Below are 60,948 nucleotides of genomic sequence, written 5' to 3' on the forward strand. Positions count from 1 at the left end.
CATCAGCTGCTGGAACTGCTCCATGACAGCTCCTGTTCTTCCTGAGAGAGACCCTGGCTCCTTCTTGTAACGTGTGTCATGGGGGGATTCTGTTTGTTAATAAACTGTTGGGGGTTTCAACTTTCATCTATCAGTAATAATTTCCTGTTGCTGGAAAGGGATTGTTGGCACACTTTAGAGGAGACGACTTATTGTACAATATCCTGTTTGAAGTTGTCTGAAACTGTGTGAGACAGATGGCTTCACACAGGAGCATCCCCAAGGCTGCTGAGGGGAAGGCACAGAGGAAGACAAACCCCGTATTTCTGAGGGAACTCCTTGACACCAAACCAACCTGAGCTGTCAAACAGCAGACCTGATGTTTCGAGACATGGGCCAAAGGGGAAACCTTTCAGTGTGTTTGGTCCAGGCTGGGTTATGCTCGAGGCAAAGGTGTGTCAGTGTGTTGGATAATACTCTTTTCTTGACCTAGAGATGGTGACACTGAGAGGTGTTTTAAAAACTTTTATTCCATTTTCAGTCTCATGAGAAGGGTGAGACAATACCCATAATTCACGCCATCACAATCAGAAGCCAACTATTTCCTAATTACAGTATTTCTTGGTCTATCAGCTTTTTGTCATGCCATGTTGTAGATGCCTTAAAGCCAATTATTTAAAACTACCCCTTGTAGGTCCCACTACAATGCATCTTTCATAGCTCTATTTTTCCAAAGTGTTATTTGCAAGGCCATCTATTGAAACATTTTCTAGCTCCATTTCTCTCTCAACAATATCTGTCCTATTCCATGGAAATTTTTAAGTTACCATTTCTTGTCTCAAGATTTATATACATATTCATACTGTGTGGGCCTTCTATTAGGCTCTAAAAACTTTCTGCAAATCCATTTCCAACATCAGTGCACTTGGCTCCTTCTCTCCTCATTGTGCCTGGCAAGCACAGGAACCCAGGGCTCCTGCAGAACCCATCACAGCACTCAGTGGGAGCAAACTTGTGTCCAGTCCTCCCCTGGAGCTGTGGTGCCCAGCATTCCACCACATTGGAATGAGGAACTGTTCCTGCTCTTTCAGAAGGAGCTAAGGAGGTTTGGCCTTCAGATCAATTGTCTGCAGGCTCCTGCAGTGCCTGGTGCTGCTCCCTTGCCAGAGGCACCCCAGGGCAGGGGGGCACATCTGGGCTGCTGTGTCTGGCTCTGGGGCTCCCTGTTCTGGGCACTGAGGAGGAGCTGCAGAGGCTCTGCAGGACTGACAGGATGAGCTTTGGGGCTGGCAGGAGAAGCTGAGGGACCTGGGCTGCTGGAGCTCCTCAAGAGGAGGCCCAGGGCTCCTCCTGCAACTGCTCCAAGGGTGGTTTCAGAGAATCCCAGAATCAGCAAGGGTGGAACAGGCCATGGAGATCATCAAGTCCAACCTGTGCCCTGACACCACCTTGTCTCCCCTGAGCCTCCTCCAGAATAAACAACCCCAGCAGCTCTCTCAGCTGCTCCTCAAAGCCCTTGTGCTCCAGACCCCTCTCCAGCCTTGTTGCCCTTCTCTGGACACGCTCCAGCCCTCCATGTCCTTCCTAAATTGGGGGCCCCAGAACTGGACACAGCACTCGAGGTGCTGCCCAAGCAGTGTTGAGCACAGGGGAAGAATCCCTGCCCTGCTCCTGCTGGCCACACCATTCCTGATCCATGCCAGGAGCCATTGGCCTTCTTGCCCATCTGGGCACACTGCTGGCTCATGTCCAGCCTGCTGTCCATCAGTCCCTGCAGGTCCCTTTCTGCCTGGCTGCTCTCCAGCCCCTCTGGCATCTTGTTGAGGGAGGGATGCAGGGAGGGAACGGGTCCAGATCTGTCGACGGAAGGGAACCAGGACATCATTTTGATCATCACAGGCTCAATTTTATTGATCAGTACGGCGGGTTAAATACAGTTAATAATGAGCTTCATACATATTGCAAAAGTTGAGCTCAGGATTGGTCAGCTTGCATATCAGCACCTACGCCTACTTCTGCATTCCTATGGTTCTACTTTTGATACTTTCTACATATTCTTAGGATATATTCAGGACTAATCTCAACTCCCTATCCTCATGTTGCAGCAAGGTCGCTGCTGACTCTTCCTTTTAGCTTGCTGACTGCTGACTTTTCTCCTTCAGCTTAACCAGTGGCATTATATCAGTGTGGCCTTTCTCAGCTAACCAATTATTAATAATGCTCTCCACATTTCCCCCGTTTTCTTCTTGTGCAAGGAGATTAGTTTGCCATGTTTTTGCTATTGTACGGCTGACCATGTTTTGGATACAGTTAAAGATACAAGGCAAAATAAGCAAAAACAGTAAAATTACACTCAGCAATCTTATAGCATAGATCACAAGGTTCTTCAGCTACGGTCTGAGTCCTAGGCTTTTAAGCCATTCGTCAATTCTTAAACCGTCTTCTTCCTTAAGTTTGTGAAGTCCCTGTTGTAACTCTTTTATCTTAGTGTGAATGGACACTGAATGATCAGACAGATTCATGCAACACATTCCCTCGAACTCTTCACATCCATGCTCTTGTGCTAAGAGCAAAAAATCTACAGCAGCTCTATTTTGCAAAACAGCATGGTTAACACTTTGCACATCTGCAGTTAGCATGTCTAGAATTTGTGATGTCTTGTTCAGCTCATTCTTTGCTCAGCATCTTAGTTGTTTTGCTAAATTCATAGCTTTATTGGCAGATCCTCCTGGTAAGATAGTTGAAACCACTACCTGTTTGAATGTGCCCCAAAACCGTGGATCTCCTATCTTGCTGCAGTCTAAGTCATGTATGCTACGTTTTCTCCTGCTTGAATTTTGACTCAGCTGCATTAGCAAGGACACATTAGGATGAAACAGTGACAATTTTCCCAAAAAACAGGGTCCACCCTGTGGTTTAGCTGGTATACCATTCCATGCCCTGTCTCTACAAATCAAAAATATTCCTGTGGGTAATTTCATTGGTGCTGTGATATTTGTGCCGTTACATTGACTGTAATGCTGTGGAGAGAATTCACTCACATTCAGGGATGAATCTAGGGTGGCCCATGTTTCTTTAGGTTGGTTTAAATTCTGAGCACCCGAAAGTTTGAAGCTAAACCATCCACCAGCTGTATTTTAGATATGCTGGCATTTGTACTTCCAAAAAGATCCAATTCCTCAGGAGGAGAGTGCAAAGAGGTGTTAAGTGATTGGATTAGTAAGCATTGACGATAGCCATCACTCTGACCTGCAGTATACCCCTGTTGCACCGGCAATGTGATGTTTGACATGTTAGACATACATAAGGTTTGATTGTTTATCAAACTGCAAAATTCTCCAGGAGACCACACCGGAAGTCCCACCAGGCATGTTCGAAATGGGTTAGTGACTCCTCCAAGACTAAGACAAAGTGATGATTGGTTAGTTTGATTAGCAAGTGTTACCCATAAATTTTCCCTTGGTTGATTAAAGTGTGTTACTCCTACTGCTTCACTTGCTGCAGCATTGAGCAGTATAACAAGAACAAACCTCATTTTTCTTTCTGCTTGCTTTGCTTCTCCTTTTCTTCCCTCTGCTTACGTTGTTTTTCCTTTCTTCGCTGTCTTTTCCCTGGTTTGCTAGATTGTCTATTGTAAGGCTGAGTCAATTCTTGAATATACTGATCTAATTCTAAATCAGCATCCTTGCTCACAAGTATAGCACGAGGTAAGTTTGAAGGCAAATCAGCTTTGCAGCGAGCTGCTATGATGCGTGAGGCTTTAGTAATTTCAAATATTCTAAGGTTTTCCTGTAACTTCCACCTAAGATATGCTATAACCACTTGTTCTGCACTCTCAAAGAGCTGTAATCCTGTCCGTCCTGGCAGGCCAGTACTTTGTTCAAGAGCTCTAACCCAGATATGATTTCGAATCCACTTTCCAAAACAAGATGTACACCATAAATATCCCAATGACTTCTGTGAATACCAATAAACCTGATTACAATCTGCACAATGCAAAGCTACCCATGCATAGCATTTATCTTTATCCTTTTTGCAAACATAACAAGGAAGCGAATGTAAGTAAGGACCAGTATAAAATTGTGTATCTTCAACCCAAAGCAACCAATTCAATGGTGGTGATCGCAAAGCCTCTTCAGCCTTTTCACTATATGAGGCTAACAGCTCAAGGTCTTTCTTTAACACAAGGTGTATCTTATTTCGTAATTGTAGTTCTTGTTCGTTATCCTCCTCAACAACTATATCCTCCCGAGGGTCCCACAACTGTAAAATTGTTCTAATCATAGAAAATTAATTAGCAATCACTGATACCCCTATTCAAATGAGTTCCCTTTTTTGCCTTCTTTTTCTTATCTGTCTTCAATCTTGCTGCTCCTAATTTCACTGGTCCTGCCACTTTCAAACTTAATTTTTTCAACTTATCAATGCAGCAATCTAATGCTCTATCAGGATCCCCTTGGAAGGGTCCTACAACTGAATGCTGTGTTAAAGGCACTAATTTCCTACACCTTATAGAAACTATACGTGATTTACTTTGAACCTTAATTCTATTTACAATACATTGTATTTCCCATCGATAATAAGCAAGAACCTTCTGTTCAGGAGACTCATAAAGATTTAAAGCTATATATGCGTTTTGCCCCGTTTGTCTCCTTAATTCATCTTGCCAGCTTTTACCCCACGTGTGCTCGTGTTCACAAGTATGACACCACAAATCCCGTAATAATGATTGTTCTATCCAAAAAGTTCTTTTACAACCCCCACAACGTAGAGCTATCCAGGCAGAACAATGTGAATTGTGACAGTCAAGGCAATGTAGTTTCGCTGGATCTGTTAAATGAAAAGTTGATAATGAGTCAATGAAACCAATCAACTCTTGGGCTGTCCGATAGTGACGTGTCAGTGCTCTGTCCACCGCTTCCGAGTACTCCTTCAACTGAAACAGTAGTGGTTGTAGGACTAGAAGCAGTTTCTTCCCCAGTCGCTCCTTGTCCTCCTCCGTAAGGTGATCCACCAGAGGCTGCATCAAAAACAGGTTTAGTCCACTTAGCAGGCACCCACAAAGGCCCTGTAGGTGAGGAAACACAAAGATACCCCCGACCCCAATATAATACCTTTGCAGGTTTTTCCCATAATCCTGAACTTGGGTTCTTATACTTAACCCAGACCTCTGTTTCCTTAGTATTTTCCTGACCTGACCTTGGATGATGTTTCATTGCAGGGGGGGTATCATCTTCCCCAAAAATGCATAAATGATTAATCACATACAAAACCTTAGCCAAACATGCTTGTGGATCTGTCAAATCTTGATGTTTTTCAATATACTGCTTAAGGGTACCGTTTGCTCTTTCCCGTAAAGCTTTCCTTAACTGTATCAGTAACTCATACAATCGTTTATTATTTACTTCCTTAATTGCTGCTTCCTCTATTCGTTTGACTACTCCTGCAACATACATAGAGTCTGTGACCACATTTAAAGGCTCCTGTAAGTTGGACACCACCCATACTACTGCTAACAATTCCAAAGTTTGTAAGCTATCTGCAGGGTCTGCTGTGAGGAGTTGATGCTTCCATTGTCCTTTTTCTTGCCAGGTAACAGCAGCACGCCTTGATTTCTTTCCTGCATCTGTAAAAACTGTAATAGCTCCTTCTATGGGGTTTTCTTCTCTCAAAGGTCGAGTAATCCAGTTCCATTCTGTCATCCATTGCAAAACTCTAGGCACTAATTTACTAGTCTCTACTTTAGCAGGTGACATCAATAATGCTTCTTGTAAATTCTTTGAATTTATCAAGTACTAGTCCAAGATTTCTTTTTCCATAGGTAATCTAATAGTAGCAGGTTCTCTACCATCCACTTCAAGAATTCTGAGATGCCCCTTTTTGATTAATGCAGCCAATTGTTCAATTTTTGAAGATATTGTTTTCTTATGCTGTAGTGGTGGTGATAACCATTCCAACACCCGTATCTCCCCCGTTTTCTTTTGCAACTGAGAGAGAGCACTAAGCAAGTGGCAAGGGCTATTTCAAGTAGTAAGGTCAATGGGGTGGTCGAGTTGTCGACGAGACACATACCCTTGCTGTACACAGTTACTAATTTGCTGCAAGGCAAGATGATGCTCCTTTGTCAGGTGTACAGGAATAGTAGGGTCCACACCTTTTAACAAAGGCCGTAGGGCTTCTAATAAGTGATTTGGTATTCCCACAATAGGCTTCAGCTACTGTAAGTCTCTCAGCAACTTCTGTGCATCATGTAGAGTTTTAATGTCCAATTGTAATTCCAATTTTTGTGGTATCACTATTTGATTCGTCAAAGTCCATCCCAAATATTTCCAGGGCTTTGTAGTCTGAATTTTCTCTGCAGCAATAACAAGTGAATATGCAGCAAGAGTATTTTTAATGGTATTAATCTGTAAAGAGGAGAATGGCTGTTGCTGTGCAAACAAAATATCGTCCATGTAATGATATATTATAGTTGCTGGCCATTTACGACGTAGTGGCTGTAATGCTGCATCAACATAAAGCTGACATAAAGTGGGGGAGTTGCGCATGCCCTGCGGAAGAGATGTCCATTCAAATCTTTTATCTGGTTCCCCACGATTTATTGCTGGTAAAGTAAAAGCAAATCTCTTCATGTCATCAGGATGCAGGCCAATAGTGAAAAAACAATCCTTTAGGTCAATAATTAAAAGTGGCCAGTGTTCTGGAATCATAGCTGGATTTGGAAGACCAGGCTGTAAGGCCCCCATTGGTTCCATTTGGTCATTTACAGCCCTCAAATCATGTATCAAACGATATTTCCCTGATTTCTTTTTGATTACAAAAATAGGTGTATTCCAAGGGCTTGTGGACAGTCTTAGGTGCCCTTTTGTATATTGTTCCTGTACCAATTCATGGGCATGCATAAGACTCTCCCCTTTTAATGGCCATTGCTTAACCATCACCGGTGTATCCGTTTTCCAGGTGAGTGGAATGGGGAAAGTCCAAGCAATGGCAATTACCCCAAAGGGTGCTGATTAGTTAACACCACTCCCAATTGTGTTAAAATGTCCCTTCCAATTAAGCAGGAAACTGTAGGAGGCAGTTGAACAATTGAAAACACAGCAGATATTTGTTGATTCTCAATGCACACAGACAAAGACGGCGACCTGCTTGCCAATGTAAATCCTCCTACTCCTGTGAGCATGTTTGATGAGGGAAATAGAGGCCAATGTTGTGGCCAGGCTTCTGGAGAAATGATGCTAGTATCTGCTCCTGTATCCAATAATCCATAAAGGGTTATGCTTTGATGCCCATAGGTAATTTCAACCTTTTGTTTTGGTCTATTTTGTAAATCCACAGTTAAAAGTGTAACACCAGTAGAGCCAAAACCTTTTTCATCCCGTGCTTGCCCAGTAAATGATTGTATTCCTGATGTCATTTGTGACAGTGGTACCAATTGTGCAATGCGTTGTCCTTTTGTAATTTTAATCGGAGGATAAAGGGTGTAAACCATAATTTGTATTTCCCCGGTAAAGTCCGCATCGATAACACCAGGCAAAACAAATAATCCCAACATAGTTATAGAGGAACGTCCCAGCAATAATGCTCCACATGTTTGTCCATTTAATATAAGAGGGCCCTTTACTCCAGTGGGTATCCTCTCAGGCCGGTTCGTCATTAGTGTGATGTCTACTGCTGCTGATAAGTCCAAGCCGAGGCTCCGTGTTGTTGCGGGTTGCAGACAGGAGGTAGCAGCGATGTCACGGCAGTAACTTGTGTCTGTCCCTCATTGCCGCATCGGTAACACTTGATGAATGGTCTCGAGCCTCTTTACATGACTGCCAGTGAGCCGCTTTGGAGAGGAGCAAGAGCAGCTAGCACTTGATTTTGAGTAGACTATGCTTTTGCAACCCTAATCCTAATTCCTTTAAGGCTTCTGCTATAAATGCCTGTGAAGCTGTTGGCATTAATGCCATTCACTCTAATGCTTCCTCAATAGTCCAATTTGCCCCTAAAGTAGCTAACACTCTTTGGGTTGCTGGATTGCTATTTTGCAAAGCACACCTGCTTCAATAGCGCCCTGCAACACCAGCCCGATCTATAGCAGTAGCTGTTCTATCGATAAAATTTCCAAATGATTCTTCCCTTCCTTGCTTAATACCCATATAAGCCGGTAACCCTCCTGGCTCTTTAACCATATCTATTGCAGCACGCACTAACCACATAGACTCTGTAAGTTTATCTGCTCCCGATATCATCTGTGCCTCTGTACGTAAAAATGCCTCTAAGCCCATCAGCTCCTTTACTGTTACTCCATGTAATGGGTCATGTGCATTAAACAATAACTGCTGATGCTGAGTAAATATCAACCGAACTATTCCTCTTAAATCATTAGGACATAAAACCTGAGTATTAAAAAGATAATCTAACATTTGCTTAACAGGTTCACTTTTTACTCCAAACTGACTAACCGTAGAACGTAGCTGAGTTAACAGCTTCCAATCTAAGGGAGTATATTCTGCTATATTATGCGTAAGGTTCCCCTGTGCATCATACTGTGGTGTGTATGTAACTGGACATGCAAGACTAGAAGCTATTTCCACCGCCTCACCATCCCCCATTTGCATTACTTCCTTTGCCAAAGCAGCCCAAGCTTCCCTCCTCTGTTTAGCCATCTCCCCCCATGGATCACGGTGTGCCCCTGGGATGGGATCTGGCCCTTTAAGGGTGCTATGCTGCTGGCGCTTCGGTGCAGACACCGAGGTTTCGCGCGGGGGGGGCAGTGAAGCAGAGGCTGGCTCGTGCGGGGGAAGCGGGAGCCCCCCCTCCCCCGCTGGAGCTGACAGTGAAACCGGAGCCGGCTCACGCGGAGCCAGCCTGCGAGGGGCAATCCGCCCCCCCGCTGGAGCCGGCTCGGGCGGGGAAGATGACCCCCCCACCGAAGCTGTAACCTGAGCCGGCTCACTGAGGGGAAGCGGTGGAGGCAAGGCTGGCGGCGGAGGCGAAGCTGGCTTGCCCCTACTCCCACCATCCGACCCGCCTGAAGCTGGTGGCGGAGGCAAAGCTGGCTTGCTCCTACCTCCACCATCCGACTCGCCCTCCCCCTCTGACAGGAAAGGTGCAGACGGTTCCACTGCGCCTATAGAGAAATCCTCCACACCACTTTGCTGGGGACTCTTAGGCATAAGTACTTTAGTTACAGAGGGTGCCAGGGGATCATCTTCACGACCATACCCTATATTCCTCTTATGAGCTTCTGTTGCCCTTTCTGCTGCCTTTCTCTCAGAGACCTGCTGAAGTAACGTGTTATACACCACCCGCCATAACTTCCCGAATTTCTTTGCTGACTTATCATCATCTAGTACTGTATCCCACAATATTTCCCCAAACTTTCTCCACTCTGATAACTCATGAACTGTATGAGGATTAGAAAAGATACCCTTAGCATGGCCATAAGCTAATAACCCTGGTAACTCCTTTTTTAAATCTATCCCTTTTATCCCACGCCGCTCTAAATAGGCGGTAAATAAATCATATGCCGCTTGCCTATCCATACCTATTAATCAGCGCGCGCTGTTGCAGCTCTCCAGGCTCCGGCGGACACGTATTGGCTTAAGTCACAGTTGTGAACCTTAAGGGTCCTTCAAATTCCGGCACCGTACCGGCTGCTGGGACCCAAACCCAACTTCCGGACCGTGGCGTAATCCCTTTTTCTTTTAATCCGAGAAAAAGGGCAGAGATTCGGTTATGCCCGCATTCTCCACCATTTGTCGACGGAAGGGAACCAGGACATCATTTTGATCATCACAGGCTCAATTTTATTGATCAGTACGGCGGGTTAAATACAGTTAATAATGAGCTTCATACATATTGCAAAAGTTGAGCTCAGGATTGGTCAGCTTGCATATCAGCACCTACGCCTACTTCTACATTCCTATGGTTCTACTTTTGATACTTTCTACATATTCTTAGGATATATTCAGGACTAATCTCATCTCCCTATCCTCATGTTGCAGCAAGGTCGCTGCTGACTCTTCCTTTTAGCTTGCTGACTGCTGACTTTTCTCCTTCAGTTTAACCAGTGGCATTATATCAGTGTGGCCTTTCTCAGCTAACCAATTATTAATAATGCTCTCCACACAGATCCAATCCTTCCTGAAATGTGGTGTTTGCTGGCACTTGCAGTTCCCAGTTCTTGATATTTCCCTATTCTGGTACAGCCCAAGTGCAGCAACTTGCTGGCAAAGAAAGTCAAAACCAAGCAAAACCTGGTACCTACAGCAACCTGATCTCGGGTTTGGTGACACTGCCAGTACCCAGATCGGGAATGTTTCTGATGCCTGCACAGCCTAATTCCAGCAGTTTGCTGGCACAGAAAATTAGCATCTGGAAATTTCTCAGTGCCAGCAAAACCTGGCTGCAAAAAATGCAGCAATTTTCTGGAAAGAAAGCCAGAACCCAGCAGCTTCCCGGCACTGCCACCAGCACTGCCCAGGTCTGGTGTTTGCTGCGCAAGTGGCCAGATCTGGAAATTTCCCTATTCTGACACAGCCCAAGTGCAGCAATTTGCTTGCACAGAAATCCAAAACCTGTGGCAGCTTCCTGCTACTGGGTCTGGCACCACCCTGTCCTGGTTTAGGGCAAATTTGTTAAAGAATCTGCAAAGGAGGGCCCCTCCAGAAAGCAAAACCCACACGGCCCCTCCCTCCAACCGGTTCGTGGAAAAATTCCTTGGAGAGAGGTGGAAAGAACCTGTTTATTTCAGGCACAGCACCCCCCAGCACTCGAAATTAACAATACCCGATGACACCGCTCTGAGAAAGATGACAAAATCAGAAAGTCTCTTCCGGGGGTGGTTGCTCTTTTCTTAGTCCCTCCGGCACTGGGGCAGCTGCTGCAGCCAAACCTTCAGTGTTCCCGGGTCCCAGTCCGGAGCAGGTTCAAGATGATCACAGGAACAGGAGAGGAGAAACAGTCTGGGAAGGAATTTTGACTGTTTAGCTAGAACTAGCTAATAAGCAGAAGGAAAAGCGGGAGGAGAAGCAAGAGCAGGAAAGCAAGCAAGCAAAGTGGCAAGCAGAAAGCAAGAAGTGAAAAACAGCCCTATGTATACTGCCCGTCTCTGTGTCCCTGATAAGAGAAACCCAAACAAAACTTCCACTCTTCAGAGCCGGTCTTAAAGGCACAGAACAGATGAATGGGGATACAAGCATCATAACGTCACCCCAGGACACAGCCCCACATCTTGTGTTTCCTGCACCAGAACCCAGATTTGGAAATTTCTCAGTGCCAGCAGAGCCAAAAACTGGCAGATTTCTGTCGTTGGCAATGACACTGCCCAGATCTGGTGTTGGCTGTCAGTGCCAGCGCCCAGATCTGTAAACTTCCTGGTGCTGGCGGCACAGCCCAAGTCCGGGGATTTGCTGGCACAGAAAGCCAAAGTTTGGAAATCTGCAGGTTCTGGCTCTAGCACCATCCAGCTCTGGTGTTTGCTGGGACCGCCAGTGCCCAGATTTGGAAATTTTCCAATGCCTTCACAGCCCAGGTCTAGCAATTTGGTTTTAGCTAGCTTAGGAAGCGAAGTTCCTTGGACTGTGGCTTTCCTTTTCCTTGAAACTATTTATACCTGCTCTGGACTGAAAACCCAGAAAAACACCGGCAGCAGCTCACACCCACGGCCCACCGAGCTCTGGGATGCTGCATTCCAGCGCCAGAGGGACTCAGGAGAGACCGAGTGAGCCAACTACAACCCACAAAAAGGACTTTCTCAATTTGCCATCTCCTCACCACTCTCTGAGGTTTTATTTAATATTATTCATTTTTCATGCTTGTGAATACTTTACTTGGTAAATAAACTGGGTTTTTTTTCACTCTTCTCGAGGGAAGTCTTTTCCTGAACTAGTAGGGGGAGGGGCCATTTGAACTTGCTTTCTAGATGGACCCCTTTTGGAGATTTCCTCCCAAATTTGCCCTAAGACAGCACAAACAGTCACAATGAAAATTTCACCAGTGGCATCATTTCCTGGTGGCAAATCTTGTGACAGAAAATTGACCCTATTCTCCATGAGAGATTCTTGCGAAGAGCAGACAGGAGAAGATTCCTGGAAAACTGAAACAGCTTTCCAGAAGTGAAATGAAAATGAAAGAAACAATCCAAGATGTTTTCCTCTATTTATTTCTATGCTCCCCTTTTCCATGTTGCACTACTTCTCTATCCCAGTAATTCCAGATGCACTGCACCTCTAAGATTGGCGACTTAATGATTTTTAGACACTCTAAAATACCACGAGCCACACACAGTTTTCCTTCCCCTGTTTTTACAGGAAAGCAACACTGGAGGTGTCAGTGCAGTGCTGGGGTCAGGTAGGAATCCTACCCCAAGGGAAGGTGTCCCGACAGTGTTTGACCCTCAGCAAGGACAATGCACAGCAGCGAGCGAGGGGATCGCTGTGCCAGAGTGCAGGAGTCAGGGCTCTGCATCTGGGCTCAGCACTGCAAAGTTCCCGTGTTTGGACAGACGGAGGGGTTGTCCCCGGGGCGCGCGGGGCTCGAACGTGGGGCTCGTGGGGCGAGCGGGGAACGGACACGGGGACGAACGGCCCCGGTGCTTCAGTTGCAGCGGCGGCAGCGGCGGCAGCAGCAGCAGCGGCGGCAGCAGAAGCGGCGGCAGCAGCAAAAGCAGATAGACTAGAAAAATCGTTCTTTCTCTTTCTCTCGCTCTTTCTCTCTCTCTCCCTTTGCCGCTGTCGGGCACCCTTCTCTCGGGGTCCCTTGCCCGGCGTCCCTCTCCTCTCCCCGCCTCCCTCTCCCCGTGATGGGCCGGGCCATGCCCCCGGCCCCGGGCGGGGCTGCCCCGTGCCCGGCCCCGGCCGTCCCGCCGCGGTCTCGCCTCCGCCCGGCTCTGGCCGTACTGGCGCTGGCGCTGCCGGGCGAGTATCGGTGCCGGGGGCGGGGGCGGCACCGCCGCCCTTCGGCTCCGCCTGGCCCGAGCCCGGCCCCAGACCCGAGGCAGGCTCCAGTCCCGGCCCCGGCCCCGGTCCCGGCCCCGGCCCCGGCCCCGGCCCCGGCCCCGGCCCCTGCTCCTCCCGGGGCCCGCGGAGGACACACGCGGCGCGGCCGCTCCCGCCGCCTCCGCTGCGGCTTCCCCGGCCCGAGCTCCGCCGCTCGGCAGCGCGGCCGCCGGCCCCGAGCCTCCCGTGCCGCATTCCCGGGAGCGAACGCCTGGGCATGGCCGGCCCGGGGCGGGTGAGGGGCGCTCGGGGGCCGTTGCTGGCCCCGGGCCGAGCGCTGACAGCCGCGTCCCGCCCGCAGGGAAGGCGCAGGAGGCCCTGCAGGAGCGGTACCGCCTGGGATCGCTGCTGGGGCGCGGCGGCTTCGGCAGAGTCTTCGCGGCCACGAGGATCTCGGACGGCGCCCCGGTGAGCGGCGGGGCCGGCGGCGGGCGCAGGAGGAGGGGATGGAGGAGGAGGAGGAGGGCGGAGGATGGGGCTCGCAGTGCGGGCGGCGAGCTCACCCCGCTGCTGCCTTTGGCTTGCAGGTGGCCTGGGTAAGGAGATCTTGGAAGAGCTTAGGAATAAAAAGAGGATGTATCAGAGTTGGAAAAAGGGTCAGGTCTCCAAGGATGTATTCAAGAGGGCTGCTAGAGTATGCAGGAAAAAAATTAAGGGAGGCCAAAGCCCAGTTTGAACTCAGGATAGCGACCGCTGTTAAGGATAACAAAAAATGTTTTTATAAATATATTAATAGTAGGAAAAAAGGTAGGACCAGCCTTTGTTCCTAATGGACACAGGTGGGAATTTAGTATTTACAGACGAGGAGAAGGCAGAAGTGTTTAATGCCTATTTTACCTCGGTTTTTAAAGAGAAGATGACTTGCCCTCAAGACTCCCGTCCGTCTGGACTGGTAGATGGTTTTAGGGAACAGAATGGTCCCCACATTATCCAGGAAGAGGCAGTTATAGAACTATTGAAATGCTTGGACATTCACAAATCTATGGGACCAGACGGGATCCACCCCAGGGTGATGAGAGAGCTGGCAAATGAGATTGCAAAGCCACTCTCTATCATTTACCAACAGTCATGGATTACTGGTGAGGTTCCGGATGACTGGAAGCTGGCCAATGTGATACCCATTCACAAAAAGGGCGCAAAGGATGATCCTGGCAATTATAGACCAGTCAGTCTGACATCTATACCTGGCAAAATAATGGAACAGTTCATATTACGTGCCATCATGCAAAATTTGCAGGATGGCCAGGGTATCAGACCCAGTCAGCATGGATTTATGAGGGGTAGATCATGTCTAACTAACCTGATCACTTTTTATGACCAGGTAACCCGCCTAGTGGATGCAGGGAAGGCTGTAGATGTTGTTTTTCTGGATTTCAGCAAGGCCTTCGACACTGTTTCCCATAGCATACTCCTACACAAGCTAGCTGGCTGTGGTCTGGATAGGAATACCCTTTGCTGGGTTCAGAACTGGCTGGATGGCCAGGCCCAGAGAGTGGTGGTGAATGGTGTCACATCTAGCTGGCGACCAGTCACCAGTGGTGTCCCTCAGGGGTCTGTGTTGGGACCAGTTTTGTTCAATATTTTTATTGACGATATGGATGAGGGCTTAGAGTCTTTTATTAGTAGTTTCGCTGATGATACCAAATTGGGAATGAGTGTAGATCAGCTAGAGGGGTGTAGGGCTCTTCAGAGAGACTTGGAACGGCTGGACATATGGACAGAATCAAACGGGATGAGCTTCAATAAGTCCAAGTGCCGAGTATTGCACTTCGGCCATAATAATCCCCTGTACCGATACAAGCTGGGGATGGAGTGGCTGGATAGTGCCCAGGTGGAAAGGGACCTGGGGGTGCTGGTTGACAGTCGATTGAATATGAGCCAGCAGTGTGCCCAGGTAGCCAAGAGGGCCAATGCCATCCTGGCCAGTATCAGAAATGGAGTGGCCAGCAGGAACAGAGAGGTCATTCTTCCCCTGTACTCGGCACTGGTGAGGCCTCACCTGGAGTATTGCATCCAGTTCTGGGCCCCTCACTTGAGGAGGGACGTTGAGTTACTTGAGCGTGTCCAGAGGAGAGCAAGGAAACTAATAAGGGGCTTGGAACACAAGCCATATGAAGAGTGACTGAGGGAGCTGGGGTTGTTCAGCCTGGAGAAAAGGAGACTAAGGGGTGACCTCATCACTCTCTACAACTTCCTGAAGGGTGGCTGTAGTGAGCTGGGGGTCGGCCTCTTTCTCCGGGCGACAACGGATAGAACAAGAGGACACAGTCTCAAGTTGCGTCAAGCTAGATGTAAGTTAGAAGTAAGAAGGAAATACTTCACAGAAAGAGTGGTCAGAAACTGGAATCATTTACCCAGTGAGGTGGTGGAGGCATCATCCCTTGAAGAATTCAAAAAAAGACTGGATGTGGCACTTGCTGCCATGATCTAGTTGAACAGTTAGAACATCGGCTGGACTAGATGATCTTATAGGTCTCTTCCAGTCTTGAAAATTCTGTGATTCTGTGATTCTGTGATCAAAAGGGTGCCACGGAACCGCGTCCGGCGCTGGGGCGAGCTGGTGAGTGAGCGGGGCCAGCAGCCAGGGCTGCCGGCCGGGGATGAGCCGGGGCCCGGCACGGTGGGAGCCGCCAGGACGCCCCGAGGGAGAGCGGGCGTGGGGCCAGCGCAGGGCTCAGAGCATCCCGGGCTGGCTGAGGGCTTCCCCAGGCCTGGCACGGCATCGGCCCCACTGACGGCATCGTGCTCCTCCCGCAGCCCGACGGCACCAGCGCACCCCTGGAGATCGTGCTGCTGGCCAAGGTGTCCACTGGCTTCCCCGGTGTGGTCCAGCTGCTGGAGTGGCTCGAGCTCCCCAACTGCATCGTGATGGTGCTGGAGCGGCCAGAGCAGTGTCAGGACCTGCAGCGTTTCATTCGGGCACGGCGGTTCCTGCCCGAGGAGGAGGCGCGGGAGCTGTTCCGCCAGGTGCTGGAGGCCGTGCGGCACTGCACCAGCTGCGGGATCCTGCACAGGGACATCAAGCCAGAGAACATCCTGGTTGACCTGGACACCAGGCAGGCCAAACTGATTGACTTTGGCTGTGGCACCTACCTGCAGGACACAGTCTACACTCACTTTGCAAGTGAGCCTACCCAGGGCTGTGCTCCCGCTGATGACATCTCATGGCCCAACATCTCTCAGCCCAAGCTGGCTGTAGCAGCGGGGATTCTCCCTTTTGCTGCCAGTCAGAGCACTGAATCTTCAGCTGAGTTGCTTTAGAGCGGGGCTGGGTGGGCAGCCATCTTCCAGCCCTGCTGGCAGCCTTTGCCAGCCACTCTGCCCAGGACTAGGGCTGGGCTGGGGCAGCCAGCCCGACCAAAACCCCCGTGGGTGGAGGTAGCAGAGAGGGAGGGCAGAACCTGTGCCCCAGCCACTTTGGTGTGCAGATGAGGGGAAGGGCTTGGACTGCTCCACTCGCCCTGTTTCCCTGGCTTCATAATATTTTTGGGGCAATGCAGGCAGGGAGGATAAGGGCATGTTTTTTCCCCAGCATGGAGTGGGTTTTTCCTTTGCATGTCATGGTCGGGCCTAGCCAGGGCTGCCCTCTTCCAGCACTAGAGGCTTCTTTTCCAACCCTAACTTTGTGCACAAGTCCCAGGTGCTGGCGAGAGGGCAGTGGTCACCCTGTGTGCCCCTGATGCAGCCCCTGCACACCCAGGGATGCTGGGGCCAGGCTCTGGGAGCAGCAGCATCCCCCTGATGAACTCCATCTGTATTCCATAGGAACACTGTCCTACAGCCCCCCAGAATGGAACGACTTTGGGTGGTACCATGGCGAGGCAGCAACGGTCTGGTCCCTGGGCATCCTGCTGCACCAGATGGTCTGCGGGGAGCACCCTTTCAGGAGGGGCCAGAACCTCAGCTGGGGCCAGCTCCCGCTGCCACAACGGCTCTCTCAAGGTGGATCCTCTTCTCTGGGCACGGGGGGAATCCCAGTGCTGGGAGCCAGCAGCGGGGTCATGGGCATCCTTCTCTGGCAGCTGCTGAGGAGGTGGCACATGTCCGGCTCTCCTCCAAAACAGGGAATTGATGGCAAAGTTTAGGCCCAGCTCTGAGCACATCCAGCATGGCCTGGGCATGGGGATAGTGGGGTAAAGCAGACAGGAGCCTTCTCTGTCTGACCATCACTTTCTGCTTTCTCTCCCCAGAGTGCAAAGACCTGATCAGGTGGTGTTTATCCGTGAACTCCTTGGACAGACCTGCACTGGAAGACCTGTTTTGTGATCCTTGGATGTGGGATATTCCTGTGCCATAGAAGAAGGGAGAGAGCCACAGGCACACTTTGATCCAGAGCCCTGGTAAGTTCCTGCTCCACATATGCCTTGGCAATGAGAAGCAAAGGAACCCAGAGCTTTTTGTGCTGCCTGTGTCACTGCACCAGGGTCATGGGATGGGAACGCACAGCCCTTGTGCTGGAGCTGAGCTGCTCTGCCCAGCACTGGTGGCCGCCATCCCAGCTGGTTTTGCTTGTCCCGGTTCTCTGACAGCTGGGGCCCTGGGCAGAGCCCTGAGAGCCTGGTCTGCACCTAGGGAAGGAGAAAGAGCCCCTGGAGAAACTGTACCGGGTGGGGATGCTGCTGCTGCTGCTGCTGGAGACAGCGAGGTTGATGTCAGGGATGACAAGCTCTTCCTCAGCCTGGCCACGGGAGGCTGAAGGTGATGCACTTTGATTCTGGCACCTTCTTCAAAGCCAAACTCAACAGGGAATTTGCAGATGAGTCCCCATCTGGGGAAATTCTGCCAGATTTGGGCATGACCCAGGGTGGCGGGGAACCAAAGGCTCCGCCTTTGCTGGGGCAGATGCAACTCATTCTTCAGTGGCTGCCCAGCTGCTTTTGGCAGGCCTGGGAGGATGGGCTGGGGTGGGTACAAAATGGGATTGGGCTCCTGGCCCTGCCAACAGCCCCCAGCACCCACCGTGCCCCGGGCTGGGGCTGGGGCAGCGAGCCTGACACAAACAAACCCCCATGGTGGGAGCAGAGGTGGGGCTCCAGAACCTGTGCACAGCTGCTTTGCTGTGCAGGCAAGGAAGGGCTTGGGCTGCTCCACTGCCCTTGTTTGCTTTGGGGTCACCGTGATTTTGGGGGGCAGTGCAGGGGGGAAGAGAGAAAGTGTGGGTTTCTCACAGCCATGGCTGGGTTTTTCCCTACCATGTAGGCGTTGGGCCTTCCTCAAGGCCCTGACAGAGATAAGAGTTTTTACCGTTTTTCTTGTTTTCCCTTTTTGTCTCTAAACTCTTTTCAATAATGTGTTGTTTGTTATTCCAGAGGAAGCATTCAAGGTGGTCCAGTGTGGATGGGGAAGTGCTTGGGAGCAGCTGTGGCGTGGATGGGCCGTGCCCTTGGAGAAGGCTGAGGACATGGTTTGGGAGCAGCTTTTCTTCCAGCCATGGGTGGCATGAGGTGGGTCCCTGTGTGCTTGGCAGGGTGGGATCAGAGCTTTTGGGAGATGGCAGCGAGCACAGGAGCATCCTGCTCTGGGCAGCTGCTGAGGGCTGGATGTGCCGTGGCTGGCTGCAGGCTGGGCACATGTCCTGCCCTCCTGCTCTGTGCCAAAGGCAGCAGGGATGGGCAGCTCTGGGCACAGCTCTGGGCACAGCTGGCATGGCCTGGGCACCGCAGGCCTTGGCACAAGGGCACAGGAGCCCTCAGCTGACGGGCGCTTTCTGCTTTCTCTCCTTGCAGCCGGGCTCTGCGGGTGCTGAGGCTGCTCTGGGCTCTGCCAGGCCTCTGCTGGGCTCAGCCCTGGGCCCAGCTGGGCTGGCTCTGCCCTCACATTGCTCTGACAGCTCTGCATCAGACGAGCCCGTTGCGAGCACAGCGCCTGAGCTTTCTGCTTTGGTAGGTGAGTGAGACTCTGCTGCAGGCCCAGAGATTGCAGCTGGGGACACACATCCAATTGGAAAGAACCCAAACTCTCCACAGTCCCGGCTGAACACCTGGATCTGTACAGGGTGTTTTGTCTGTCCCATTCTTCCTTCTTTATTGGCTGGAATTGTGCAATTGCACTTTGTTCCTCCTCTAGCAGTTCCACGAGTGGGCCAAAGCTGGCGAGTGGGCTGTGCTCCTGAGGCAGTACAGTCTGGAGCTGGTGGATGGAGAATTGCCCTTCTGCACTGCCAAACCAGAGCAAAAAGTTGTCAGTGGGACTTTGTATCTCTAAGAAATCCCTGACAGTTTCAAAGGGAATGTTCAGCTCATTCCCAGGCTGAGAAGGAAGGTCATCTTCTAAAGGATTTGGGCTTTGACAGAGTTTCCATTCCCAGTCCTGCTTGGAGCTGGAAGGGCACAAAGCAATTTCCTCTTGCTTCGACCACAATTTCAAATACCAATGTTGGAAACAAAGCCCAAAATCTTTTAAAAGGCTGCTGATGTCAGTAAGATGGATCCATGCCATCAGCACATTTACAATGTAAATGACTGAGTTCTCTTTTTAAAAAGATCATTTACCTCTTAATGCAAAGAATGTAACTTAGCATTTATGTTTTGGTTTTTTCACTGACATGTTATGTTTTTTCACTAAAACTTGGATTTTATTCTTATCTTTTACAATTTATCAATTTTTTTTCCTTTTTTCCCTCTAAATAGAAAACATGTCCTACAGAAGAAATGTCCTTTGCTCCTGGTTCCCGTGTGGAGCAGCTCCCTTCCTGCAGGCTGAGCTGCTCAGGCAGAGCCCGGCAGCTCCTGGCCCTGCAGGGCTGAGGCTTTTCCCCGTTGCTGGGCACAGACTGATGGAGCAGCACTGCTGAACACGGGCACACAGAGGGACCAGCAGCAGCTGCCTTTGGCCACCTGAGGCTCCAAGGCCCAAACTCTGAGCAGCCAGGACTGGAAGAGACTGGCATGATCTGATCCCTGACTCTGGGCCAGGGCTGCACAAATGACCCCACAGCAGCAGCAGCAGCAGCAGCAGATGGAGCTGACTTTGAGCACAGCCCCTGCCCCTCTTGCCTCCCGTGTGCAGCGGTGTCACAGCAGCCTGAGGCACCTGGGAGCCCCCAGTGCCAGCAGGGACTGGAGATGGCAGCCCTGGGCTCCTGGAGACTGTGCAAGGAACGGAGCTGGGCACTCCCTGTGCATGGGGAGCTTCCAGATGGAAAAGGCTGCTGTGCCCAGGCAGCTGCAAGGGCACAGAAAGGAGGCTCTGGAGCACTGGATCTGTGCCAGTGCCACAGTCCTGGGCAGCAGCCAGAGAGCCCTGGGGGAACAGAGGGCACAGCAAGAGGGACAGAACCAGGCAAGGGCAGAGACTGGAGAGAGCCAGGCCTGGGAGCAGGAACAGCTGCTTCATTGCACTCTTGGAGAAAGCTCTTGGCTGGTTCAAAGCTGTGAAAGGTGTGAAGGGCAGAGAGGAGGCCACAGCAAACAATGCTCCTGTTTGCACAGCCTCCCCTCTCCGTGTCCCAGAAGGAATTGCATGGACTGTGTTCTTCTCTCCGAGCCATCTCGTTCAGCATGAGCAGCTCAGCACCAGGAGCTGAAGCCTCAGGCCACAGGAGCTGGGCAAGAGGGAACTTTTGGAGCAAAGGAATGCTGCTAAAATAGCCCCAGCTGAATGCAGTGGATAGAATCATGGAATCACAGAATCCTTTCTCTTGGAAAAGCCCTCTGAGCTCACCCAGTGCAGCCGCTCACCCAGCAGTGCCAAGCCCAGCACTAAACCACGTCCCTGAAGTGCCAAGGCCTGGACACCAGGCCTGAGTGAGGCCTGGACAGCAGGCCCTGAGCCAAAGATGGCCTCTGGATGAACCTTCCAAGCAAAGGTTATCTTTGTATCTGCTCCCTGATGAAATATGCATGGTTATTAGCACTGTGATAGATGTAGCCACTCATTAGTGAAACATGGATTGACCTTTGTGTATTTAGAAGCCAGACAAGGCCATGAAATCTGACATATGGCCTTGTTTGGGGCTGTATGGTCAAAGTCAGCTCCCTTGGTTCCTGCTGGGTCCCTGGCCAGGCTTTGGGAGGGACCCAAGAGGAGGATGAAAGCAGATGTTGCCACCCTAGCAGTGCTGTCAGTTTGTTCATTCAGCACTGTCAGAGCTGGGCCCTCTCCCAGCGGGGTTGGAGCCTCACCTGGGGCTGGAGGCACCTGCAGGAATTCCCAGTGCCCAGGACTGGCTCTGCAGCCCTTGGCTGTGACAGCTTCCCCAGCTGCTGTGTGGGTCTGGGGGATGGTAAAGGCTGAGGGTAAATGCTGCTGGATCTTTCTTAATCACTGCTGCAATCTTTTGTGGGGATGGTTGGGTGCATTGCTGAGCTGCTCCTTTTGTGATTCTTTGCTTCCCTGAACTGCAGGAAATGACACTGATTCCTTCATTTGGACTCTGTGTCTTTGGTGCTGACCCTGCCCACTGGTAAAACAAAACTGGCCCAGTCTGGCCAGATCCCAACAAAATGTCACTTGTTCAGTGTCAATGTGAGGAATCAGTGCCATCAGAAATTCCCAGATGGGAAGCCCTTCCCTGGAGTTCCCTGGCTCTGGAGTGGGCTGAGGTCGGAGCCCCGTGGGAGCAGTGGGGCAGTCGGGTAAAAGAGGCTGAACCCCTGAATGGCTTCAAATGCTTTCAGAAATTGCAAATGGAAAAGGAAAAGACCTTGTGGGTTTAGGCAGACAAAGATGAATTTGTTAAGAGTCCATTGGAAACAGCACCTTCAGAAGGAACAATTATTGTTGGAATGCTCCCACATGGAGCAACAGAAGAAGATTTTAATCTTGAGCTCATATGCACCTGTGCAAGTGAAATAATAGTATAATAAATAAGTATATACATATTTATAGGATAATAAGACCTTAATGTTTATATTTATAGATTTATATATATATGTGTCTATATCTACATATCTATATCTATATTTCTATAACAATATGTACATATAAAATAAGAATAATGTGAAATAGTGCTGACAATACTAATTTGGTATCTTTGGCTGCTCAGGGATGTAACACTAAATACCCTACAGAACAGGATTGGCCAGGACCCTAATGTCAGTGGTCAACTTTGTGAGATTGTATACAATGGAAAAAGGAGGAAGGGAGGAAATTGGCTATTTTTATAGGGTATCCTGATTCTGTGATGCAGAGTGCTTTGTCTGTTCCTGTGAAAAATACAGTGATTAAGCCTGCAGGGTTTTTCATGTACCAGACTATGCACAAGCTGCAGGACTGGTTGAACGGGTTGTTAAAAGAGCAGTTGGAAAAATGAGGAGATGGAATCTTTGCCCATGGAGAGCGCATCTCCCAGATGTGCTCCATGCCCTTAACAATGGCCCACGGGGGAGATGGAAATGCCCTGGCTGTGCACGGCTGCCCCCAATTTGCAAATCCAACCCTGGGCAGTGAGACTTGGGCTGCCTGGGAAATTGTTCTGGCTGTGATGGCCCCTGGCAGGGCCAGCCCAGAGGCTGCAGGGCTGGGCCTTCATGCATTGGAATTAATGTGGAGAAATTCAAAGCAAATGAGAGCTATCAATCCTGAAACAGGAATTCAGATTCCTCCAGGTCACTTTGCTTTGGTAACTGCTCCCTTGGAGCTTGGCCTTGCAAAGTGTTCTTGTCATGGCAGGAGGAAATGATGCAGAATATCAAGGAGAAATTACAGTAATTCTGTTAAACAATAGTGACCAGGATTGGATTATTCAACCCCATGACAGGGTAGCACAATTATTGATCTTGCAATATTAAGAACGATTTTGAAAAAAGGAGATCCACCTCCAGTCACCACCGTTTGTGGAGACAAAGGGTTTGGATGCAGCAGCCCTAATAATGGAGCCAGATTGTGGGTCCAGAGGCCAAAAGGCCATTCCGAGGCAGCTGAAGGAGCAGCTCCTAGGAAAGACAACTCTGAGTCCTGAACCCTGGTCAGGAACAATGGGAATGTGTCCCTGCAGCCAGGGATTCTGTGTGAGAACAAGTAGATCTGACAGGAGATTGTTTCACACATCCTGCCAGACCAGATCTCCCTGTTTGCCACAAGGGCCCCTTTGGAAAATGCTCTGATCCACGGGGCTCCATGTGAAGGCTGCTGTGACACTGAGGGACTTGCACAGGAATTCCATCCAGGAGCCTGGGTGCCCCTCAGGGACTGGGACCCGGCCCCTTCCAGCCAGAGGGGAAAGGGCCCCCCAGGCCTTGTTAGCCACAGACAGCATGGTAAAGCTGAACAACAAAGGGCCTGGGGGCATTATTCTGGAATTAAAAAGGTGCCAGCTCCATGGGCAACAGAATTCTTGTTCCTAATTCGAATGAGATTGAGAAAAAAGAATGAAGAACGGTGTCACTAAAGTACTGCTGATGTCTGTGAGGTGTACCTTGATAGTCAGCCAGAATCTTTGTCTGCCACAAACACCTCTACTGTTTCACCAAGGAATTGGTTATCAAAATGTAATGATGGGTTATGATGGATTGCTGAGCTTCTTTTGTAATTCTTTGCTAATGATGATGTGCTTTGCTGAGCTTATCCTTTTTTAAATCTTTGCAGCTGTGCATGATATAAATGACACAATTCCTTCAGTTGGTGTCTGTGTCTTTGGTAGTGACCCTGCCCACTGGTGAAACAGGGCCCCCTCTTGCCTAAGTGTTACCTGGCAAGGCAAAAGCCCTCCCTCCAAAATTTCCCCCTTCACACCCTGAGCATGATGTGCTGTGGTCTGGTGTATGCCCGGGGTCAGTTGGGGTCCCCTGTCCTGGCTGTGTCCCCTGCCCAGCTCCCCCGCAGCCCCAGCCCCTCCCCAGCGTGGCTGGACGAGGGGCAGGACAGGCCTTGGCTGTGCTACAGCTCAGCAAGAACAAAACCATCTCTGCGTGCTCAGCCCTGTGCTCAGCACCCGGCCCAGCAGTGTCTCAGTGCCAGGGGCTGTGCCCTCAGTCCCTGCCAGGGGTTTCCATGGCAACTGCCAGGCCAGGTGACCCAGGTGTCCCCCCAGTGCCGGTTGCCATGGAAACAGTGCCCAGCCCCACCCCTTTCTGTCTGGCTGACCTGGCCTTTGGCCCTGGCAGTGCCGGTGGCTGCTGGTTCCTGGTGCCCGAGCGGCCAGCGCGGCACTGGGCAGGTGGCCATGGCACAGCCCCCAGCAAGGGATCCCCTCTGGCTCTGGGCACTGACACCAGCCCTGAGCACGGGCCCAGGGCAGCTTCCCATGGCCACCAACCATCACAACGGGTCCAGGCATTGGTTGCCATGGCACCAAACCAAGGACCGGTCCCTGTGGCCGTTGCCATGGCACCTGGTGTCACCAATGAGTGTTGCTGCAATTGTACCTGGAGCAGCCCTGGCACCTTTCAGGCTTTGTCCTGAGGGTTGCCATTGCAGCTCAGGACAGCAACAGCTGGGGCTCTGCAAGGGCCCCGGGGCAGATGGGAAGGAGCAGCAGAGCAGGGGCTGATCCATCCCCAGTGCGCTGCACAGCTCAGGGCAGCGTCCCAGAGCGTCCTCATGGAGCTGCCAACAACATCCCCCCTCTGCAGCCCTGGCCTCTCCCCCAGCTCACACAGGTGCCCCATCCTTGCAGGCACAGACGTGGCAGCACTGGCTCAGCAGCCCCTGTTTGCATTGCACAGAGCAGGGGGAGCACCCCCATGCTGTTGGTGTGGGGACATGAACCTGAGGGAGCACAAATGCCATCATCCCCTGGGCCAGCAAGGGCTCGGGGATGTTGAATTTCCGTTTTCTGTTTCTTCTCCCGGCTGATTTATGTCCGGAGATAGCTCAGGGATGCCACTTGTCGGTTTCTCGGCTGTTTAGGTGGCCTGGAAAGGCCCAGGGTGGCCTTGGACAGCCTGGCGCTTCAAAGGACGAGGAGAGACTTCTGATCTTGTCTCCGTCTCGGTGTTTATTAATTGTTTATCTAAAAGATTTTCTTTCAGCCAAACAGAGGTCTGCACAGCAGCCAGCCATGAGCACACTGTGAGCCCCCGGGGCGGTCACTTATCTTTATACCCGAAGTTACATATACAATATTTATAATTTTTCCCCAATACCTTCTACCCTTATTAACCGGTGCACTTCTAGTAAAGACCAATCCCAAAGTGCCACCATCACCACAGAAGATGGAGGCCAAGAAGAAGAAGAAGAAGGACAGGACACGCCCCAATTCCTCCATCTTACTTCTTTAGACCCCCCTGTACAGAAATCCTAAACCCTGTGTATTATACTCTAACTAACTTATCCCTTCACTATTCACCCCAGTGAAATCCTCCCAGTCCTCATACAGATGTTATCTCCTGTGTAGGATCAAAGTCCAGCCACCAGACACTTCTGGCAACATTCCAGGACTCCTGAGCCCCCACAAGGGTGTTCTCGGCCACTCTGCACCTCCATCCTGAGGTGCTGAGATCCCACAGGGGGACACCAGGGAAACCACTCAGCTTTGTCCTGGCCTCTGCACTCAGCCAGAAAGTTTGTTCCCATCAGGTGGGAGTTTCCTGTGCCACAGCAGATGCTATTGCTCAGAGCCAGGGCTGCCTGGCAGCCACCCCCAAACTGCCCTGAGCATTTCCCTTGCTTCACCTTGGCTTTCTTTACTCGTCCTGATACAAATTTCTTCTAATTCCCCACCTCAGGGGACCCAGAACTACAAACAGCACTCGAGATGCTGCCCAAGCAGTGCCCAGCACAGGGAAAGAATCCCTGCCCTGCTCCTGCTGGCCACACCATTCCTGATCCAGGCCAGGAGCCATTGGCCTTCTTGCCCACCTGGTCACACTGCTGGCTCATGCCCAGCCTGCTGTCCATCAGTCCCTGCAGGTCCCTTTCTGCCTGGCTGCTGTCCAGCCACTCTGTCCCCAGCCTGTAGCACTGCAGGGGTTGTTGTGGCCAAAGTGCAGGACCTGGCACTTGGACTTATTAAACCTGACCTTGTTGGATCACACATCCTTTTTAAACCACACCTGGATCCAGCCTGTCCAGGTCCCTGTGCAGAGCCCTCCTACCTCCATCCTCCAGCAGATCCAAACTCACACCCAGTTTGGTGTCATCTGCAGATTTGCTGGTGTTGGACACAATCCCCTCATCCAGACCATTCCATGCAGACATTGGAATCCACGCTGGCTTGCTCTGTCCCCTCGGCCATCCTGTGGGTGCCCTGGGATGGCACTCAAGGTGATCTGTTCCATAACCTTGCCGGGCACCCAGGTCAGGCTGACAGGCCTGGAGTTCCCCAGATCCTCCTTCCAGCCCTTCTTGGGGATGGGCTCACACTGGCACCTCCAGTGCTCTGGGACCTCCCTGCTGAGCCAGCACTGATGGTAAATGATGGAGAGCAGCTTGGGGAGCTCATCCACAGCTCCCTCATACCCCTGGGATGGATCCCATCTGTTCCCAGAGACACCTGTGAGCCTCTGAGTGGCTCAGCAGGTCACCAACAGCTTCCTCCTGGATTACAGGGGGCTGTTCTGCTCCCTGTGCCCATCTACCAGCTCAGCAGAGTACTTGTCCTGAGGACAGCCTGTCCTAATATCGAAAATTGAGAGAAACAAGATGTTAAGAAGCTCTGCCTTCTCCTATCTTTAGTTACTATATTCCCCACTGCATCCAATAAAGAGTAGAGGTTTTCCTTACCCCATGTTTTTCTATTAATTTAATTGGGGAAACATTGTCTATTTTTTTTTCACAGAAGTGGTCAGGTTAAAATCTAATTGAGCATTCACCTCTTGACTTTTTTTCTGCACGACTTCACAACATCCTTAAACATTTCCTAAGCTGTTTGACCTTCTGTCCAAAGTTGATGCACATCTTGTTACCCTTGAGTTCCCACAAAATCTCCATGGCCAGCCAGATCAGTCATTTTCCTCACTAGCTCATCTTTTGCCACATTGGGACAGGCTGCTCCTTCCCTTTAAGATTACTTCCTTGAAATGTGTCCATCCTTCCTGGACCCCTTTGTTTTTAAGGGATGTTTTCCTTCAAAGAATCAGGACCTGATTTGGTACTCCCAAAATCAGCATCCTAAAGAGGCAAAAGTCTGCCCTTCCTAATTCCAGTGCAGAAGTTTTGTTGCTGCCCCTCCTTCTTTCCCAGAACATTGAAAACTTGATTATTTCATGGTCACTGTGCTCCAGGCAACCTCTGAGCCCAACATCTGCCACCAGCCCTTCTGTGTTTGTGAATAGCAGCAGACAGAGCTTTCCTCGGCAGTGGGAGTGTTACCAAAAATTCGGTAAAACAGAAAATTCCTTAACCCCAATGTAGCATTAAGAAGCAGCATTCTTTATTCAGCTGGATGCACAGGGGAGAGCTCCTCCCAAAGCCGTGCAGGCTGAGTGCAGGAAAGTTTCTGTTTATTTTCTCTATATTGCACACATATTCATTGATTGTCCTGGACTAAACACAAATATGATTTACAGTCAATATAACGGCACAAATATCACAGCACCAATGAAATTACCCACAGGAATATTTTTGATCTGTGGAGACAGGGCATGGAATGGTATACCAGCTAAACCACAGGGTGGACCCTGTTTTTTGGGAAAATTGTCACTGTTTCATCCTAATGTGTCCTTGCTAATGCAGCTGAGTCAAAATTCAAACAGGAGAAAACGTAGCATCCATGACTTAGACTGCAGCAAGATAGGAGATCCATGGTTTTGGGGCACATTCAAACAGGTGGTGGTTTCAACTATCTTACCAGGAGGATCTGCCAATAAAGCCATGAATTTAGCAAAACAATTAGGATGCTGGGCAAGGGATGAGCTGAACAAGACATCACAAATTCTAGACATGTTAACTGCAGATGTGCAAAGTGTTAACCATGCTGTTTTGCAAAATAGAGCTGCTGTAGATTTTTTGCTCTTAGCACAAGGGCATGGATGTGAAGAGTTCGAGGGAATGTGTTGCATGAATCTGTCTGATCATTCGGTGTCCATTCACACTAAGATAAAAGAATTACAACAGGGACTTCACCAACTTAAGGAAGAAGACGGTTTAGGAATTGATGAATGGCTTAAAGGCTTGGGACTCGGACCGTGGCTGAGGAACCTTGTGATCTATGCTATAGGACTGCTGGGTGTAATTTTACTGTTTTTGCTTATTTTGCCTTGTATCTTTAACTGTATTCAAAACATGGTCAGCCGTACAATAGCAAAAACATGGCAAACTAATCTCCTTGCACAAGAAGAAAACGGGGGAAATGTGGAGAGTATTATTAATAATTGGTTAGCTGAGAAAGGCCACACTGATATAATGCCACTGGTTAAGCTGAAGGAGAAAAGTCAGCAGTCAGCAAGCTGAAAGGAAGAGTCAGCAGCGACCTTGCTGCAACATGAGGATAGGGAGTTGAGATTAGTCCTGAATATATCCTAAGAATATGTAGAAAGTATCAAAAGTAGAACCATAGGAATGCAGAAGTAGGCATAGGTGCTGATATGTAAGCTGATCAATCCTGAGCTCAACTTTTGCAATATGTATGAAGCTCATTATTAACTGTATTTAACCCGCCGTACTCATCAATAAAATTGAGCCTGTGATGATCAAACTGGTGTCCTGGTTCCCTTCCGCCGACACAAAGGCTTCCTTAGGGGCTGGGTTACTCCCAAGCAGGCAGGGAACAATGTCATGGAGCTGCTGGACACTCAGGGAGATTCCACGCACTCTGTGGTATCCACCACCAAAGGCTGCTGTTGGATGTAGCAAGGGGCTCCTAAAGGGAGAAAAAACAATCTCATTTCATTATGATTTGTTTGTGTTTTTATTGTTAGGGACTTGTTGGGAAAGCAATGGATTTAATAAAGCAGAGCATTTTATACCTTGTCAGTTTGATTTTTGCTGAGTTTGTTATTTATTGGGAAAATAATGGTAACGGAAAGATTTTTGCTTATATTCTATGGATGTGTAATTTTGTCTAAAGCAATTGAGCATCAAGTGTTGCCTGGGATGGCTGAGCCAGGAAATTGGGCGACCACACCCATCTGCGTGTGGGGCAGGGACACAGAGACTCCCAGGACAGCCCTGGGGTGCCCCAGGGTGGGGGCTGTGCTGGGCTCTGATTCACCACAAACTCTGAGGCACCCCAGGAAGGAGCTGTGACCCCCTGTGCCCACCCAGCCACTGCCCATCCCTGGCACCCCCATTCCCCTGGCAACCCAACCATGGGACCCCCATTGCCTTGGTTGCTCCTCCCTGGGCACCCCCATCTCAGGACCACCATTGCCCAGCACCACCATTGCACTGATCCCATCCCATGGGCTGCTTCTCCCTCCAGAACCCCTATTCCTGAGAGTCCCATTTTTTCCCCGGCACCCCTAACCCTGCCACCCACATGCCATGACTTAAAATCCCTGGGGACCATATTCCCACAGCACCCCCATCCCTGAATTCCCCCAGGCATGGAGACCCCAATTTCCCTGGTGCCCCATTCTCCTGGACACCCATCCTGGGTTCCCCACATTCCCACTCCTGGCAACACCATCACCCACCATGTCCCCAGACTATCCCATAATGTCCCCAGCCTGTGCCCAGCTTCTGACCACCCTGCCCCCACCAGGTGCCACCTACGCATGGGGACAGACCTGACCTCGCTTCCTTCCCCTTCATTCTAAGAGCTGCCAGCCAGGGGAGCGGTGGCCACAGCAATGAGTGACAGCCAGTGCCCATGGCTGGGGACACCGGGATGGCTGGGAAGGTGGCGCTGCTCCTGTGGGGTGAGTGCCCTGGGCAGGGGACTGACACAGCAGGGATGTGGAGGGGAGGGGACATAGAGGGGCTGTGCGGTCCCCTGAGATCCCCAATTCCAGCAGAACCAGTCCATGTTACCCACAGTGGACCTTGTTGTGAGTGGGCATACAGGGTAGCTTTGGGGACAGGGAGAGGGGGGCAGGAATTCAGGGATGGGGATGTGGGGACAGACAAGGACAGACAAGGGAAAGTGAGAGTCCTATGGGGGACCAGGAATCCTGAGAGGGTTCAGGGCCTTGGGACCCCACATTCACCCTTCTCCTCTTTCATTGCAGCCACCAGAAAGAAACAGGAAAAGTGACTTGGGGGCTCAAACCTCATTCTCCCCTTTTACCCCAAACCTCAAACACTGCAATTCCCTCCCTCACATCCCCTTTATTTCTTCAGGCCCCCCCCCACCCCACGCAGAGGAGGGGGAGGCGCTGTACACCCACGCTGTGGTCACCAAGAGAGCAGGGGTAAGTGCGGGGGGGACACATGCAGAGGGACACGTCACCCACGAGTTTCAGCCAACCCAGATCCCACAGCCCGTGACTCTCACAGTGTCCCCCCGTGCCACCACCCTCCAGGATCCCCAGGTGACCTACGCGGAGCTGCGGGGACCCCAGGGGCGACTGCGGGAACTCGGTGACATCTACGGGAATGTGCTGTGACACTGGGGGCCACAGGGGGGCAGTGGGGATCCCCACCCATGGGCACCCACTCGTGTGTGTGCTGCCACTAAAAACTGCCCCTCTCCCTCCCCGTGGAGGGACAAAGATCCCAAAGGGCTGAGAGAAGAACAATTTCCTGAAATAGCAACGAGAGAGAATAGATCCACAAGCAACAGCAACAAGGTTGGGAGTCTAGAGAGTCACAAAGGAATGATTTCAAGGGAAAGCCCCCAAAACAGAGGCAAATCCCAGATGATTCCCCCAGCATAATTCCTCCACCAGGGGAACCTTTCAGAACCCTGGACCTTCCTCATTCTGATGGCCAAAGCGGCCTTCAGGAAAATCTGGATTCTCTTCTCCCCTGTCCCAGGGAATAACACTTCTTAACTAATACATATTGTGAGAAACAAGTTAATGGAAGCTGAGTTTCACTGGATATTATATGAATTGGTATTACATTATTGATTATATTGTTGATTAAATATTGTGATGTTACTGCTGTGACAGTGATGTGTATTGTGGAGTGGCTGGTGTTGTTGGGGTGGCCATCCAAGGGTGGGGGCCAGCCATGGCCCAGCCCCACTGCACAGGGATGGCCATTGTCCAGCCCGGCTCTGGCCAGCCCCAGGTGGCAGTCAGGACCTGAGGGTCCCCCCTGCCCCCTTTGCTTTCATTCTGGCAGCTTTAGAGCTGCTGCAGAGGTGAGAATTCTGTGGGTGGAAAAAGGACTGCCTGTGGTTTGCTCAGCTCTGCAAGAGGCACAAAACCCAAAGGGTGCCCAAGCAGTGTCTCTGGGAGGGCCTTTGGTGGTTTTCAGAGCAGGGCTGCCTGGAAACCCCCCCTGCAGGGGAGGCTGTGGGTGACCCAGTCCGGAAATACAGCACTTGATCATCTGTTCCTCTTTGTAAGGGACTTAGAGAGCTCCAGCACTACTGCACGTCCCGCAACAATCTGCTCTACAAGCTCACCTGGACCCTCCTTCTTGAACAAAACCTGCAGCCTTCTGGAACCTCATGGAAGGAATGTTTCAGCTCAGGCTGTGGCCAGCAAAAAAGAGGGAAAGGTTTGGAAATATCACACCGGGGCTCTGGCCCCAGCCGTGGCAGAGGTCTGGGGAGTGACCCTGTGTGGATTCCAGGTGTCTCCAAAGATGCTCCATCCCTGCCCTCGTATCCTGAGGGAAAGGCTGAGAGTTTGCAGGATTTGTGGTGTGAAGCCACCACAGGGATTTTTGTGTACCTGAGACCTGCCTGTGGTCAGGCGCTGCCTTCCTTCCATTTGGGAGCATGGAGAGCGGACATGAGTGTTGCGCAGCGTGTGTGCGTGGCCCTGGAAAACTGCTACGCTGCCAGTGGGTACTGAGATCCAACCTGCTGCCTTGGCAGCTTCTGCCTGCTGCAGGTGGTGGTGCTGGGACCAATTGGTGGCCCTGAGTTTGCAAAAGGAGCGATTTCCCCTCCTCCCTCCTGTCCGAGGCCGCCACGGCCCCTGAGGGGATGGAACTGGACCGGGGCGCCTCCTGGTGGCCAGGAGTGCTCCCTGCAGCGCCCCCTGCTGGCTGCGGTTATAACTGCCACAAAACCAACAGCGCTGAGTGGTAGGGAAATTTTGTGTTGTTTGTTCTGTTCTGGTTTATAAATTTCCCAGGAAAGAGCTGTTATTCCTTTTCTTACACTTTTGCCTTTTGGCCCCATCATTTTTGAAATTAAAAAACCTTTTTGACATGTGTCTTCTTTACATTCTAGGACAGTTCCCACTTTTCCTGGCAGATATTTCTCATTTAAATGAGTTGCCAACTTCTGGGTTGTAGCGTGGATGGGACAGACACTCCCAGTGGAGACAGAGTCAGAGACATGGCCATCTCATGCTCTGTCTTTTAAGCCAGCTGAGACACCAAGAGCCCTCTCCCCAGCTGGTACTTCTGGTCACACGGCCACTCAGGAGCTGGCTTTGGCAGAGCATCACACTGTCCCCAGTGTGCCATGGCTGACAGACTGATGGACAGACGGGGCCTGTCTCAGCAAAAGCAAGGCCTGACTCACTCCTGTCACTCACAGGTGTTCCACAATGTCTCCAGATGTTGCGGTGTGTTGTAATAACCTGTCGTAAATTTTCGGGTTCCTTCCCCAGGTGTGCCAATACCCCTCTTCCCCTTCCCCCCTCACCCCCTGCTGGGCTGTCAATCAGTTTTAACATTCCAGCAAGGCGTTGTGTGGTTCATCACTTTCAAAAGATGCCCCTCAGGCCTGGGGGTCATTGGCCTGTCTAGGTGTCATCCTCGTCCCTTGAGACCCTGCCCCTCCCACCCGGTTGGTGGCTCACCTGCCCCTCCCCTTCCCCTGTCCCTGAGCTTAAAAGCTGAATCAAGCCATGCCGTCAGGATTCTGTTGGAGCTGTTGCTGACATTCAGACCTCTGCGACCATGGAATAAAGCTCTGGATATAACCCTCCGGCAGAATCCGTCTCCTTCTTCCTCACAATTAGCCTGAAGCCTTCTCTCCTGAGGTAAAAGGAGTTCCTACCAAGCCTGGACTTGTTCAGCTGCCCAGCTGCAACCTCCAGCAAGCTAAAGGTGTCTCTGGGGTGATACACCACAGCTTCCCCCTTTGGCCCAGCAGCAAGGGTCAGACTGGCCCAGGCACAATCTACCTGGCACTATTGGGATTCATATTCCAATATTTTGGCATCTCTGGGTGGGCAAAGTGACTCTGCAGCCCCAGAAGGACTCTCAGTACCTCGGGCAGGCTTCGGCTGCCGTGCATCCAGCTGAAAGAGCCTTGGTTGCAATGCTCTCAGTTAGAGACTTTGGGATTTTATCCCAGAAGAAGTTTCGTGGACTGTTCAGTGCCTCAGGAAACCCCAGCTCCTTTCTGGTAAGAAGATTTTCCAGAGGAAGAACAGGGTAGCCTCTCCTGCCCATAGAGGGGTCCTGTTCTGGTGAGGAGACCTAGCCAGCTACAGCTTCCATTTTGGGTGAGTATCTCTGCTCTTGGTGGAGCAGAAGCTCAAAAACAGACTCTGCCGTGAGTTCTGTTCCTTTTTTGCCTTAGCATTTTGGCTGCGCAGCCCCACAGAGGGAATCCATTGCGTTCTAGGCTTTAGCTTTCAGCCGCGTGTGTTGCTGTCTCTTGGAATTCTTTCCAGAGCGGGATTGCTCTCTGCCCTTCCCCCCGGCTCAGCAGCGCAGTGTTCTCGGCTCTCTCCGCGGGGGACTCTCTCTCTGTGCGGGGAAGGGGGGCTCTCTACATGTGGCCGCGGGGATCTCTCTCTCTGTGGGGCGGGGGTGCCCTCTACACGCGGGGTGGCCCCGGTATCGGCTGGCCATGTGATGTGGGGGAAAGCTGCTCTCTCTCAGCTCCGCAGGGGAGGCTTTGTCTGCCTCGGCTTGGCAGGGCGTGTCTCAGCTCCCTGCAGCTGCTGCCCGGGAATTTTAAAAGCAGTATATACAGCTGCATTGTAAAGCTTTTGTCTGTTCGTTATCGCCTTCCTATCTGTGTTTTTTTTTTAGAAATCGGTAGCTGATTTTGGCTTTTACATTTTACATGGGTTCGAATCTCAGCATTGTACAAAAAGGAGTGTATTATCATATTGTTAGCATTTTAGTCAGTGGTAATGTGAAGTTCTCAAAAGGAAAATTGAAACAGTTTACAAGATGACTTTTTCTGCACTTCCCACAAACCTCCCCTGAAGAAATCCACAATATTCAATTCTGGGAAAAAGTTGGAAATGAATTGATAACCTTAGGACAGTCTGGGAATACACCCTCAGCTAAATTTGTGTTCTGGAGTTCACAAATTCCAACAGCCTTGCACAAACAAAAGGAATTGGAGAAAAAGCCAAATGCCAAGCCATGTACCTCTGCTCTCCCTGTTTCTCCCTCTCCTAGCTCTAAACCCCCTAAACCTCTTACCCCAAAACTTGGTATTTTAAAGAGAGCACACTCATTGGGAAGTCGACTCCCAGAATTTGTTAAAATGCCTGAGTTGTCCTGTTCACAAGGCCCTGGCCAGGCTGCGTGGAACCTTTCCCAATCCCCTGTGTCCCCTCCTCTGAAACCCAGAGCACGTGTCAGCTTTCCAGAGAGCAGTGATGCCCAAAATGGCCCCCAGTCCCTAGGGGGTCCACAAGATGGTGGATGCCACGTGGCATCTTCCCAAACCTGGTCTTCTTCCCAAAATCCTCTTAAGCATTTCAAAATTCCATACCCATCCCCCTCTCCTCCTGTTCCTCGTGACACCTTCCCCCCTCCCCCTCCCTTTCCTGCAGTACCCTCAGCTCCTCCCCTCTACTCCTCCCAGGGGGCATCTGCTGACGTGATGTCACCAGGTGTCCCCGCCCCCTGCCAGCCCCTTGACCCCGCCCTCTGTTCCCATGGTGTCCCCGCCCCCTGCCTGCCCCTTGACCCCGCCCCCTGTTCCCATGGTATCCCCACCCCTTGCCAGCTCCCTGTCCCTGCCCCCTGTGCCCATTGCGTCCCCGCCCCCTCCCCGAGTTGCCACGGTGGGGACACAACCACTGCCTGTCCCCAGACCTGTATCTGTCATCCCAATGCTTCTGATCCAAGGGATACAGAGCTGGGAACAGCAGACCCAATGCATAGTCCCATGTTGTCACTGGCTCCTGTTACCTTTCAGCCTGCAGCTCAGGGAGGGGCAGCCCCAACTGCTAATTGGAGTTCTTTTGGATGACAATTGATTAAGGAGATCTGTAAATCTCATAAAGAATATGGTCCACACAGTCCATATTCCCGTGGCCTTTTAAATTCTGAACTGAGTAGGACTGTGGTGATCCCACATGATTTAAAACAGCTTTTTTCCTGTCTCATGACCTCCATGGAATTCAAATTATGGGAATTAGCATGGAAACAACTGCTAAAAGATGCTCTCCCAGGCTTGCATGCTGATCCAAACACAGCGAAGGACAACAGTGGTAACCCTATCACCATTGAGCACCTCTGTGGTGAGGGCCAATGGTCTTTACCCTCAATCCAAGCTACAGCAATTCCTGCAGAAACACTCGAGAAAGTAAAAGAAGCAGCTGAAAAAGCATTCTTTTCCCTCCAACCTGAGGGGCCTTTTGAGCCCTATAGTAAAATTAAACAGCTATCATCAGAGCCTTTTTTGACATTGGTAGAAAGGTTAACTAGAGCCATTGAAATACAAGTTAAAAAAGTGAATGCTAGGGAAGCGGTTTTAGAGGAAATGGCATTTACGAATGCAAATGAACAGTGTCGAGTGGCAATCCTGAGCCTTCCTTTAGAACCTCCCCCAACCTTAAAAGATATGCTTCTAGTGTGTAACAGGAAAGTGCCTCTGATGAGTGTGGCTGAAGACACCAGACCAAGGCTGCTGCCAAGACCACCTCAGCGTGTCGCCGTTGCCAGCCCTGCACCTTTCCCCTCAGTACAGCAGTACCCTGGGCAGCAGTGGAGACCAGCAATGGCTGAGCCCACAAAACCATGCCTGCTTTGTAAGAACCTAGGGCACTGGAGTAACCAGTGACCCCTGAAAAGGCAATTTGATGAATTCAGAAATAGCAGGGGAAAAGAACTACAAGCCCTCCCTGGGGGTCAACAACAACAAAAAAACTGAAAAGGGAGCGCCCGCCTGCCAGACGTGCAGACACAAAAAGAGCAGGCCAAGGGAATAAGGGTAGCAAAACCAATCAAGCGCGCAATAATATTAATGTTTGTGTAAGTGAAGCAGGTGCTTCAAAGACTATGTCTGCTGGTCTGTTGCAGTCGAGGTGGTCACGACATTAAAGCAGAGACCACAAGCACACTCAGTCTTAGTCTCAGTTTTCAACTGTTAGCACCATTTGCAACAGTTAGCAACCGTTGGCAACAGTTTGCAACACTTTATTAGTGAAAATGGCTGATACACTTTCCAGTTTTTTCCCCTCCAGTCGCAGAAGGCTCCCATCTTTCCTCTCTCAATCTCCTTGGTTCAGCTTCTTCCTCTTACTTCTTGCTCCTTTAGCCAACAGGCCTGCTGCTAGCCCCTTCCACAATTCCCCCTTTTTTGTTTTTGAACTGTAAATACAGTTGCTATGGATTTTTGCAGGGCCCTTTGCAAAAATCCAAGCAGAGAGGGGACACACAAAATCACAATCACAACCATCAACAGAATTCCCATTCTTAATGCAATCATTCCTGTCCTTCATCCATCTTTAATTACTGATATATGGTCTTAGCCAGTGTCCTCTGCACGTTCTGCTTCAGCTGCGGAACCATCGATCCTGTCCTTTCCCGCACGGTCTAGGTAAGGTTTGACACAGCGAGCAGGAACCCATCAAAGACCATTATCTGTCAAAACACAAGCATAACCCCTCCCCCAGGTTATCAATTCTTCTGGACTAGACCATATACCAGTAATCAAATCCTTGACCCACACCTTGACATTTCTATGGAAATGTGGTTGCTTAGAATTCAAAGAAGAAAAATGGCAAAAGATTGGAGATAACTGTGAGTCAGGTAGGGGACGCAAGAAGTTTAACACATAAACAGCTTTATCTAATCTCACTTGAGGTGACTCATGTTGCATTCCCCCTTTTTGTTTTTGAACCTGACATTTAAGAAGTCCGTGAGCTCTTTCAATAATTGCTTGGCCCGTGGGGACATGTGGAATACCTGTTGAATGTCCAATGCCCCAGGCACTAAGGAATGCTTGCATTTTCTGCGAAGCATATGCTGGGCCATTATCTGTTTTTACGTGACACGAAACACCTAAAATAGAAAAAGCATGATAAAAATGACGAATAGCATCTCGAGTTTTTTCTCCTGTGAATGCTGAAGCAACCATTACATGAGAAAAAGTATCAACTGTAACATGAACATACTTGAAGCGACCAAATTCTGGCATTTTTGTAACATCAGTTTGCCATTCTTCTAATGCAGAAAGACCTCTAGGGTTGGTACCATAATACTGAGTGACATGAGTCATATGGCAGTCAGGACAAGAGGAAAGAATAGATTTTGCCTTGGCAGTAGACAATTTGAATTGCTGCTGTAAAGCTTGAGCATTCTGATGAAAAAATTGATGGGATAAAATTACCTTCTGCAACACATTGGGTACAGTTTTGATTGCAGCAGCAGCTACTAAAGAGTCTACATAGGCATTGCCTTCAGCAAAAAATCCTGGCAATGATGTATGGCTGCGAATGTGCATGATGAAGTAAGGATGTTTTCGAGCACCAATAACTGTCCATAACTTCACTAATATGGTAAAAAATGGTTTCTCTTGAATATTATACAACACTGTTTGATCTAAATGCTTAACCAAATTGGCAACATAAACTGAATCAGTAACTATATTTACAGAACCAGGAAACAAAGTAAAAGCCAAAATACCAGCAGAAAGTTCAACCAGTTGAGGAGATCCTGCTGAATCACTGTCTGATATTCCCAGTGATCATCCTTTCTCCAAGCCACAGCTGCTTTTCTGGTTTTCCCAGACCCATCTGTAAAAACCGTTATACCTTACACTGGAACAGGAGAACAAATTTGCTTGCCTTCAAAAGGAATCTCTTTAGTCAGTGTTAGAACAGGATGAGAAGGCAAATGATATGAGATTTGGCCTGTAAAACAAGATAAGGCAGATTGCAATTCATGATTATTTTGAAAGCACCATTCAAAATACCACTGTGTAGAGGTATCACAATGGTCACAGGGTCCTGTCCTAAAATCTCATGACAACGCCTGCGGCCCTTGATGATAATATCTGCAAAAAGCTCATAAAGTCCTGGAGCTGTTTTCCAGGATCTGAAAGATAAAAATATCCATTCCAGAATATGCAATTGACCTTCCCAATTATCATTCCATTGACATAGTATTCCACATGGTATTTCACGGTCTTTCAAAATAAACAATTGAACACCAACAGAGGTATCTATCCTGTTAACAAATTTGTGTGCTAGGGCTAATTCAACTTCTTCCAAGGTCTTTTTTGCTGCTGAGGTCAGTTGCCTCTTATCAGTAGAGGAAGTGATGCCTGAAAGCAAATCAAACAATGGCTGCAACTGATGATTAGTTCTGCCTAAATATGATCGAATCCAACCTAATAAACCAACCAATTTCTGTACATCAGTAGCAGTTTTAACATCAATGTCTAGCTTTACAGGTTGAGGCATAACTTGAGTGTTGGTCACCAACATACCTAGGTATTTCCAAGGCATGTGTTCCTGCACTTTCTCTTGAGCAACGATCAGGCCAAAAGCTTTCAAATTTGTCACAGCACATTGTTTAAGAGCTGACAACTGTTGTTTGTTGTCAGATGCCAACAAGATATCATCCATGTAATGATAGCAGTAGCAGTTTTTAAATTGCTCCCGGACTTTTGACAAGGCCTGTGCCACAAACCATTGACAAATAGTTGGCAAATTTTTCATGCCTTGTGGGAGTACCTTCCACTGTTATCTTTTATCAGGTTCAGCATGATTTATAGAAGGCACCGTAAGAGCAAATTTTTCTTTGTCCTGCTCAGCCAATGGAATAGTGAAGAAACAATCTTTTAGATCAATGACAACTATTTGCCATTCCTGTGGAATCATCGTAGGTGTAGGAAGGCCTGGTTGTAAAGCTCCCATTGTTGCCATTACAGTATTTATCTGCTGTAAATCATGTAAAAGTCTCCATTTTCCCGATTTCTTTTTTATTACAAAAACAGGGGTGTTCCAGGGACTGAATGATTCCTCAATGTGTCCCGCTTGCAATTGTTCTGTAACTAATTCTTGCAGGGCAGTAAGCTTTTCAGTAGTCAGGGGCCACTGGTGAACCCAGACAGGCTTATCTGTCAACCATGTCAGGGGTACAACTGGACGTTCATTGCCCTGCAACACAGTGGCCCCCATTAAAAATCTGCAGTAATTTTGACACCCCATTGAGATAAACAATCTCTTCTCCACAAACTTTGAGGAGAATCGGCAACATAGGGTCTGATGTTAGCTTGTTGGCCATCAGGATGTTTCACATTAATTACAATGGCTGACAGGCCACCTGTTTTAGCACCACCTAATCCCAGGAGACCAAAACTTGTATGAGTGAGAGGCCACGATTGAGGCCAGCAAAGTCGCAAGAGTATTGTGACATCTGCTCCAGTATCAATCAAACCTGTTACTGATATAGTTCCTGGATGACATCCACTGGCGGTGAGAGTGCATGTCTTTTCTGGACGGCTCTCTGTTACTTTCTCCGTCCAGAACACTTGAGGTACTCCTGTCGATCCAAAGCTTCCGGTGCCTCGACTTCAGTCCACTGTATTTGGAACAGAACTCACAAAAGGTACAATTTGAGGAATGCAAGCTCCTTTCTGAATAGTGACAGGAGGATCATCAATGGATACCATGGCATGAATCTGCCCTAAATAATCAGTGTCAATAGGCCCTAGATGCACATGAATACCTCTAAGTGTAGTACTCGATCTCCCTATCAAAAATGCACTCAATCTCCATCCTATTGGACCATAGGCATCAAGGGGTACCTTACATATTTCTTTTGTTAAAATGGTTGCTGTGTCAGCGGTGGGTATATCAATGCCTGCGGACCCGCTTGTTGCCCCTGAGTATTGTTCGCAAATGGGTAGCTTTGCAGGGCTGGGAAGGCCCGCATTTGCTGTTGCGGTTGTTGGGGTATTTGTTTCCCCACACGCCCCTTTCCGGTCCTCTTTGGGTTTCCCGGCAATAGCTGACCATTTGCATGATATTTACTCCTGCATTGCTTAGCATAGTGCCCAGATTTAGCACAACGATTGCATACAACATCGCTGCTTGCACTTGGCCTAAATGTTGTTTTCTGGACAGTACACTGTGACTTAACATGCCCCTGTTGTCCACAATTATAACACTTTGCTGAAGGTCTTAGCACTGCAGCAAGAGCTGCCATTTTATGCTCAACTGAACCAACTTTTGAGCAAGCAGTAACCATTTCAGACAAGGTGGGTTCCCCAGGCAAAGTGTCAATAATCTTTCTGCAATCTGGGTTTGCATTTTCTTTAGCCAACTCTATGCACAATTTGTCTCGCAAAGTTTAATCATCTACCTGTTTCTCAATAGCAGCAGCAAGTTTTTCTGCAAACTGCAAAAATGGTTCTCTCATCCCTTGTTGTATAGTGATATATTTCTGTTTTGGAGCTGCCATTTCCATTTTTTTAGTTAAAGCACCCATGCCAATTTGCTGAGCTTGTGCCAAAATCGAAGGATGCCACCTTGCCTGTAAATCTGGATTAGCAAAAGGCCCAGTGCCCAGTAGGGCATCAACACCCACAGCACGACGAGGGTCGTGTTGAGGCAACTGCATATTTGTTAAAGCGGTGCGCTCAGCCACTCGCCTCCAAGTTTCTTGAAATACACCATATTGTACTGGTTGGAATAGAATTGTAGCAAGATGAGTGATGTCATAAGGTGCAAGCAAATCTGCATTAATCACACGTATTAATTGCATTACCTCTGAGGAATTAATACCATACTGAGCTACTTTCGATTGGATGTCTTGCACAACCCTCCAGGCGAAGACGTGATGACTGTTGTTCTGTCTTGTTCCAGGAACTGCTTTGAAAACTGGAAAAGCCATAGGGTTATCACAAGCAACATTTGCATTGGCACTGCTCTCCTGAGGTACTCTTGGAGCATCTAACCTTTCTATTATGTCCCAATTATTTTCTTCAACTTCTTTCCTCCTAACAAATTCCCAGAACTCCTGAGGGTGTCGAGGAAGCACAGTTACTTGACATGGAGGCAAAGTCCATGGGGCAGTAAGGCTAGAGCTCTTAGGAGATGAAGGGACCAGAGCTCCTTGCCCCAGCTTAGATGTTACTGCGGGCGACTCATCACTTGACTCACTGTTGCTGTCACTGTCAAGTAACGGAGGATACGGCCTTGCAGATTGTTCAAGCCACTCAGAGGGAAGCGGGGGGGCGGACGGCTGGACCAGAGAGGAGGGAAGCGGGGGGGCAGATGGCTGGGTTTCTCTCTCTGCTAGAGACATTTCAGCTAACTGGCATAGCGGTGTAATATATACAGGCACCATCGTGAGCTGCTGCACAGGTGTGAGATAAGGAGGCTTAGGGGCCTGATAAGAAGAGGCTAGGGCAGATTGTCCAGAAGTTTTGGCAGCTTTCCCAGAAGCCTTGGCAACCAGCCCAGAAGCTCTGGTAGCCTTCCCATCAGAGCCCCCTTCTACCTCAGAGGGCCTCCCGTCAGGTTCTGTTATCAGGCCCGACTCTTCATCCGCATCTTGCTCCGTTTCTCTCTCTATTTTCCATTCCTTTAAAGCCTCAAAGAGCGAGTTCCAAGTAACTGCTAGATCAACAACTGTTTTTTCTCCCGCTTGAATGACTTGCCAAAGTCTGTCCCCGACCTTTTTCCATGCCTTAACACTAAATGCTGTGTCAGGATCAGTGCCAATATTCTGTGATTTAGCCCACAGCATTATATTACGAAGTGCATAGTCTGACGTATAAATTCCCTTATTTCTTAACAAAATTTTCCATGCAGACAGAACATTTTCTTCCTCTTTAGATAAATTTTGTCCCATTATTACTAGTTGGTGGCTCACTTACTTCCAGGTGTCTTGATTTGAGAGAATCAGGTCCGGACCTCCCTGTGGCTTCCACCTGCCACTCTCAGCTGCACCAACGCCGCCTCCCCCACTACGTCCCAGTGGGTCACGTATGCCAATTGCTAGAACCCTCTGTTATGGTTTGGGCCTGGCAAAGCCAGAGCCCCCATGAGTACACCTTCTCCCCGGTGTCTGCTGCGAGATGTGACCAGGAATAAACAAAGCAGGCTCCAACTTCAACATACAGAAAAGTTTATTAACTAAGCTACACACAAACAATTACTAAACTACAAAACTACACACAAAAGAGGGAAAAAAAAACACGAGGAAAATGAAAACCTCACAAAAACACTCTCCCCCTCCTCCCCCCTAAATTCCCAATACAATACATCCTCCAAAATCACCAATTCTAGGTCCAATACCACCCCTTAAGATTGCTCAAACTTTCAACTCCTCAAGAGGAGAGGGAGTCCTTCCATGTGTCACGGTGGCCTCTTCCGTCCTTGTTCCGGTGCTCTCACCACCGAACAGGGATCAGGGCTGCTTCCAGGGTTGTCTTTTTTTAAGGATGCTTTGTCCAGTTCCAGAAAATCACAGTATCTCACCTTTTCACCTCTGGGACATCCGTCCCCCCCATATTTTATATACCCCCTGGGGCCGAGGGGTACCCACACTGAATCTTCTCTGGCACTAGGACATTTCTCCCCCTGGACTCAGTCTCTGTATCTCACGGAAACATAGCTCTGTCCATGGCTACACAAAAGAGTCCAACATAAAACGCCACTCCATCTTCTCCATTCTTTCAACATCTCTCACTCTCTCTCTCTGGTCCAGACCTCCATCACTCGTTCATTTCCTTTGTCCTCCTCCACTCTTATCACTCGTCTAGGAAGGGTTAATGTTCTGTAAGGCTTTCATTGTCCAAAAAGGGTTAAAAAACTCCTCCAGGCCTCCAGGCAGCTGGACTCCTGGCTGCACCCCCCCCCCCCCCATCTCCTCAGCTGGGCTGCCTGCTGCCAGCACATATTTACTGAATTTCAAGGTAACACAGGCTGCACTCTCTCTCTCTCTCTCTCTCTCTCTCTCTGTCTCAAAAGGCGGGGGGGGGGCAGGGGGGGGAATGGCTGTCCGATGTCTCTTGGGGCTTTCCACCCTTTCATCCTCCAAGGCCTCCTTACTCCCATCTCTGTCCAGGCCCAGGCCTACCTCATGGCTGCCCCTCCCCTGCCCAGCAGCAGCGGCTGGACGGGGGAGTGATCCGAACTCCGTCCCTCAAAGTCCCAAGAGAGCCTCCCAGGGCCAAAGCTCTGCTTTTAACCCCTGGGTGTTCTCGGAGGTGTGTCCTAAAAACCACTGGCTACCCCAGGTGCCAATATCAAAATCCAAGCACCCATTGGTTTGACCACAACATCCCAGAATTCCCACTTCTTCCTGGTCAAACCACCACACCCTGTATGGGCCCCCACCGACTATTTTCTTATCACATCGGCGGTCACCAAAATGTCGCAGTCGAGGTGGTCACGACATTAAAGCAGAGACCACAAGCACACTCAGTCTTAGTCTCAGTTGTCAACCGTTAGCACCGTTTGCCACCATTAGCAACCGTTGGCAACAGTTTGCAACACTTTATTAGTGAAAATGGCTGATACACTTTCCAGTTTTTTCCCCTCCAGTCGCAGAAGGCTCCCATCTTTCCTCTCTTGATCTCCTTGGTTCAACTTCTTCCTCTTACTTCTCGCTCCTTTAGCCAACAGGCCCGCTGCTAGCCCCTTCCACACTGGTCCACTGCTGAAAGTGAAAAAAAATTACCTTTGTTATGATTTAGGTGATCCTGTGTTAACCACGTCTTCTGTCAATGAGCCTTACAGGCTGCAGCTGACAGAGTCACTCCACCTGAAGGACACTGACTGGCATTTTGTCTCTGTAAATCCTGAACAGAAGGGAACTTGGAACCGAATTCGTTGTAAGAACATCGTCACTGGGGACACCAAACACACACCACAAGAGATTGAAATTGCTCGGGGAATGACAACATCAGATCCTGAGCAATTCGTTCTCGGCCTGCACTGTTTCCACCCACCCCTGTTTCTTCCCAAGGGACAAATTGTTGCACAAGCTATCCCTGTGCCATCTTTACCTGAAAATATCGAAAAACAAGGGCCCACAATCGCCCGGGTCCAAGCTATTGGGAAAGACAAACCCAAATTATGGTGTAATGTCAGTGGGGGTGGGGAGTCAAAACGCACTGAGATGCTTGTAGACACGGGTGCAGACTGCATAGTGATTCCAGTACAAGACTGACCAGCACATTGGCCTTTGCAAAATGTTGCTGGTCACCTTCGAGGTGTAGGAGGCCTGCAATTGGCAAGACAATCCAAAAACATTATTCAAATTGAGGGACCAAACAGACAATTGGAAAATATCCGTCCATTTGTGTTAGATTATTCGGAACCTTTTTTAGGGAGAGATTTAATGGCCCAGTGGGGTGTCACAATTGATATTCCAGACTCTCCACAGCATTTTTGTGCAGCAGTCATTGAACAACAGCGCCCCACCCAAAAACTGAAGTGGAAAACAGACAAACCAGTTGACGTGAAACAGTGGCCGCTCAGTAAACAAAAAATAAAGGTGCTTGAGGTACTAGTGGAAGAGCAACTAAAAAAGTGCCACATTGTGGAGACCATGTCCCCATGGAACACTCCAGTGTTTGTCATCCAAAAAGCTGACAAAAACAGAAGGCGACTTCTTCATGACCTCTGACAAATTAATAATGTAATTGAAGATATGGGTTCTCCCCAACCTGATATGCCATCCCCAACAATGCTTCCCCAAGATTAGATTTAGCTGTTATTGATAATAAAGACTGCTTTTTCCAAATCCCCTTGCACCCTGACAATGCACCGCGTGTTGCATTCTCGGTCCCTTCCATCAACATGGAAGCCCCTATGAAAAGGTACCATTGGACCGTTCTTCCTCAAGGATTGAAGGTATCTCCAGCTCTCTGCCAGTGGTATGTCTCTTCCCTGCTTTCCCCAGTGCGTGCAGCCGCAGAGAAGGCCATCATCTATCATTACATGGATATCCTCGTGTGTGCCCCCAATGATGATTTACTCACCCATGCGCTTGACCTAACAATCGATGCATTGATTGTTGCAGGGTTCGAGCTCCAAGAAAAGAAAATTCAAAAGATGCCACCTTGGAAGTATTTGGGCTTAGAAATTGGAAATAGGACCATTGTTCCTCAAAAACTAGAAATCAATCCAAGGATCAAGACCCTTGTGGATGTCCACAAGTTGTGTGGGTCTTTGAATTGGGTAAGGCCATGGCTCGGTCTGACTAATGAAGACCTTGCCCCTCTTTTCAATTTATTGAAAGGGGGAGAGGACCTAGGTGCTCCTAGGTCTATTACCCCAGAGGCACGGAAAGCTCTAGAAAAGGTTCAGATTGCAATGTCCACAAGACAGGCCAACCGATGCTGGCCTGACCTGCCATTCAAATTTATCATCCTAGGTAAGTTTCCACACCTCCATGGAATTATTTTCCAGTGGGAGGAAAAACAAACACCTAAGGCAAAGGACACACCAAAAAAGGACCAGGACCAGAGGGACTCTCTCTTGATCATAGAATGGGTTTTCCTCAGTCATAAAAGGTCCAAGAGATTGACAAAACCTCAGGAGCTGGTAGCAGAACTGATCCGGAAAGCAAGGACCCGGATCAGGGAGTTAGCAGGATGTGATTTTAAGTGCATTCACATTCCAGTTGAGTTAAAATCGGGTCAAAATACTATGAAAATACTGGAACAATTGTTTCAAGAAAATGAAGTGTTGCAGTTCACTCTGGATTCCTACTCAGGACAAATTTTGGTAGCGTGGCCCGCTCACAAGTTGTTCAAACAAGATTCTCAATTCACTTTGAAATTGAGAAGTGCTCTAAGTAGGAGACCTTTAAAAAAGGCTCTGACTGTCTTTACAGATGCGTCCAGGAGGTCCCACAAGTCCGTTATGACTTGGAAGGATCCTCAAACCCAGCAGTGGGAGACAGACATTGCTGAGGTGGAAGGTTCACCTCAGGTTGCTGAATTGGCTGCGATTGTTAGGGCTTTAGAAAGGTTCTCAGAACCATTTAATCTGATTACAGACTCTGCATACGTGGCAGGAGTAGTATCCAGGGCAGATCAAGCAATACTGCAAGAAGTGTCTAACATCACACTTTTTGAATTGCTCTCAAAACTGGTAAAGTTAGTCACTCACCGAGAGCAACCCTTTTATGTGATGCATGTCAGGTCACACACTGACTTGCCAGGGTTTATCGCTGAAGGCAACAGAAGGGCAGATGCTCTTGCTGCACCTGCAGTGATGGCCACTCTCCCAAATGTTTTTGAACAGGCAAAAATCAGCCACCAGCTTTTCCACCAAAATGCACCTGGCCTGGTTCGTCAGTTTAACATCACTCGAGAACAGGCCAAAGCGATTGTGACCACATGCCCAAATTGCCAACAACATGCACTCCCTACAGTGAGTACGGGAGCAAACCCAAGGGGACTGAAGAGTTGTGAACTGTGGCAAACAGATGTAACACACATACAGTCTTTTGGATGGCAGAAATATGTTCACGTTAGTGTAGATACCTTTTCTGGAGCGGTCTATGCTTCTGCCCACACAGGAGAATCATCTATTGATGCTATTAAGCACCTCTTACAGGCTTTTTCTTTCATGGGCATCCCCAAGGAGCTGAAAACTGATAATGAGCCTGTTTATAAATCCAAGGAATTCGGGAGCTTCCTGCAGCAATGGGGAGTAGAGCACAAAACTGGCATCCCCTACTCCCCTACAGGTCAAGCCATTGTGAGAAAGAACTCACCGTGATATTAAAAGAGTCCTGGACCAGCAACAACAGGTTCTGAAGGTGGAACCTCCCCACATCCGATTATCCAGGGTGCTATTCACAATCAATTTTCTGAATTGTTCTTTTGACAGCCTGAACCCACCCATCCTACACCACTTTGGGAGGAGCAGTCATAGGTTGATGAAAGAAAAACCTCCAGTTTTAGTAAAGGACCCTGAGACTTGGAAAACAGTGGGACCTTACAAATTGGTTACTTGGGGACGTTGATACGCCTGTGTGTCCACCCCCTCTAGTTTAAGGTGGGTTCCTTCCAAATGGGTAAAGCCCTATGTTCCCAAAGTCTCAGAGAAATCTACAGAAGCACCCCAGGTTGCTCATGCTGCCTGGAGAAGGAAACGTTGCACGCGTTCTCTGGAGGAAATTCTATTTAAGCCTCCTATCTGGAATAGTTTGTAATATATGTTTGTCTCAAGTTCCTTGTACCAGTTTAGATCCCGCTGTTCATGTGTAGCCTCGAGACGCCATGAGACCTTGCCTGCTTCTCGTCCTACTCGTGATCATCCCACCTGCGATCTCCTGCATAGTGCCGCAGCCCAAACCACATATGGACTACCTTGACAAAGGTTCTCGGACATCAACAGAGAAACTGACAACTGGCTGAATGGACTGTTCAAAGGCTGGGGACTCTCGGGCTGGTTGGGATCTATTCTGAAAACTGTGTTTTTAGTGCTGTTTATTTTAGTTATAGTTATTGTAGTTGTAACCATTGTTTTTGGACTAATCAAACGCATGGTTCTCAAGTTAATTTCAAGCTCATACCGCCCTCCTGAGGTCTACCATTTGGAAACCCTCAGTGCTCCAATGGATGACCTGGAAGCCTCAGTGGAAAACACTGACCCTCTTGTAGAGGAAGAACCGATTTACCAACTATGGTTTGGCAAGCATTCCGCATCACAAAACCAGTCCTCTTCTTTTTAAACGAAACTAGAGGGAGATGTTGCAGTGTATTGTAATGTCCTGTTTTAAACTTCCGGGTCCCTTCCCAGGTGTGCCTATACCTCTCTCCCTTCCCCCTTGCCCCCTTGCTGAGTGAGTCCTGTCAATCAGGCTTAACATTCCAGCAAGGTCGTCGTGTGGTTGGTCAAGTTCAAAAGATGCCCTATGCCCAGAGGTCATTGGCCTGTCTAGGTGTCATCCTCCCCTGAGACCATGCCCCTCCAACCTGGTTGGTAGCTCACCTGCCCCTTCCCTCCCCCTCCCCCGGGAGCTTTAAAAGGTAATCAGACCATGTGCTCGGGATTCTGTTGGAGCTGTTACTGACATTCAGACCTCTGTGACCACGGAATAAAGCCCTGGATATACCCCTCCGGCAGAATCCGTCTCCTTTTCCTCCTCACCATCGCCGGAAGCCTTCCCCTCCGTAGGTAAACGGAGTTCCTACCAAGCCTGGACTTGTTTCAGCTGCCCAGCTGCAACCAGGAGCAAGCTAAAGGTATCTCTGGGGTGGTACACCACAGTTGCCGCCTTTGGCCCAGCAGCAAGGGTCAGACTGGCCCAAGCACAATCTACCTGGTAATATTGGGATTCCTATTCCAATACTGAAGAAACTGGACATTTTTGTTATCTTTAGGGGCCCATTGGTGCACCCCAGAGCAGCATTTGCTTGTAGATAACAGAGAGTGTGGAATCTCCCTGAGTGTCCAACAGCTCCATGGGATTGTTCCCTGCCTGCTGGGCAGCAAAACAGCCCCTAATGAAGCTTTTACTTGGGCCATATTTAGGAACTCTCTCCATTTTGCTGAAATCCATCCCACCCTGAAATTTGACTGACTTCCCATGGAGGAAGAGAAGAAGCTCTGTCCATCCTTGGGACAGTGCACAGGAATCTGTGGAAATGCCCGTGTGTGCCTCAGGGTCTGATTCCCTGGTAAATCCACTCCAGCCTGCCCTGAATTCCCTTGCCTGGGCACTCCCTGCTCCTGCTGTGACACCCCTGTTCCCCAGCCCCTCGTGTGCAGCCCCCGCTTAGTATTTCCACACTTTTCCCTCTCTTCTGCTGTGCACATCCAGGATCCAAACATTCTTTCCATGAGGTTCCTAAGGGCTGACAGGTTTTGTTCAAGAAGAAGGGTCCACGTCAGGATGTTGAACAGATTGTTGTTGTCTCAGCAGTAGTTTTGTGGTTTTCTCAGACCCTTGGGCAAAGGGACAAAATAATCAATTGCTGCATTTCCAGACTGGTTCCCTCACAGCTGCCCTTGCAGGGGGAGTTTCCAGCCAGCCCTGTTCTGAAAACCACCAAAGACCCCCACAGAGCCACTGCTTGAGCTCCCTTTGTGGTTTTGTGCTTCTTGCAGGGCTGAGCAAACCACAGGCAGGCCTTTTTCCACCCACAGAATTCTCACTTTTGCAGCAGCTCTAAAGCTGCTAGAATCAAAGCAAAGGGGGCAGGGGGGACCCGCAGGTCCTGGCTTCCACCTGGGGCTGGCCAGAGCCGGGCTGGACAATGGCCATCCCTGTGCAGTGGGGCTGGGCCATGGCGGGGCCTGACCCTTGCATTGACAGGGGACCCCAGGATGTGCCACCCTTGGGACAGGCAGCCAACCAGGAATGTGCAGGGACATTTCTGGAACTGCCACTCCCCGGGACAGGACCCCCCATGCCAGGATGTGTCACCCCCTGGGACTGGATGCGCCCAGGACAGGAACCCCTTGGATGTGGTCCCCCAGGACTGAACCGCCCCTTTCCCATCTGACTCTCAGCACAAACGGACTCTTCCTTCTAGTCCAGGGCAAAGATAGTGAAAGTGATGAGGGGGCGCAGCCCAACACCTCCATCCCCCACAGCCTCCCTACCCTTCCCAGCACACCCCACTGCCCTCGCTCCCCCAACCCTTTCCCTGCTCAGGTGCTCTCCAGGATTGCTGAGTCATGAACTGGGGGTGAGGGGACATGGCACAAAAGTGAGGAAATTATTGAAAAAAGAGAAATAAAGACATGAAAAAGTGAAGGGCAAGGGCGGCCACAGAGGCAGAGCTACCAAGGACCCTCATGCCCAGGAAATGAGCAACCCAGGGTCACCCCAAAATCTGAGGCACCCAGGAGGGGAGCTGAGGCCCCTGGGCCTGATGAGCCACTGCCCATCCCTAGGAACCTCCATTCCCCTGAAAATCAAATCATGGGACCTCCCTTCCTTATATTCCTCCCTGTCATCCCCATCCCAGTACAGACATTCGCCAGGATCTCCATGGCCCAGGGCCCCCATTCCAAAGGAACCCTCTTCTGTTCATTCCATCCCCTGAAATCTTCCTTTCCCAAGAACCTTGATACTCTCAGGAACCCCTCTTCCCACAGGAACCCCCATTCCGCCAGAATCCCCATCCCGTGACCCCAAATCCCTTGAGCCCACATTCCCCTGCGACTCACATCCCTGTGTCCCCCCAGCCCTGGGCATCCCCATTCCCACGGACCCCATCCCTAGGATCTCCCATTTCCATGGACACCCATACCCAGGTCCCCAAACGAACTGAGGCCCCCCACTCCTGGGAACGCCATATCCCACTATGTCCACCCAGCCTTGTCCCCAGCATGTGACAAGCTTGTGGCCACCCTGCCCCCACTCTAGGGCCACCTACGCATGAGGACAAAATGTGACCTCGCTTCCTTCCCCTTTGGGCAAAGAGCCATCAGCCAGGGGAGTGGTGGCCACAGCAGCAAGTGACAGCCAGTGCACATGGCTGGGGACACCGGGGTGACTGGGAAGGTGGTGCTTCTCCTGTGGGGTGAGTGCCCTGGGCAGGGGCCTGACACCCCAGGAATGGGGAGAGGAGGGGTCACAGTGGGGCTGTGCGGTCCCCTGAGATCCCCAATTCCAGCAGAGCCAGTCCTTGTTACCCAAGTGGCCTTGGTGGGACTGGGCATATAGGGTAGCTTTGGGGACAGGGAGAGGGGGGCAGGAATTCAGGGATGGGGATGTGGGGACGGGAATGTGGGGACTGGTACCTTTGGGCTCAGGGAGCTCTGGGGATGGGGACAAGGGAAATGGGATGCAGGAACAGAAGGGGACAAGAATGGTGAGGATGTGGCCATGGGGATGGGATCATGGGGATGGGATCATGAGCTGGTGGGGGTAACCTGGGCCAGCATGGGCTGTGTCCATTGTGTCCTTGTACCCAGGGTGTTCACAGTGTCCCCATGTTCTGCCTCAGCCCCAAGTGGCCTCGGTCTCCCTGTTCCCAAGGTGTCTGTGCCACAGGGATATGGTGCATGGGTGGCTGTGACACAGACATGTCCGCTGACCATCCAATTCTTTTGTGGCCACCCAGACACATTTTCTAACAAGAACTGCTGTCCCCATGGGCACAGTTTGGGGACACCCCCCCCCCCCACCCTATACTCCAGGTGCTGCTACCCCTGCAGGGCCACCCGCACCCACCCTACTCCCTTCTCCCTTCCAGCCCAGACCCTAGGCCTCGCTGGTGAGTCCTCGTGGGATGCCATGGCCCCACCCTGCTCTCCCCAGCCCCACACTGGCCCTGGCAGGCTGGTGTCCCCTGTCACCTGCAGGTGTCCAGACCATGCAGATCCTGGTGGAGCCCCCCTGGAGGCCAGCGGTGCTGTGGGACCGTGTGACACTGACTTGCCCGGGCTCAGGGACCGCCGGTGCCACCACCTGGTATAAGGATGGGCAGCTCTGGTGGCAGGAGGGACCGGATAACTTCACTGCCATCGAGAGAGGCACCTACATGTGTCACAGACCCGGCACTGGGCTCAGCCCCCCTGTAGTGGTCTCAGATGGTGAGTGGGGATGTTAAATGATCAGGATGACCCCTGACAAGTCAGAGTGGACTCCACTCCTTTGGTGGCATCACAACCCTTGTGTGGCAAGAGCCTTAGCCCTGCACACAGGGACACCCCAATGCACCCAGATGTTCTCAGGGTCACAGGGACCACCTCGGACCTGTCTTGAGCCCCTTGGTGAGAGGGGATCCTCCTGTCTCTCAGATTTGCTGGTGCTGCAGGTGCCAGCAGGGGTGCTGCTGGAGGGGGACACGATGACACTGCGCTGTCGGTGCGGCCATTGGAACCACATTGTCACCAGGGTGCAATTTTACCAGGACGAGAAGGAAGTGAGGGGGTTCATCAACAGGACCGAGCTGTCCCTATTTCCCCTGCAGCTGCACCACAGTGGCCACTATAGCTGCGGGGGCTTGGTGGGGTCCTGGCAGTCACGATCAGCAGCAGTGACAGTGAAAGTGTATGGTGAGCACTTCCATGGCTGGAACTCCAGTCTCCTGACACCCCCAATGACCCTTCCCAGCAGACTCAGAGTCACAGTCCTCACCTCCTCTCTCCTGCCCTGAGCTCTAAGCTCTACCTGGTGCCACTGCTGCGGGGACCCCTGAACCCACCATGGAGTCCCTCCTGACTCTCAGCTGCATCAGCACCCCCAGCCCCCTGCGGCCCTGAGCCCCCCTCCTGCCCATCTTCTACAGGGATGGGCAGGTTGTGGCGGGCCCACAGGGGTCCCGCAGCTGCTGGTGCCCGCCATGGGGGTCTCCCACTCAGGGAATTACAGCTGCCAGGTGCGCTCATACAGGGGGGCTGTGAAGAAGAGCAGCACCTGGCTCCGTGTCACGGTGCACAGTGAGTGCGGGGATGGGTACAGGGAGCCTCCTGGGGTCCTCTGCCTGGGGACCTCCATGTCCCCCAGACACATTTCTTGGGTCCTTCCATCACTCTATGTGTCCCCTCACCCTTCCGTGGCGTGACACCATCCTCAACATCCCCCACCATACCCATCCCTGCCCATTCCCACGCCCCCACTTCAGCTGCCTTCCCTTCCCTGTGGCCTCAGCCCTGTCTCTGTCCCCACAGTGCCTGTGGACAATGTCACCATCACCCCCAGTGTCCTGGAGGTGACTCCACAAGATAAAGGGACACACAGGGAAACAGGTGGGGTCCCTGAGGTTCGCAAGGGAGTGCAGGATGCCTGCGGTGATGGGCGATCCTGATGTGTGCCCCTCTGTTTCTTGCAGTGGCCGCCGGGATTGGTGGAGCCCTTTTCTTCCTGTTCCTGCTCGTGGGTATCATTGTGGCCTGTCACCGATGGCACCGTGTGGGTGGGTGACAATGGGGGGACAGGGCACATGGAGAGAGGTGGGAAGGATGCCAGAGAAGGGGGGCCATAGGGCAGCACCCATAGCCCCTGACCTGGCAGAGGCTGAGACCCCAATGACCATGGCTCAGAGACCTGGGGAGCTGTTGGAGGGTCATGCAGGGATTTTGGAGGTCCTATCAGGCATTCCCCTCCCTGTCAGGCTCAGGGTTCTGGGAGTTCAAGGTGTTGGTATAAGTAGGATGGTTCAAAGATATTGGGGACACATCAGGGATACTGGGGGGGCATCAGGGATACTCGTGGGGCCTGGGTAGAATTGTGTGTCTGGTGGTGGTTCAGCATTCCCTAGGGTGGATGGGGCCCCCTGGGTCTCCAGTCACCTTACCAGCTTTCGTTTGCAGATGCCAGGAAGTACCAGGAAAGGTGAGTGCCGCCTCCAGCCATGATACACCTTTTACCCAAACCCCCAGCACCTCCCATCCCCTTCCAAACACCCCCTTATTCCAACAGGGCCCCCCAAGACCCCCTAGCACCCTTGGTGGAGGATCCTCAGGCGACGTACATGGAGCTGCAAAGGCAACCGTTGGAACCCAGTGACATCTATGACAATCTATACCAAAAGTTGTGATGCTCTGGCAAGCGGGAGGCACTGGGTGACTCTGAGAGTGCTCCCTCCATGCCTCCTGTGGTTGCCCATCCTTCCAAGGGAGGTGGTCATGTGTCAGGAGAAGGCTATACAGGGCACCCTGTGCTCCCCATTTCCTCTCCCTGTACCCACAAGGGCTCCCCCATCCCTTTGCTCGTTCCTGCAGGGGTTCCCCAGCCCCATTCAAGTGCCCAAGTACCCTCAGGGCCTGCCCCATTCTCTCCCCATAGTGCTTGCAGTACACTCAGGGCTTCCCCATTCCCCCTCCCACTACCCCTGTCCCATCCCGCTGTAAAAGGTGGAGTCGGGGAGGATTCTTTATGAAAGGTTTCTCAGATGAAAATGAAGCACAAACACAGCAATATTATATCTGAGAACTGTTTATTGATAAAGGAGAAGAAGCATTCGTACTGAAGGGGGAGAGAAGGGAGTAGAACGGGAAAAGGATAGAGAGAGAAACAGAAGACAGGGACAGTGTTACCGCAAGGAGCCCAGGTGCTCTGTGGGCATCAGCTCAGCAGATGGAGTGTGTGTGCTGCAAGCCAGGGTGAGCCCACATGGCGTTTGTGAGTGGCTGGGCGTGATTTCCAAGGATGGCACCTGCGTGTCTCTGGCACGGGCGAGCGATGGCTGCAGGCTGGCTGCTGCGGGCTGGCTGCGGGCTGGTGCTGCGGCACTGGTGGCTCTGGGCTGGCTGTGGGGGCTGGGGCTGCGGTGGGCAGGTGAAGCAGGCTCGGTGCTGTGGGCAGCATGGGAAACATGGCAGAGGCGGTAGGTGGGTGCAGGCAGCATCCATTCCATTGAGGAGGCAATGAAGGAACGTCCAGGACAAGCAGGAATGAGCTGCCTCATGAAAGCAGCGAAGCAGGGAAGAACGGGTGCGGACAGGGAAGAAGGACCATCCAGAGGAAAAGTTGAGGGGGGGATTGTCAGTGATATTTTTGCCTGACGTCTGGGAGGAATGATGCATTTGACTGCAGCGAGGTTGGCAGAAGGGCGGCCAACACCCAACTGCAAATGTGTGAGCACCCCTCGGCATCAGAAGGCTTCGGGCTGTGCTCACAGAGGACGGAATTGCTGCTGACCGACGAGAGTAAAGAGTCCGGACACTCACTGGGGAATTGTCAGATTTATTGTAGCAACCAGGGAGTGACAAGACACCCAGATGTGGAATCTAACGTGTCTGCCAGTGAGTGACGTCGAACTAAGGTTGCAACAGGGTTATAAAGGGGGGAGGAATTCAAGGGAGGGGTTTAAAAGGAACCAATAGGGGAAGGCAAGGGAGTGGACTTAGGATAACTGACATGAGGGAAAAACCAATAGAAAGAATGTAAAGGAGGGGACCCGGAGCCACAGCCATTTAAGTCTCCCTAAGCACAGAAGATTCTGGCAAACTAGGAGGAGTGGGGAGTGATTGACTGGGCCCAGGGAAGAGAACAAATTCACATGTAAGGAAGCACAGGGGAGGGGAAATTATATAACAGAGAGGATTGACATAAACTGTGGCGGGAGTAACCAAGGTAACCAAATAATTGACAATACTATGGTGGGAAGAAATGGTGAGGGCAGAACCATTACAGAAAATGGGGGAGTGATACAGAAAATAGGGGAGTAATTAAATAAACTAACAGAATACACTACAACATCTGACTCCATCTTTCCAAATGCTAATTAATTACTTTTTTATACTGTATTATTCTATATTATATTACATTACATCTAAACTGAATCTGCCAAGCACTCAACTGCACTCCACTGCACACAATCTCATGACTGTCAGCCAACAGTCCTGACACACACACACACCTGGATTCAATTGGTCAGTGAATCAAAACACTGACGCCAGAATCCAATCACCAATTCCCTTCAGGTAAAGAATCTTCCACAATGCATTCCACTTGTGAAAAACACAGGAGCTGTAAATGAGATGAGAATTGTTTGGGTCATTCTTTGCTTCTCTCACTGCTTCTCACAGGTTCAGAGAATGTGAATTCCATAGGGGAGGAGGGCCAAGCTGCCCCTCTGAGTGAGCCCCAGATCCCTCCAAGAAACTCAAAGCAAAACACTCCTGTTGTGTCACAGTTTGCTGCTCTTATTTGCAAAGGCTTCTCCCACAGCCCCCTTTCCTGGGTATTTTTTCACAGACATTTTTCCTCGGCATCTGTCCCACCAGTCAGTGGGGGTCACTCACAGCCCCATCACTGCAGCTTTCTCTCCCCTGCTTCTCTGTTGCATGAAGCCTCACCAGGGACAGGGTTCCCAGCACATGTACAACCCACAGAGTCATTTTTCACCTCATGTGTAGCATATGTTGAGACATAAATCAAATTCAGATTTGTTTCTCTTAACCCCCATGTGCTTAGTGGCTCTGCAGTCCCCCTCCCAGTGCTCCCACTAAAGTGGCTTACTGGTGCCTGTCCCAGTTCCAAGGGGGCACAGGACTTGGTTCCCTGCTCCTGGGACAAAAATGCAGCTCCTTGTTTAACCTGGCAGAAATGGTGTTTCTTTGTTCAGCTCTGTCAAGGAAGCTGAACAAGGTGGGAACCTCCCTTGCAATGGAAAATACGACCCCCTTCTCTCTGAACTATTATAACTTTGAAATTATGGGAATTCTAGGCAAAGATGTGGGAACAGGAGTAACAGCTCTTCACTGGTATGTATTGTGAGAATCAAGTTAATGGAAGTTGACTTTCACATGATATTATACAAATTGATATTACACTATTGATTATTTGGTTGATTAAATATTGTGATGTCTTTGGGACAGTGATGTGTATTGTGGAGTGGCTGGTGTTGTTGGGGTGGCCATCCAAGGGTGGGGCCCAGCCATGGCCCAGCCCCACTGCACAGGGATGGCCATTGCCCAGCCCTGCTCTGGCCAGCCCCAGGTGGCAGGCAGCACCTGAAGGTCCCTCCTGCCCCCTTGGCTTTGATTCTGGCAGCTTTAGAGCTGGATGGGAAATTGAAGAGAGCCATTCCCAGCAGCATTGCAGGAGCAACTTCCTCTGATAAATCCCTTTTTTGGGAATGTGGAAGGGGCTCTACCCAGAGCAGGAGGTTCTGGCATTTCCCAATACAGGATGGAATAGCCTCTTTTTCCTTTATTCAATGGGAAATTACCATGTGAAAAGCTTTGGATTCAGTGGGTGGAAGGTGGAGGTTGGATTTCTCATGGAATTCCTCTCCCACCCCTTTTCCAGGGAGCTGGAAAGAAACTCCTCAGCCCAGTGCAATCTTCCCTGGATATAATGGAGGCAGTGTGGAAAACATCTCATCCACCAGCTAGGCCAGGATCTGGAATTCTTCTATTGGAAACAACAGAGCTGCTGGCAAAGGCTGGGACATCCTGGAATCTGGGAATCTTCCATTGGGAAGAGCAGAGCTGCTGGCATAGCATGAGGATGAAGAAGAATTCCCATCAAGCCAAGACAGATAAGCAAAGGCCCCATGACACAAAAAACATTCCCAGGTTCCTGTTCTGGCAGGGATTGAGTCATTTTCCACCAGGATTTGGGAAAATTCCCTGACTTTGCGTCTGTCAGGGGAATTCACTGTGAGGAACAGGGCAAGGAGCATCCTGGAGTTGGAGACCCCTGGGAATGGATGAGGTGCATGAAGGATCCGAGAAATTCCTCGGAAGGGAGGGAAGGGAAGGAGAGGGAAGGGAAAAGGGGTGAAAGGGGGAGGAAAAGGGGAAAAGGGGAAAGAAAAGAATGGGAAGAGGAATCAGCTGGTGATCAAAGGGATTTTAGCTTCCACTTCCAATCCATTTCCTAAATTTTCCAAGGTTAAAGACCCCTCAGAGCCTCTGGACAAGGAAATTCCCACTGCCTGTTCCTGGGGTGAATTCCCAGCAGCGCCTTTGGTGAGCAGAATACCGGGAATCCGCCAAGCCAGCAGCTCCCACTGCAGTGTAGAGACCATTCCAGACCTTTCCAAGGCAGAGCTGGTTTCTTCCATCCCACAAAATGGAAACTGAGCCCACAGAGAGAGGGATAGTCCAACCTCCTGAGGGAAAAGCCTTTGGCCTCACCCATGAATGTTGGGAAGATGCCAATTCCGGAGGTTATTCCATCAAAACTTGACACCTTCCCAGTGCTACACCTGTTCCAGAGGTTTCCCTGCAGCAGGAATAAGTCTGGTGGGATCCAGGATGCCCCAGCCCTGCCCACCCCACCTAAATCCAGCCATTTTCCCACTCAGCATTAGGGATAAATCCCTTTTTCCTCCATTCTGTCTTTCCTCAAACAGCTCCAGAGCTTCTCTTCCTGGTGGTTTGGTGATGATCGACATTCTGGGCATGACTCAAGAGGTCAATTAGCTCCCATTGTCTTTTCCTGTAGATTCCAGAGTATTCCAGAGCCTGGGAAGACACAGGGAGGAGCTGGATGCTGGATCAGGGAGGGAAGGATGGAAAAAAGACCTGGAGCATCCGTTGGTGTCAGATAAGGATGGGGAAGAGTGGGCTTTTCATGGAAAACACACTTGGATGGGTAATCTCCAGGGTTTTCCAGGATAGGGATGAGCTGTGGAGGACCAGAGCCACAGGTGAGTGTCCACATCCCAAATATCCCCATAAATCTCAGCAGGAATCCCTCAGGAGCAGAAGAACCTCCTTGCTTCAGGCTCTTCCTCCCCAAAAATTCTCCTCCTTGGGGCCAGTCTGCTGGGAATTCCAGGAAGTGGGAAGGAAATCCTGCACAGAATCAACACCCTGAACATCCCAAATCCACCCAGGCAGCTCCTTCCAGAGCTCCAGGGCCTGGATTTTGGGCAGTTCCCTCTGGAGGAACCGAGAGGGCCGGGAGAGCGGATTTCCCACCCCAATCCCACTGCTCCTGTGAAAAGGAGGGAAATCAGAGCTATTTTGGGATTCCTGGGTTATTTTTTCCTCCTCCAGGAATTCCAGGAGTTGGGACTTTCACAGAGCTGAGGAAAATGAGGGGGCTTTCATGCTGCCACAACAGGGATGGGACTCGGGAATTTTGGGTTGTTTGCTGCAGAAAAAGATTGGAATGCCAGGCTATGGGAATTGGGTAGTCTTGGAATATTGAAAAATAGGGATATTAGAATATGGGGACATTGAATTATGGGAATATTGGTATATTGGAATATAGGGAAATAGGAATACGGCAGTGTTGGAATACTGGGATATTGAAAAAGTAAAATATTGGAATATCAAAATACTGGAATATTGAAATATTGGAAGGCAGGATTACTAAAAAAACCTGAATTATAGGAATATTAAAATATTGGAATAATGAAATATTGGTACACAGGAATATTGAAATATAGGAATGTTGAAATACTGGAATGCCAGGCTATTGGAATATTGAAATATTGAAATATTGGAAAACAGAGCTGTTGGAAAATTGAAACACTGGAATGCAGGAACAGTGGATTATGGAAATATTGGGATACAGAAATACTGGTGGAATATTGAATAATGGCATACATAAATGCTGGAATAGGGCAAGAGCCAACCTGGCAGCCCTTCGGGACACAGGGACAAATTAAAGCCACCTCTCCCAGGAAATAAGTCGATAAACCAAGAGGAAATTCCCAATCCTTCCATCTCCCATAGGGATACCAGGATTGGGAGACCACAAGCAAACCCCGTTCATCAACCATCATTAACCCCAGGGCTTAATTATTTCACACATCATCCCCCAGTCATTACCTGGGACCGGCCACTGGATCCCAAAATTGCAGCACCAAGCTCCATACCTCTCTCTCATGCCAAACACAGCTTTTTTAATGTTCCCCAAAACACTCAAAAATGAGGGAAAATTTCATCCCAGCACCCACAAAACACCCCTCAGCCTGGGAATGCTGGTCCCCCAGTTGGCACATCCAGGTACAGAATTTCTCCTTCTCCCAATACTTCTTCTGCATGGAAAAATCAAAGAATTGGGAATTTGGGTCAGCTGGGACAGAGCCAAATCCCAGCTGGGATTTCTGTGGTATTCGCTGGCCACAGGCAGGTCCTGACAGCTCCTCACACCCCTTGGAATTCCAGAGCTGGCAGCAAAACATTCCTGCAGTTTGGAAACCCCTGGAATTAATCAGTAATTGGACTTAACTGACCCAGAGCAAAGTGCGACGGTGCGAGGATCTGGAGGGATCCCTGAAAACCAACCCCCATGCTGGGGTTTGCGGGATTTTAGCCACAAAGTTTAAGGACTTTCTTTGGGAAAAGGAAGATGAGTTTCCACACAGCAGGAATATTCCCATGGGAAGGTGTTTTCTGGGGCAAAGTTACAATTTTGTGTGATAAAAAGCAGCAGATGGAGAACACGAGAGCCAGGAATGGGAAGGAAGTGTCTGCAGGTTGGAATCCAAGGGGTTTATCCCTAAAAATGCTCCTTTGCCCTCCCCAGGATGGTCCTCACACTGAAATCTGAGGGGTTTATCCCCAAAAATTCTCCCTGCCCTTCATAGGAATCTCCATGTTGAAATCCAAAGGGAAGGCACACCCTCCCCAGGTGGGTCCCCATGTTGGAATCCAAGTGTTCCCCCTTGAGTAGCTCCTGTAAGACACCGCCCCAAAACCCCCAGCAAAGTTTGGGGGGCTCCGTCTGGGTTCAGCCCCCCCCTTAGGACCCCCAGATTCCCTGCAAGGGCTGTAGGCTCATGACAGCTTCAGCAAGGCACCTTCAGCCCCCTCAAGACCCCCCTTTCAGAGATCCTTAACCTCACCAAGGGAACTTCTGCCCCCTTGGTGCCTCCTCAGGACCCCCAGATCCCCTTCAAGGGCCAGGGGTCTCAACCTATTCTCATGTCACCCTCACTAAGGAACCCTCAGGACTCCCCCAAATTCCTACCAAGGGTTGGGGGCTCCGCCTCCTCCTCAGTCATACACTCACCAGGAGACCCTCAGAGCTCCCAACACCCCCAAACCTCACCAAAGGGCCCTCAGCCCCCTCAGGATTCCCCCCAAACCCCCAGCAAGGGCCGGGGGTCTCAGTCCCTCCTCATCACATGATCCTCAGCCCCCTCACGACCCCCCAAAACCTCTCAATGGCCGGGGGTCCTAATCCCCCTCATGACCCCCTCACCCAAAGCCCCACAGAGCCTCTCAGGACCCCAACACCTCACCAAGGGCTCAGTGTCCCCTCAGACCGGGCCCCTCAGAGCCCCCTCATGGCCCCCAGAGCCCACTCATCGCACCCAGAGCCCCCTCAGGACCCCCATTCCTGCTCCCCCGGGACTGCCCCTGTGTGTGGGGTGCGTTCCCGGGCCCGGCCGCAGGGGGGCTGTGGCTGGGCGGCCCCCCCATGCTCACAGCTCCTGCAGGCCGGGTCCCCCTTGCGCACCCCAGCGTGGTCGGCAGCCCCTCCGCCCAGCAGGGTGCTGACGCTCTGCAGTGGGCACGTACAGCTCACCATTGATGCTGAGTGAAATTAACAGGGCAGGAGACTTTTTCTCCTTTTAATGCCTTTGTTAAAAGTG

General features: G+C 50.3%; 1 protein-coding gene and 1 long non-coding RNA gene across 2 annotated transcripts; both read left to right on the forward strand.

Moving 5' to 3' along the window:
• The first annotated feature begins 33,237 nt into the window (after positions 1–33,237).
• LOC134434385 (uncharacterized) lies at positions 33,238–48,108 on the forward strand. Its single transcript, XR_010031853.1, has 3 exons — positions 33,238–33,310; positions 43,714–43,851; positions 47,207–48,108. It is a non-coding gene; the product is annotated as an uncharacterized LOC134434385 (long non-coding RNA).
• Positions 48,109–51,472: 3,364 nt separating this feature from the next.
• Positions 51,473–52,097, forward strand: LOC134434334 (Fc receptor-like B). The gene is made up of 2 exons (XM_063183008.1): positions 51,473–51,529; positions 51,737–52,097. The coding sequence occupies exons 1-2, from the start codon at positions 51,478–51,480 to the stop codon at positions 52,093–52,095; spliced, it is 411 nt and encodes a 136-aa protein (XP_063039078.1). The 5' UTR covers positions 51,473–51,477; the 3' UTR covers positions 52,096–52,097.
• The last annotated feature ends 8,851 nt before the right edge of the window (positions 52,098–60,948 follow it).

This window comes from Melospiza melodia, unplaced genomic scaffold, assembly GCF_035770615.1.
Source record: "Melospiza melodia melodia isolate bMelMel2 unplaced genomic scaffold, bMelMel2.pri scaffold_35, whole genome shotgun sequence".
Lineage (NCBI taxonomy): Eukaryota > Metazoa > Chordata > Aves > Passeriformes > Passerellidae > Melospiza > Melospiza melodia.

What these genes read in the sequence shown, in the direction of transcription:
- LOC134434334 (XM_063183008.1), top strand. Translation starts at nt 51,478, where the DNA reads ATGTGTCACAGACCCGGCACTGGGCTCAGCCCCCCTGTAGTGGTCTCA. An exon ending in CCCTGTAGTGGTCTCAGATG is followed by an intron (nt 51,530 to 51,736) that starts GTGAGTGGGGAT and finishes CCTGTCTCTCAG; the next exon opens with ATTTGCTGGTGCTGCAGGTG.